The sequence below is a fragment of the Bufo bufo genome, chromosome 10, assembly GCF_905171765.1.
Source record: "Bufo bufo chromosome 10, aBufBuf1.1, whole genome shotgun sequence".
In the NCBI taxonomy this organism is placed as follows: Eukaryota; Metazoa; Chordata; class Amphibia; order Anura; family Bufonidae; genus Bufo; species Bufo bufo.
Window position 1 is genome coordinate 95,955,089 of NC_053398.1, and position 72,089 is coordinate 96,027,177.

Genomic DNA, 72,089 nt, shown 5'->3' on the forward strand with positions numbered 1-72,089 from the left:
GAAGGCTATTCCATGCATCCACTACTCTCTCAGTAAAGTAATACTTCCTTATATTACTTTTAAACCTTTGCCCCTCTAATTTAAAACTATGGGAACGCCTCTGTGTTAGAATATACTGTCGGATCTGAGTTTTCACGATGTCAAATCTCAGATCTGAAAAAGCTTTTATGCAGACGGATCTGCGGATCCGTCTGTGCGAAAGTAGCTTACGGACACGGATGCGAATGACAATCTTGTGTGCCTCCGTGTTTTTTCACTGACCCATTGACTTAAATGGGTCCGCGAACCGTTGTCCGTCAGAAAAATAGGACAGGTCATATTTTTTTGACGGACAGCAAACACGGATGCGGATGATAAACGGTGCATTTTCCGAGTTTTCAACGGACCCATTGAGAGTCAATGGGTCTGCAGAAAATCACGGAAAACGGAACAACAGACACGGATGCACACAACGGTCGTGTGCATGAGGCCTTAATCTGAAGTTTTGAACGATGCGACTTTGGATGTAACATCGGAAGCTCACTTCACTTATCTCTAACAGCCACTATTAAATGTATGGTACTGTGCTTGGTAAGCTGCAAGGAGGCAGAGGTGCACAAACAGCTGATCGATGGGGGTTCTGATCTCATATTGATGACCTATCCTGAGAACCCCTTTAACACTGTTTCACACCAAGAAAGCCAGAAAACAAACAATATTGATGAAATTAATACACATTTGCTTTAAAGTAAAATAGATTTTTATTAAAAATTCATTGCAAAATGGAAACATAAAAATGAAACCGTATAACACAAGAATTTTAATGAAAAAAAACAAAAACAAAGCAAAAATCATGTCTAACAGATTAAAGAAATCACTGCAAAACATACTCATCAGTGTAGGAGGCAATGGGACACTAAGTTGGCGGTACAAGCAGGCAGTGTTTCTTTGCAGGCACCCTAAGTAGTGTTGAGCGAACAGGTTTTTTAAGTTCGGGTCCAAAGTTCAGGTTATTGAAGAATCCCGTTATGGATTCCGCTACAACAGACTGTAACGGAAATTGGAATCCATAACCGGATTCTTCAAAAACCCGAACTTTGGATGCCGAACTTGTGTTTTAAGTTCGGCATCCAAAGTTCGGGTTTTTCAAAGAATCCGGTTATGGATTCCTATTTCCGTTACAGTCTATTGTAGCGGAATCCATAAGGGGATTCTTTGATAACCTGAAATTTGGACGCCGAACTTAAAACACAAGTTCGCTCAATCCTAAGCATATGTCAACCCGTGACTGAAATGCTAGATATTCTGCAGCAGAAAATCTGTGACATTTCTGCTTGAAATCTACGCACCAAATGGTGGTTTGTGTTCCAGATTCTGTTGCAAAAACGCTGCCGATTTAACGCAGATTTCATTCTTTGCACTGCAAAGGATAAAATCCACAAATTTAAAATATGTCTCCCATTTTTTTCAGCAGCGTGGGGACAAAAATCGCTAAAAACTCACTTTGCTGGTACTGTACGACATTGCAGATTTGCTGCACAAGAATTCACAACCGGAAATCGGCAGCATTTCAGTCACGTATTGACGCCCCCTAAGATTTCTTTGTAAAATAGTGTCCAGGTGTCGCTCTACAGTAGAGCCGGCGTCATCTGGCTCTATGCGACTAAAAATGAAGACTGGTTAAAATGGAGGTAATGGTCCACATTTTTACAGCAGTTTTATTGAGTTTATTTTGCAGCAATTCTTTTGCAAGTCATATATTAGGAGAAGACAACCGGGTATTGGTGGCATGCAAACACAGGATTTTGGGGATTTTTTTTTTAAATCACGTTATATAAATATATTGCTAAAAAGTTACTCTCCCCAGAACTATGCACAGTTGGCCAATATGAATCACTAAGTAACGGAAAATGTTATTTTTTATGTAAATGCTTAATAAATCAAGAGAACACGCCATTAGACTATCCCATAATAACACTGGGTTAAGATGATAAAGCAGTATCTGAGGGGGCGGTATACAATTCAGGGCTCATGCACAGGAACACATTTTTTTCCCCCTGTGTCCATTCCGTGTTTTTTTCGTGGCCTGTATGCAGAACCATTCACTTTAATAAGGCCGCAAAAAAAGGAAATGAATCCGCGTGCATTGCATGTGAATCTGACCGCATGGCCATTCTGCAAAAAAACATAGAGCATGTTCTATTATTGTCCGCATTACAGACAAGGATAGGACTGTTCTATTAGGGGCCAGCAAAATACGGAATGCCCACGGACGTCATCCTGATTTTTTGCAAACGGTTGTGTGCATGAGCCCTCAGAGATGGAGATCACGCATCAACCCCCCAGACTCTGCACAGGAGGTAACATGGCTGCCACATTACATCTTTTTAATGACCTTTTTTGGCCTGTAGATAAACTTACACAATTTTGTTTTTTTACAAAACATTTTTGGGGTTGCATTATTTAGTCATCCAACTTTTTTTTTTCTGTACTATTTTTTCTTTTAGAGAAGTTATAAAAAAAATAAAAAAAATGCCAAATCCAGAGCAGAAAAAGGTCTTAAAATAGTACTACAACAATAAAAAAAAAAAAAAAAAAAGACACAAACGCTACCAGTTTGTGTTTTTAATTAGGTTACATTGTGCTTGTCTGTAACTGTGACTTGCATAACAATCAGACCACATTTAATTACTAATCAGTGCAAAAATCCAGGCAATTCCAAAGGGTTCACTTATTTTCTCTTGCAAATACAGAGATTTGTACAATTTCTATACAATTTTTACAGTTCCGAGATGAGATATGCTCCACTCACATTGTGTATTTTGTATCAATCTTTGTTAGATAAAGTCAAGAGCGGAACATAAGGCTGCTTTCACGTCACCGCTACCATTTCCGTTCTCCTGCTCCGTCCTGCAGGACTTTTCTCTCTGCTATTTTTGGTGAACTCTGTGATGGAAGCCCCGAACAAAGCCTCCGAAGCAGATGTGAATGTAGCCTAAATGGTATAATGGATAGGTTTGTATTCTTGTTTTGGACCCACTCCTTGCTTTGGCTTGCATACACTGAAGCTGTGGAGCATTTTATAATTGTCTATTGGCCAGCCGGAGACATATCTGGCTAATGTATTCACCCTAAGGCCACTTTAAGAGGAGCGAGTTGTACACTCCAGACTAGGAGCGCGAGTATAAGACGGGTCCCGTCCTGAACTTCCAGCACTGCCGGGGTCGCATAGCATTATATTGATTTATTTATGTAACAAAATACAGCATTATGTCAGTGTTATCCAATACATTCCAGACCTTTAAGGGTTACATAGCATCATAAATCAATATAATGCTATGCGACCCCAGCAGTGCTGGGAGTTCAGAACGGGAGCTCCGTGTCCGGAGTGTACAACTCACTCGCCTGAAAGCGGCCTAAGGCTGGGTTCACACGGGCGTTGCGGGAAAATGTGCGGGTGCGTTACGGGAACACCCGCGATTTTTCTGCGCTTGGGATTGGTGTTCTGTAGATTGTATTATTTTCCCTTATAACATGGTTATAAGGGAAAATAATAGAATTCTGAATACAGAATGCATAGTAAAATAGCGCTGGAGGGGTTAAAAAAAAAAACTTAACTCACCTTAGTCCACTTGACCGCAGAGCCGGCATCTCCTTCTGTCTCCTTTCTTCAGGACCTGGGTAAAGGACCTGTGGTGACGTCACTCCGGTCATCACATGATCCATCACCATGGTAAAAGATCATGTGATGGATCATGTGATGACCGGAGTGACGTCACCACAGGTCCTTTACCCAGGTCCTAAAGAAAGGAGACAGAAGGAGAAGCCGGGCTCTGCGGTCAAGTGGATTAAGGCGAGTTAAATATTTTTTTTTTAACCCCTCCAGCGCTATTTTACTATGCATTCTGTATTCAGAATGCTATTATTTTCACTTATAACAATGTTATAAGGGGAAATAATAATGATCGGGTCTCCATCCCGATGGTCTCCTAGCAACCGTGCGTGAAAATCGCACCGCATCCGCACTTGCTTGCGGATGCTTGCGATTTTCACACAACCCCATTCATTCACTTCTATGGGGCCTGCGTTGCATGAAAAACGCAGAATATAGAGCATGCTACGATTTTCACGCAACGCACAAGTGATGCGTGAAAATCACCGCTCATGTGAACAGCCCCATAGAAATGAATGGGTCGGTATTCAGTGCGGGTGCAATGCGTTCACCTCACGCATCGCATCTGCACGGAATACTCGCCCGTGTGAAAGGGGCTAAGAGTTTTTCCTGGAGTGTTTAATACCTGCAAGCATAAAACTGGAATCCCGTATGAAGCTTGTGTGGCATTTGTTCATCCAACCACAGGGGAGGACACAGCAGAGAGAAGTATCGCTCTTACTTTTATACCTTTCCTTATTTTTTATTATTCACTGCTGGCTTTGGCAAAAAAAAGGCATCAAAAACTGCATGTGTGAAGCCATAAAAGGAAGCAATTAACCAAAGGGGTTAACAGTGCATCCAGACATCGCAGCTGTGCTGCATTTTGGTGAAAAAAAAAGAAAAGAAAAAAAAAAACACACACACAAAAAGAAACCAAAAACAAACAAACTTGTTTTTTTGAAGCAATCAATATACCTGCATGGTGCAAACACACAGGAAAACAAGAGTTACATTTAAATTTGCAGTGTGTTTTCCCTTTGCTGAAAATGCATCATAACTGCAGGTATGTGGTTGTAAAAACCGCGCTTTTCTACCACACCAAAAAAGCAGCAAAGCTGCGATAATTGGCACGACCCCTAGAGATGATTAACCATGTTTTTTAATGGCCGCTGTTCCTACAAACAGACCACATGCAGTTTTATTATGCGTTTCTTAGCTGGCTCTTGGCCATCCTAAGGCTCTATTCACACGTCCGCAATTTCGTTCCGCATTTTGCGGAACGGAATTGCGGACCCATTCATTTCTATGGGGCAGCACGGAATTGCGGACCCGCACCTCCTTTTCCGCAAAAAAATAGAACATGTCCTATTCTTGTCGTTGCGGACGTGTGAATGGAGCCTAACTGTGTGCCGATTTCTCAATCAGTTGCTCAACGTAGGACTGCACACAGTACAGTGCTTGAAGATGGGGCTCGCCGAGGCAAAAGCCATGAGGCGTGACGGCTGGAATACTGAAATACAATTATGTCTATTAAAAACAAGGGGTTTTCTGGGACTCCTACACGGATGGCCTATCATCAGTATAGGGCAGTGATGGCAAACCTTTTACGGATTGAGTGCCCAAACTACAACCCAAAACCAAAACCCACTTATTTATCGCAAAGTGCCAACACGGCAATTTAACCTGAATACCAATATAGTATATCTTCCATGTACTTTATCATTTAGCTATAATACCCTGCCTGCATGCAATGCGCTGCCTGTGCTATAGATAGTGCACCCTACGCAGATGAATGGCAGGAAAAGTCTACAGCATATTGGTACACCATAGACTTTTTCCTGGGTGCGGGTGCCCACAGAGATGGCTCTAAGTGCCGCCTCTGGCACCGTGCCATAGGTTGGCCACCACTGGTATAGGGCACGGATATCTGACTGGTGAGGGTCTGACACCCAGGACCCCTGCTGATCAGCTGTTTGAAGAGGTGGGGTGCTCTGGTGAGCGCTGTGGCTTCCTCAGCGCATCCAAGTACAGCACCGTACGTTGTATAGCAGTTGTGCTTGGTATTGCGGCTCAGGCCATTCGCTTGAATGGGACTGAACTACAACTAGAGGGACTGGAGAGCAAGACATCACTGGCCTAGGGAGTGGCTGCAATGCTCAGCTGATCAGTGGGGGTGCCAGGAGTCCGACTCCTGCCCATCTCACATTAATAACCTATCCTGAGGACAGGCCATCAAAATAGGAATTCTAGAAAACCTCTTTAAAAGTGAAATAGAAACCATCTTAACAAGGGGTTATCCTATAAGTTGCAACTCTGTGCATTATCACATAGCCACCGCCCCTGAGCATTTTGGATGTTTCCCATGTTCTTCTGACCCCCTATCCCCTTTCGTCCCCCCACAGTGAAATATGGTTCCTGATATTTTGGGCATGCTATATACAAATACACAGTGATGGGGATGGCAACCACTGCTTCTGTGACGAGGGGACATCGTCGGCGTCTGGAGGAAAGAAGGTTTGTACACAATCATAGAAGAGGATTCTTTACGGTAAGAGCAGTGAGACTATGGAACTCTCTGCCTGAGGAGGTGGTGATGGTGAGTACAATAAAGGAATTCAAGAGGGGCCTGGATGTATTTCTGGAGTGTAATAATATTACAGGCTATAGCTACTAGAGAGGGGTCGTTGATCCAGGGAGATATTCTGATTGCCTGATTGGAGTCGGGAAGGAATTTTTTATTCCCCTAAAGTGAGGAAAATTGGCTTCTACCTCACAGGGTTTTTTTTGCCTTCCTCTGGAGCAACTTGCAGGATGACAGGCCGAACTGGACGGACAGATGGACATTTTTTCAGATGTAAGGCTGAATTCTATTACTAGTCACGATGCTGTCAAATTATGGCTGGACAGCTTCAGAGCACTCTGCACAGTGTGATCCTGTGAGACCAGCGGTGTACACAGGACATTTGTACATTCTGCCCCAGTCTCCACTGGCTTGTCTTCTTATTTTCCCGTCCAGCCAATGCCTCCTCTGTTCTGTCAGTGCTGGCCGCAATGCACTGTACACACAGCGCTAATCCTACAAAGCAAATATCACAAGATGCCGCTGCGCAAAGTCCTGTGATGCTGTCCAGCCATGATTGGACAGCACGGGGGTTAGGAACAGTGTTCCCTCTAAGCCTTCGCAGCTGCTGAGCGGGGTCGGCTCAGAGCTGGGCACAGCGCCATCAAAGGTGGGCGATAGGAAAACCTAAGATAATTGTCACTTCAAAGAGCATACAAACCTCTGCGCCATCCCATACAATACAGTATAACCCCTGCACCATCCCGTACAATATACAGTATAGTCCTCTCTGTTATCACTGGACATTGCTCTCCATATATAAACCATACACGGAAAAAAAAATCTTTGATCCAGAGAACTTACATAGAAAAACTAATAACCAAGAGGCTAAACAAAACCCAGTTTCTGACCCTTATGTTAAAACATAACTTTCATTTGATTGCTTTAATACCTAAAGGAAAAAAATAATTTAAAAAAGCTGCTGTTTCTCTAGATGACCTTATGTTGATAGTAGTGGTAATAGAGTCTCAAGGGTCTATAAAAGCAGCTACACTATTTTTACAAACCATTGAAACTATTAACACTACTATCAACATAAGGTCATCTAGAGAAACCGTAGGTTTTTATTTATTTTTTTCTCTCTTTAGCTGTTAAAACATAACTTTCATTAGATTGCTCTAACACCTAAATGGGAAAAATAAGAATTTTAAAAACCTGCTTTTTCTCTAGATGACCTTATGTTAATAGTTATATTACTGAGGGGTATCAGGGTACATTATACAGGGGGTAATATAACTAAGGGGTATCTATCAGGGTACATTATACAGGGGTAATATAAGTGAGGAGGGCTATCAGGGACATAATACAGGGGTGAGGGGTAAGATAAGTTATATTACCCCTGTATAATGTCTGATAGTAGCCTAGCCCTCCTCAGTTATATTACCCCTCATGTACCCTGATACCCCTAGTTATATTACCCCCTGTATAATTTACCCTGATACCCCTTAGATATATTATATAACTGAGGGGTATCAGGGTAATACAGGGGACAACAGAGGATTCGTAGCACTGTGGGACAGGGGGGGGTACATACTTCTTTTTTTATATGCCCTCACCTTAGTCACCAGCTAGCAGGCGGCCAGGCGCGCAGGGTACTCAGATGCAGCGTGACGTGACGTCAACTCAGCCTGCGCCGCACGCACTCCCTCTCTGCCTCCACCGGGTCCGGGACTCCGCCCCCTATTTGAATACTAGCCACCGCCCACCGGCAGCCCACAGCCAGGTATTGTAAATGAACTGACTGTGCAGCGGGCGGCGTCAGCCAGCAAAACAGACAGGGGAATCAGCTGGGGGCAGTGCGCACGGAGGTGATAAACCTATTAGGGTGTGCCCAGGCACACCCGGCACAGCTGAGTGAGCGGGCATTATAAAATTGTGAGCGGGGCCACAATAATTGCTGCGCGGCCGCCCACCCGCGCAGCTTAGAGGGAACACTGGTTAGGAATAGAACTCTACTCCTAAAGAGAAGCAGTGGTTAATGTCACAGTCATAGCAAGATACCGTGAATCTGAATATTGCTTAAACAAAATATCAGGGGCCATATTTCAGCAATGGAAGGCGGATGAACATGGGACAGATACCAAAATGCTCTGGGGGGCCGCGGCTATGTGATAATGTAATAGATTTTTATGGTCTCTTGACAGGTCCTCTTTAAAACTAAATTTACCCATACAAATTAGTCTAAAGTTGATCAGAACAGATGATTTCAACCAGTGTTCATTGGGTGAAATCTAAAAGGGTTGTCCCACCAAAAATATTCTATATTTTTCAAAAAGGCACCTGGATCTGAATATTTTTGTAATTTAAAGAGGACCTTTCATGGGTCCAGACATTATAAACTAAGTATCAGGATACGTAGGGCATAGTGCAGGGATATACTGTAACTGCACTTACTATTTTCCTGGGCGCCGCTCCGTTCGCCCGCTGTGGCCCCCGTTGTATTCTCCCGCCTGGTATGCTAAAAGCATCGGAGCAATGAGGAGGAGACGGAGTCTTTCTCTGTGGGCGTCTTCTTCTCCCTGGCTGTAGCGTTATCCAATCACAGCAGATAGCATCACAGCCAGGGGGAAAAAAAAAACTCACCTTCTCCCTGGCTCTGACGCTCTCCGCTGTGATTGGACAGCACTACAGCCGGGGAGAAGGAGACGCCCACGGAGAAACAGGACAGTCTCCTCCTCCCTGTACCGATGCTATTCATTAGCATATCAGGCGGGCAAAGTGAACGGCGGGGGAACGGAGCGGCGCCCAGACAAACATACATATCCTGATACTTCGTTTATAATGTTTGGACCCATGAAAGGTCCTCTTTAATGTATTATATATGTATAACATATTATAGCTACCGAGTTATTCAGTGAAATCAATATGTATACCACCACCTGCTGTTTGGCCTTTTTGTAATTTCTCTGTCCACTTTAGTTAGGTGGACGCACATGATCAGTTCTATCCTTCAAGTGCAACCAGCTGCAGGACACATCTCCTGAGAAAGGATACACTCACTGAGCTGCCAGCTTGAAATAAATCTAGGAGAGCAACTGGAGCAATGAAGGCAAAGATCTCTGGAGCCATGTGAGGTACAGCGCTGGTTCTAGCTTTGTTACAAAGGGATTGTCATGTTATTATGTCTTATTTTCATTTTTTAGATTCATGATGGGATAACTCCTTTAACAACAAATGCTTGTATTAGCCAATTGATGACAGACCATCATCATCTGAAACGAAGTCGGATGAGGCCTTTTGTCCTCATGCACACGACAGTTGTTGTGTTCCGTTCCGCAAAATGGGGTTCCGTTGTTCCGTGATCCGTTTCCATGTGTCTTCCTTTATTTTTGGAGGACCACCAGACATAAAGGAAAGTTAAAAAAAGTCTAAGTCAAGTTTGCGATGCAAAGGATAGGAAAAAAAAACAGACACGGACGACAATCTTGTGTGCCTCCGTGTTTTTTCACGTTCCCATTGACTTGAATGGGTCCGCGAAAAAAAATAGGACAGGTTATATTTTTTTGACGGACTGGAACCACGGATCACGGACGCGGATGACCAACGGTGCATTAGCCGAGTTTTCAACGGACCCATTGAAAGTCAATGGGTCCGCATAAAATCACGGAATAAAACAACGGTTGTGTGCATGAGGCCTAACGGTGTGGACTTCATCTCCAAATTCCTCAAAACTCAGTTTTATGAAGAATCTATGGGATAAGCTGAAAACAAGTCTGATCTGCGACAGCTCCACCTAGTAACTTAACACCACTGAGGCCAGTTAGTGGCTGCACTGGTAAAGGGGGATGTCGCCACTGCAGCGGCCCGGAGAAAGGGGATGGGTGGCAGAGGAGGCTAGGAGCAGTACACCCATTAAATAAAAAAAATACAGTTTTGAAGAGACTGCGCTAATATATAACACCTTAGTACCAGATAATACAGGCACATTCAAAGGTCTTGTGAAGTCCATGCCTCGATGGTTCAGAGCTGTTTTGGCGTCAGGAGAACATGAATAATATTAGGTTTTAATGTTATGGTTGACAGCTGTATATTTTCATGTAAGGCTACTTTCACACTGGCGTTTGGGTTTCCGTTTGCGAGATCTGTTTCAGGGCTCTCACGGATCCGTTTTGCCCTAATGCATCAGTTTGCCTCCGTTCCGCCTCCATTCCGCTCTGGAGGAGGACACCAAAATGCTGCTTGCAGTGTTTTGGTGTCCGCCTGACTGCAGAGGCAAACGGATCCGTGCTGATACGCAATGTAAGTCAATGGGGACGGATCCGTTTTCACTGACACAATATGGCACAATAGAAAACGGATCCGTCCCCCATTGACTTTTAATAGTGTTCAAGACGGATCCGTTTTGGCTATGTTACAGATAATACAAACGGATCCGCTCTGAACGGATGCATGCGTTTGTATTATCTGAAAGGAAGCATTTGTGCAGATCCATGACGGATCCGCACCAGACGCGAGTGTGAAAGTAGCCTAAGCTGTGACATATAATCTGTTTGAAAAGATGATCCCTGAAATAATGCACAGCGAAAATATACGGTTATCTAGCCACCTGGGCAGCGACTAGATTTCCAGAGGAAAAAGGATTAAAGCCGACTATGACTGATACGTATCTAAAGTTCCACTATTGCTTTTCTACACGTTACACCAGCGCTGATGACACATATACCTTATACATTTCTCCCTTATTTACAAGTGTGTAGATAGAAAGGCATTGCGGCAACCACAAGTACGTATCTGAAGTGGACTTATTCTAGTCTAAGTATATTCCAAGTCACCCGTCCGCTACATTCAGGCGTTGTACCTAAAAGAGATTAAAACACATAGGTTTGTAACACAATCTCTTCTGCACCTCCGATGTTATTCACCTGGACACGATAGCCATCCGACATCATCATATAATAGTTCTGCGGGACCATATTAGGGACGAGTATATAGCAGGAGTACAGTATGTTGGCACTAGATTTTCTTCTATATGCGGTGCTACTAAGGAGAATTCTACTGTAATACAGTAGGAAATAGAACATGGCACTTGGGCCAGAAATACTACCATAGCAGCCATTACAGGGCCCGCAGAGGCAGGGGAGCCCAGGCTACAGTGATGTCTGTCATCCATTATGGCCCGGGCCTCATTCTGCAGCCTGTTCTCTACCCAGCAAGCACCATGCAGTGACATCATCGTGCCTCTCGTACCTGCTGGGAGTAGATCCTCAGTCCGTGCGCTTTTCTACTCTAGACAGAAGAATGAATGGGCCAAGGATCACTCTTTGGTCTGTCCGCTGTCTCAAACCATCACACGCAATGATGTCACCACATCGAACCTACTGGGAAGAGCAGGATGTGCTCCGATCATCGGGGGAACGGGACTAGGTGAGTATTGTAAGGGGAGCATTACTGTATTAGGCCAATAACTGGGTATTATACTGTGTAGAGGCCCAACTGCTGTGTGGGGACACCAAAGGGGCATAACTACTTTGTGGAGTAAGTAAGAAAGCATCACTGCTGAGAGAGTGGGGGTTATATAGTGAGCACGGGTGGTCTTTACTAGCCGGGGTTCAAAATTTGCTATGGGTCCTCTGTGTGCAGAGTGCCTCTGTACAAAACTAAAGGTGTTCAGCGGTACATTATGGCACTGTATAATGGATTTTTACTAGCTGGATTCAGAAAATGGTCCATGTGCATTAGGCCTTACACACACTACTACTGATTTAAGCAGAGACAGAAGGCTAAATACAGGAGGAGGTGAAGATATCAGCAGAATGGCAGAAAGTTTATACTGGCCACCTGACAACATGTATGGATGAGTTCACATCAGTTTTCTGCAGATATCCATGTATGAATGTACTTATTTTAATGTGAGGTTTACTGAGGAATTTAAAGAAGGGATAAAGTTAACAAGTTAAATGGTTTTCTATTAACTATACTACATACGTGGTTGTTGCAAAAATTAATTGATTAAATTAATCTCTGGAGAAACTGAAGATTTTATGAGCACAGCTAAGGGTACTTTCACACTAGCGTTGCCGAAACTGCCTGTTGGATCCGGCAAACAGTATGCAAACTGATATCCTTTTTTTCCGGATCCGGTGAAATACCGGATCCGTCTCATTAGGAATTTAGGATCCGGTATTTACATTTTTTCAAAGATCAAAAGCGAAACCAACTCCTCCTATATCCCGGCGCATGTGCAGACCGGAAAACCGGATTCGGGGACGCGGCAATTTCCGGAACACTTGGTACCGGATCTGGCATTAATACATCTCTATGGAAATTAATGATGGATCCAGCAAGTGCGGTATTGTTCTGGGATTTTGTCCGGAAAAAATACTGCAGCAAGTTGCGGTATTTCCTCTGGTCAAATACCGTAAAAGGGACGGAACGGAAGACATCCTGATGCATGCTGAACGGATTGCTTTCCATTCTGAGTGCATTAGGACAAAACTGATATGTTTTATCCGGTATTGAGACCATTTACCGGATTTCAATACCGGAAAAGAATAACTCTAGTGCGAAAGTACCCTAAGGCCTAGTTCACATATTAGTGATTTCGATCAGTGATTGTGGAGCCTATGTAGAGATAAGGTATAAGGGAAAGATTTGCACCTGTTTTTGACCCGCATTGGTTTTGGCTCACAATCACTGACGTGTGAGTGAAGCCTAATTCATCATTGGTTCTCTTTACATTACGTCTTACTGATGCATAAATGCGTGAAATTAGAGCTGCAATATTAGGGTTACTGTAACTTGGGCAGTGAAAATGTTATATGGAAGTGCTAGGTGGGGAGGAAAAACAGTACTTACGTGACAAAGTAGATAAGTGAGAGCTTTGGTGCACGTCCGGCTGGCTACTGAGTCACATTTTTGGATGATAGAGCTGAAGAGAGATCTCTAGGCTCAAAGTTAACTCCATCTCCAGTCAATCTCGATTGAATCCATGGAGACAGCCACACAAGGTACCACCTTTCTCCAAGAAAATTCTTGGCATTTTTCTTCCATCCATGGTCATAATCTCTTTCATGGCCGCCAAACCACTCTCTGGTAGTTGAGCCACGGTAAAGAATTAAACAGTGCAGGATGAAGAAAGCCAGGCAAAATAGAAAACCCACGACACAGGTATCAGCGACAAAGGCGACAACGAAAGCCGAGCCCGAGACCTGACCTAGAGAAGAGAGAAGGCTACAGCTTAGAAAACATTTCTTACATGCTCTATAGAACCCCGAAGCCCGCTCTTTACGGAAATTGGTGTCAGCTAGGTTTAGCCTATAGAGCTGAGGACATACGCTGCTAGATCGCCCCTAGCACAATATACATTTCCCATAGCTCTGAGTGCTTTTATTCAGTCAAATAAAAGATTTTATATATTGTAAGGGATCGCTCTCTCTCAGGGGGTCGCAATCACGGATGTCTCCTCTGACAACGGGGTTCAAGTCCAAAAGGTGCTTTATTTTGGCACTTCAGCACCATCACACACACATAAACACAAAAATAAACACCTGCCCGTCTGGGCTCTACCTAATACGTGTGATGTATCTATCTCACCTATAGAGTCCTCAGCCTTGTGGCCCCTCAGCCCTCCTGGCTGAGACCACACAGAGCCTCGGCAGGCTTCATTTTCCAAGTCTCTCCTGAACTGAGGGCTGGTTTCTCCCCCCAGTGATTATAGCCAGCTGGCCTCACCTGTGGTGGAATAGGGGTGTGGACTAAAATATCCACCCCTTCTACACCTCTATCTCGTATGAGGCCTGACACTGCCTCACAATATATATATATGCAAATGAGGCTAGTAAGGAGCCCAAGGGGCTCTTACCAACGTTTCAGGAGCCGAGCCACGCCCCCTGTGAAGGAGCCAGCACCGCCTGCATCCTCCGAATCTCCTCCTTGCTCCCCCGACGTCACACAGTTAGAGAGCCGTAATCTCGCGCATGCCAGCTAGCACATGCGCAGTTCGTTACCCGAGGCTGCAGCCAGCACATGGAAGGAACACTATGTCAGCACTGACATGCTGTGTACTCGCACATGCGCGAGATTCCGGCTCTCTAACTGTGTGAAGTAGGGGGAGCAAGGAGCAGCGGTGCTGGCTCCTTCACAGTGGGCGTGGCTCAGCTCCTGAAACATTGGTAACAGCCATTACTAGCCTCATTTGTGTTATATATAAAAATTATAATAAAAAAAAAAAAACAACACTCAGCTATGGGAAATGTATATTGTGCTAGTGGCGATCTAGCAGCGTATGTCCTCAGCTCTATAGGCTAAACCTAGCTGACAGAATCCCTTTAAGGCTCTCAAATGCACAAACCCTAGCTAGGATATTTCAAATTCACACTTTGTAATGTATACAATGGCTTCAGGATACAATATTTTCAACATACAATGGTCTCAGACTAGTGGTAAACCACCCTGAACCAGCTGCCAGTCTTTGAGATCAGCACAGGAACTAAACTACACTTTAGTTCCTGTAGAATTTGATCACAATCACGAGTAGAATTTTTTAAACCAGTTTTGATTAGAGTCTGCGTTGCTTCACTTTGCACCAAATTTAATAATAAGGGGCAAGTGGTTTAAATAATTTAGCACATGTTTAGACGTAAGAAATATGTCTAGAGTTACTCTGGTTTTTGCTTCTGTGTGTCCCTGTGCTGTGGGCCGCAAACAGTGGGCCCCCAATACACAGGCACTGGCCGTGTGCACTCTGTGCTGCAGATGTGGACCCATTGATACGGCAAGAGAAAGGACATGTTTTATCTTTTGCGGAGCAGAAGCATGGATCAGAAACACTTCTGTGCCTTCACACCACAAAAGATAAGACATGTCCTATCTTTTGCCGCATTTTGCAGATCGCGGACACATTCAAGTCAATGGGTCCGCATCCACACCAGGAGTGCACACGGCCAGCGCCCATGCATTGTAGACCGCTATTTGTGGTCTGCAGCACAGGCACGGAGCCCTTGCGTTCCTGTACATGAGCCATTAGACTGACATTTTTTGTGGTTCATAAATCTGGTGTGCAGACTCACTCGGATGGTGTGCATAGCTATTGACACACACTTTTCAAAGATGCCACGAGTGGTGTAAAACATTGGCGTGTGCAAAAATGTGCGACTTTTTCCTGCCAGAATTCTGACGTGAAGGAAATGACAGATACCCCCAATAACATCTGAAAAACATTTCAGCATGCCGTAGGTAGGAAAGCTGGGACGTGTGCAGCAGACGACCGCACAATGCTTATATCTAAAAATGCTTCTTTACATATTTATACTCTACTCCATATTATATGAAGAATGATACAGAACTCCATAAGAATTACGGCCATTTAATGTCCAGTCGCCCTCTGGAACCAAGCTAAAGCCCAAACACATTTAAAGCTCTACTAAACAAATGGCACAGCTAAAAATATATGAAATGACTGGTACAGGGTTAGAAAATATGGCTGTTTTCTGAAAACAGTGCCACCCCTTACCACAGGTTGTATGTGGTATTGCAGATTACCCCAATTCACTTCAGTGGAGCAAACATCTAATACCAGAAACAACCCATAGGCAGCTGTAACACTGTTTCTAGAGGAAAACGAAACAAAGAATTAACCCAAGGTGTCCCGAGGGAGGGGCGGGGGGATGATATCCACCCAATGTAAACCCCAGAAAGGGGACACGCAAAGATAAGACTCGGTAAAAAGCTCCCGAGTTAAATAGCAGAAACAAAGGAAAAGGAGCTCATGATACCAAAAAAAATATTATTTATTAAAGCATGATTAAAAAATGACATGAGTAGAGCCAATAAATAAATGGTGCCATAGACATGATGAAAAATAGGAGCGGAGGACAGAAAAAGAAACGCCACCCTGGGAGAAAAAGCACACGGATCAAAAGAGCATGGTACAATGTATAGAGAAGAAACATGGGAATCAATGTAGAGTCAATGCTCTAATCCATGTACTAAGTACTACTGAAATGAGGTACCAGGTGAGACACCTGTCAAACGCATAAACACCTCTGTATGTAATCATTGGCGTGCAGACAGACAGTGCACAATGGAATTATGCTGCAGACCAATGGGATGTAAAAAAAAGGTACAAAGGTACGCCGAAACGCGCGTTGGGGTAGCGCCACCCTGGTTGTTCTCGCACACGGTTCTTTGTTTGGCGAGTCCCTGTCTCCTGCTGTTCCCCTCTGGTTATCATCATCATTATTACCTTTTTTTACATCCCATTGGTCTGCAGCATAATTCCATTGTGCACTGTCTGTCTGCACGCCAATGATTACATACAGAGGTGTCCATGCGTTTGACAGGTGTCTCACCTGGTACCTCATTTCAGAAGTACTTAGTACATGGATTAGAGCATTGACTCTACATTGATTCCCATGTTTCTTCTCTATACATTGTACCATGCTCTTTTGATCCGTGTGCTTTTTCTCCCAGGGTGGCGTTTCTTTTTCTGTCCTCCGCTCCTATTTTTCATCATGTCTATGGCACCATTTATTTATTGCCTCTACTCATGTCATTTTTTAATCATGTTTCTAGAGGAAGCAGACATGTTTCTAAGGGTCCATTCACACATTCGTAGTGCATTGCGGATCTGCAATACACCTGGCCGGCACCCCTATAGAAATTGCGGACAAGAATAGGACAGGTTCTATTTTTTTCCGGAGCCGCGGACCGGAAGATCAGGGGCACGCTCCGGAAATGCGGACGCGGCGGGCACATAGTGTGCTCTCCGCATCCATTCCGTCCCCATAGAGAATGAATGGGTCCGCACCCGTTCCACAATTTGCGGACCGGAAGCAAACCCATTATTACGGAAGTGTGAATGGAGCCTAATCCTGTACAACCTGGTTACACTGTATAGCGGCTGTGATTGGTATTGCAGCTCAGCACCTTTCACTTTTATGGGGCTGAGCTGCACCTAGGCCACGTGACTGATGAACGAGTCGTCACTCGGCCTAGGAAAAGCTAGAGAAGGCTGCAGACATTTGATCAGTGGAAGTCCCAGAGGTTAGGTCATCAGTATTAGGCCGAATGCACACGGCCGTGTTCCACTGCCAAGAGCAGTCCGTGGTGTGCCGGGCTGGATTCCTGTTCAGAGCAGGAGCGCACAACGTCATTGGTTGCTATGATGCAGCCGCTGCTGTACAGTAATACACTCGTATAGTGTATTACTGTACAGCAGCGGCGGCATAATGCGCACGACATCATAGCAACCAATGACGCCGTGCGCTCCTGCTCTGAACAGGAATCCAGCCCGACATACCACGGAACACGGCAGAGGGCATTCGGCCTTAAAGTGTGGAAAAACCCTTTGAACAGTTATAACCTGTTAGGTAACTGATTTTGTAAAAAGAATACCAACCTCACACATAAGTTTAAGGCTACTTTCACACCTGCGTTAGGTGCGGATCCGTCTGGTATCTACACAGATGGATCCGCACCTATAATGCAAACGCTTGTATCCGTTCAGAACGGATCGGTTTGCATTACCATGAACAAAAAAAATTATTTTATTTTTTATTTTTTTTATTGTTCATGATAATGCAAACTGATCCGTTTTGACTTACACTGAAAGTCAATGGAGGACGGATCCGTTTTCAATTGCACCATATTGTGTCAGTGAAAACAGATCCGTCCCCATTGACTTACATTGTAAGTCAGGATGGATCAGTTTGGCTCAGTTTCGTCAGACGGACATCAAAACGCTGCAGGCAGCTTTTTGGTGTCCGCCTCCAGAGCAGAATGGAGACTGAACGGAGGCAAACTGATGCATTCTGAATGGATCCTTATCCATTCAGAATGCATTGGGGCTGAACTGATCCGTTTTGGGGCCGCTTGTGAGAGCCCTGAAACGATACTCACAAGCGGACCCAGAAACGCCAGTGTGAAAGTAGCCCTAAAGGAGTCAGTATTTAGGACAGACCCCCTTAATGAAGAACTTCTACATTATTCTCTAAGAGAAACATGTAAGACAGAGAAACTATTTTACCTACTGATCATCATCTGGAACTTGTTCCCGAGTAAAACAAATGTGCAGATCACAACTCCTTACTGCAAATGAGTCAAGGAAACATCCACATAGTCTTTTCCAGGGGTGTAGCCGTAGAAGGTGAAAAATGTAGCAGGCGCACCCTGGCCCTGGTGCCTGAGAGGGCTCAAAGGTGCCCCTGCCCGTATGATGATAGTTGGGGGGCCAGGAGCAAGTTATGCCTTGTCTAGTCTAAGGCTAGGTCTACACGACGACAATAAGTCGCGCGACAATTTTTTATAATGATAGTCTATGGTGTCGCAATGCGACATGCTGCAACGTGACAGTCACAGAAAAATCCATTTTGAATGGATTTTTTGCGACTGTCGCGATGCAGGATGTCGCAGTGTGACACCATAGACTATCATTATAAAAATTGTTGCGCGACATTGGTGCGACAAATGTCGTGGTGTAGACCTAGCCTTAGACTGAGAGGTCTGTTTTGCATAATATGAGAACCGATGTCTAAAAGGTTCCTGCTCCAAAACATGACATTGTATATGTGGCTGTCTGCCCTGTATGCAGTGATAGCAGTTATTGTTATAGGTACATTGTAATCGTAGAGACATTTTATATTCCGGTCTTAGTGTCCATTCACACGTCTGCAAATGGGTCCGCATCCGATCTTCTAGTCCGCGGCTCCGGAAAAAAATTGTGGACAAGAATAGGCAGTTCTATGGGGGTGCCGGGCGGGTGTATTGCGGATCCGCAATACACCATGGAGTGTGAATGGACCCTTAAAGGGTTTTTCCCAGAGTAAATTAACAAGGACCTATCCTCGGGATAGGTTATCAATTTCAGATGAGTGGGGGTCTAACACTCGACACCCCCACGATCAGCTGTTACCTACAGCTGTTGGTGCTGAACCTACCACTCAAAATGGAGCCAGAAGCACAGCTCCATTCATAGTGTTGTGGCCACACCAGGTTACTGCAGCTTCGCTCCCATTAAACCTCTTTAATCTGTGGTCCACTGATGTCACATGTGGCAACAGTATGAAGAGGTGCATGCCTTCTAATAATTGTGGCGCAGTATGGGCTGGGGTAGCGCCCCACGACATTTTCATCCGTGTACAGGGAGAAGCAGCAAGAGCGGTGTGGGTACTGGTACTACTACTACTACTACTACTTAAGCCGTTTCGGTCAGTGGCTGTCACCTTAATAAACCATTTTGCTGTGCTATATACGGTAACCTTTGTGTTCTGCCCATTTTGTGCATAATAAATGTATGTAATGTGCTGTAAAGATTATACTGAAATGTTACGTTTGACGTTGCTGCCATCTAGTGGTCAAAGTTAGTTTCTACTTTGCCAGAACTTTACAGGAAGTGTATTTTTATCAGAGTCAGTAACCTTTAACCTGGAACTGTATTTCCTCCATTTCATGACTGCTCCTGGATCTAGCAGGCTGCATGCAGAGGAGCTCTTGATCTATTCCTGGACTTATAATGGAATTGTCTGTGAGTACTCTCACTGATGGAGTGAGGCTGCTGTATTATGTGTAATGTACTGACACATATGTTTTGTTTATATTGTAGTTTTACAAAGTTATTCAGAAAAGAGAATACATACAGATCTGATGTCTCACGTTTCTTGACTTCTGAATTATTGTTAAGCTGTCTGACTAGTGTTATACAACAGTTCAATAACGCGAAGCAGAACAGTAAAAAAAGACAACCCACGTGGCGGTCTGGAATAAACTGAGACGCCATTACTGCAGCATGAGTCTAAGATCAGGAACAAAGTACCAGGCTGATGCCATGCTACCGCCAACACAGCAAGGCAGGGAGAACATTCCTAGTGCCCAGCAAGACGATGCAAAGTCGCATGTGTCCAGAACTTCACGGGCTAGCAAGATGTCCTCAGCAAGTTCCTCAGCAGTTAGAGCTCGTGCCAAGGCAGAAGCTGCCCGCGTCCAGCTACAGTACGCAGAAAAAGAAGCCATGATGATTCAGGAGTTAGCAGCAAAGAAAGCTGCCATAGCACAAGAAGAAGCGGTGTTAGAATCAAAATTGCTCATCCTGCAGCGACAGACTGCAGCTGCTGAAGCAGAGGCCGCTGCCTACATGGGAACAAGTCGGTCAGGAAGTGAAAAATCATATAAAGACTCAGAGTTTCCAGAAAAACCTCTATTCTCTGCAGATCGTACAAGTGAGTACATCCAGAACCTTACTGATGCGCATACAAAGGAACAGTCTCTTAAACCTGAAGCAAAGGAATTCAGGCCGAGATCAACATACCTCCTGAGCAGGCCCAATCAACCACATGAGGTCAGCGGCTGCCAGAAAACCAAGAATGAAGCACCAGAAACCCCTAAGAACAAAAAACAAGTGTTCCCATCACCTCAACCTATAGATTACAGGCGCGAACAACAATGTGCAGTGGATGTCACCAAATATCTCATCCGCAAAGAAATGGTTAGCTCAGGCTTTCTCCAATTTGATGACTGTCTTGAAAACTTTTGGGCATGGAAATCTTCCTTTCTGAATGCCACTGAAGGTCTGAACTTATCACCAGCAGAAATGCTTAATTTAATGATAAAATGGCTTGGTACTGAGTCAGCAGAGCATGCTAAGAGGATGAGAAGAGCAAACCTGTTCAACCCTGCAGCCGGACTCAACATGACCTGGAGAAGACTAGAAGAAACGTATGGATCCCCAGAGGTAATAGAAGGAGCACTGTTGAAAAAACTTGAAGTCTTTCCCAAGGTGGGCTACAGAGACAACGTGCGGCTATAAGAACTAAGTGATCTTCTACTAGAGATAGAATATGCCAAAGAGGATGGCTACTTGCAAGGACTTTTGTATCTAGATACAGCTAGAGGCACTAATCCCATAGTAGAGAAACTACCCTCAAATCTGCAAGACAAGTGGATGTCTGTGGGAGGTAAATTCTAAGAAGATTATGGATTCGCTTTTCCCCCCTTTCTCTGTGTTTCTAGGTTTGTCCGAAAGCAAGCGAAAATCCGAAGTGATCCCAGTTTCGCCTTCACCACCAGCGGCAATCAATCACACAGACCTGAGAGACCTCACAGACCTCACGGTAGGACCTATGTATCCACACACAAAACAGCTGTACCTTCAGAAGTCACAGACTGCCAAAGCATCCACAAGGTACACACCATAGAAAACCCTGATAGACATTGTCCAATACACAAAAAACCACATCCACTAAAGAAATGCAAAGGCTTTAGAAGCAAACCCATTGCAGAGCGGATGTTCTTCCTTAAACAAAACGGCATCTGTTTCAAGTGCTGCGGATCTACTTATCACATTGCCAAAGACTGAAAAATACCAGTAGACTGTACAGAATGTGGCAGTGAGAGACATATTGCAGCTTTGCACCCTGGCCCTGCTCCTGCCCCACTAGAGACTGTAGAACCCAGGAAAGATCAGGGCAGGGAGCAACAAGAGACCCCACTCTCCTCTGTAATGTCTAATTGCACTGAAGTATGTGGACGAGGCAAGAGTGCACGATCATGCTCTAAAATCTATCTAGTGACTGTGTATCCCACTGGCAAGAGAGAAAGGGCAGTGAAAATGTATGCAGTGCTAGATGAACAGAGCAACAGATCCCTTGCAAAGTCAGATTTCTTTGATATCTTTAACCTTAAGGCAAGTACAGTTCCATACGCTCTAAGGACATGTGCAGGGACAATTGAAACCACAGGGAGAAGAGCTACTGACTTTACTATTGAATCCTTCAATAAGAAAGTGCAGTTCCCACTTCCTACCCTAATAGAGTGTGGCATGATACCTGACGACAAAACTGAGATTCCCTCTCCAGAAGTAGCTCATCACCACCCTCACCTCCGCTCAATTGCTCACCTTATCCCAGCTGTTGAGCCAGATGTTTCTATCCTTCTACTTCTTGGAAGAGATATCCTTCAGGTACACAAGGTGCGCCAGCAAATCAATGGACCTTATAATGCCCCCTATGCACAGAGACTGGACCTGGGGTGGGTCATTGTAGGAGAAGTTTGCCTGGGGACAGTGCACCAGCCTGACAACATTAGCACTTTGAAGACATCTGTGTTAACAAATGGACGCACATCCCTTCTCAGTCCCTGTCACAACAACTTCATTGTCAAGGAAAGCTTTGGCAGGTCAACACAACACTGACTCATCTACACTATATGGTAAAGAAGAAGTCAATTACAACATTGAGACAGACAATCTAGGGATAACAGTATTTCAGAAAACTAAAGATGATGATAAACAGGCCCTCTCTATAGAGGATCAGATCTTCTTGCAGATTATGGATAAAGAGGCTTACCAAGATGACAATCACAGTTGGGTGGCCCCTCTCCCCTTTCGCACACCCAGACGTGTTCTGCCTAGTAACAGGGAGCAAGCCATGAAGCGTTTGCATTCACTCAGCAAAACACTGCAGAGAAAGCCAGAAGTGAAGGGGATGCTAGACAATGATCACGCTGAAGTTGCAGGACCACTTGAGACAGACAGGGAACACTGGTATCTACCAATGTTTGGTGTGTACCATCCGCACAAACCCAACCAAATCAGAATAGTTTTTGATTCCAGCGCAGAGTATAAAGGAGTGTCTTTAAATGACGTACTGTTGAGTGGCCCTGACCTAAACAATACTTTGCTAGGTGTCCTCATGCGCTTCAGAAAAGAGCCCGTTGCTTTCACAGCAGATGTGCAACAAATGTTTTATTGCTTCCTTGTCAGAGAAGACCACAGAGACTTTCTACGTTTTCTCTGGTACAAAGACAATGACATAGACAAAGAAGTTGTCGAGTACAGAATGAAAGTGCACGTATTTGGCAATAGCCCCTCTCCTGCCGTCGCTATATACTGCATGCAAAAGGCTGACCAGAAAAATGCAGAGTGCTATGGACAAGAAGCCAAACACTTTGTATTGAGACATTTCTATGTAGATGATGGACTTGCTTCTGCTAGCACACCTGAAGATGATATACCCTTCCTTAGTAAAGCAAAGCAAATGCTGGCAGAATCCAATCTGCGTCTTCATAAAATCGCTTCCAACAGCCAAAAAGTAATGGAAGCCTTCCCTGTAGCAGACAGAGCTAAGGACCTTAAAGATCTTTGCCTAGGTACAGACACCCTTCCCTTGCAGAAAAGCCTAGGCCTAAGTTGGGATCTAGAAAATGATAGTCTTGCTTTCAGAGTTTCCTCAGAGGAAAAGCCTTTTACACGTAGAGGTATTCTATCCACCGTAAATAGCCTCTATGATCCCCTAGGGTTTGTATCACCTGTGACTATAAGAGGTAAGGCCTTAGTTCGTGAACGGTCATCTGGGAAAAGTGAATAGGATGCATTGCTTCCACAGGAGAGACTAAGTGAGTGGGTTCAATGGACAGAATCCTTGCAAGCGTTAGAGCACCTAAAGATAGACAGATGCTATGTGCCCGTATCTCTGTCATCAGCTTGCAGGAAAGAACTGTGCATCTTCTCAGACGCATCCACCACAGCTATAGGTGCAGTAGATTACTTCAAAGTAATTGATGCAGAAAATGTGTGTCATGTTGGATTTGTCATTGGAAAGTCCAAATTAAGCCCTAAACCAGCCCACACTATTCCTCGTTTAGGGTTGTGTGCTGCTGTACTTGCAGTCGAAATGTCTGAGCTAATCACAGATCAACTAGACACTGACTTTGATGCTGTGAAATTCTTCACTGATAGCAAGACTGTCCTAGGGTACATTTGCAACACCACTAGGAGGTTCTATCTGTATGTCTCCAACAGAGTGAATAGAATCAGGCAGTCTACACACCCAGATCAGTGGTTCTATGTATCTACAGAGCAAAACCCTGCAGATTATGCCACTAGGCCTACTCAAGCAGCATGCCTTCAGAACTCTATATGGTTCTCAGGCCCATCCTTTCTGTACCAACCACACTGAGCAGATAGACACTGCTAATGTTTATCCACTCAGAGCTTGAAGCTGACCCAGATACACCTATGGTCCTTACCCCAGCAATGTTGTTGACTCAAAGGTGAACTCTTTGTCTGCTCCATCCGGAACCATAAGTACAACACCAGTTCATGCTAAACAATGGAAGCAAGTACAATGCTTGGCAGACACCTTTTGGAAAAGATGGAAGAGGGAGTATCTGTCAAATCTGCAACGCCGTAGGAAATGGACTGAGGATCGCCCAAATGTAAAAGTGGGTGATGTTGTTCTGTTGAAGGACAGCCAAGAGGGCAGGAACGAGTGGCCCGTAGGACTTATTGTCAATGCTCTACCAAGCAGGGATGGCAATGTTAGGAAGGTGGAGGTCAAGATTGCAAAGAATGGGACTTCCAAAATGTATCTTAGACCTATAACTGACATTATAGATTTAGTTTCAGATTAGCTAGGATTCCATTTCCTGTTTATATGTTTTTCTGCATAGCAGTAGTTATTTAGGTAGTGACATAATAAATTATGCCAGACAGGGAGTGTTCGGCCCATTTTGTGCATAATAAATGTATGTAATGTGCTGTAAAGATTATACTGAAATGTTATGTTTGACGTTGCTGCCATCTAGTGGTCAAAGTTAGTTTCTACTTTGCCAGAACTTTACAGGAAGTGTATTGTTCTCTGAGTCAGAGGCAGTAACCTTTAACCTGGAACTGTATTTCCTCCATTTCATGACTGCTCCTGGATCTAGCAGGCTGCATGCAGAGGAGCTCTTGATCTATTCCTGGACTTATGATGGAATTGTCTGTGAGTACTCTCACTGATGGTGTGAGGCTGCTGTATTATGTGTAATGTACTGACACATTTGTTTATGTTTATATTGTAGTTTTACAAAGTTATTCAGAAAAGAGAATACATACAGATCTGATGTCTCACGTTTCTTGACTTCTGAATTATTGTTAAGCTGTCTGACTAGTGTTATACAACAGTTCAATAACGCGAAGCAGAACACTTTGTATGTGATGTACATGGAGTTGAACAAACACCTTTACCTGTAAGGAACATCATCCACGGCATGATCAGCAGGAAGAGGCTGTGGAGACTGAAGCCCTCGTGAAGCAAATCCATGAAAATTTCAGCATTCAGAATGGTTGCAAGAAGCAGCGCCACCAACCCACTGATTAACGCACAAAAGAAGTAGCGATAGTTTGAGTAGCCGACACACTTTCCGAGCAGGGTGCAATGGTGGTCACGGCGAAGTACACACACGTTACAGTTAAAACAGTGGTGGCATCTCGGGGGAATGCGGGTCTGGCAGCTGTAACAATACCTAAAAAAAATACAGTCACAAGAGTACCTCAAATGGAACACAATGAAACACTCAAGAACATAAAAAAGTAAATGCATGATTTCTATAAAAATATAATCAGACTTCTCAATCGCTCCTTATCAGCGTGACAGGACCCTATTATTACTCATTATACCTTGTTTTACAAGTGCAATCTAAACTGGTGACAGAAAACACAATTGAAAAACAGGACCCCATTATTATTTTTTTGCCACAGACCATCATCTACAGGAGGTTGGGGGAACGCACGGCAGATGAATACATGGTATCCAGCACTTTGGTCTGCTGGAGTTGATCAACAGGGAGAAAAAAAAACGACCAGAAAATAAGCAGAAAATGGGACCAGAAACGGAAGGCTCCATCCATTGTGGGGTCGTCGTCAGCACAGCTCCCATTTACCTGACTGCATTACATTCACATGCATATACACATTATTATGGTCACCAGCTAATATCCAGAGAATTCACTGCCTGCTTCATGGCACTCCTTATAAACCAACCGAGGGATATATGTGCAGACAGCCTATCACACTCCTAATATACCCACCGAGGGATATGTGTACAGACAGCCTGTCACACACCTTATATACCCACTGAGGGATACGTGTGCAGACAGCCTATCACACACCTTATATACCCTCCGAGGGATACGTGCGCAGACAGCCTATCACACACCTTATATACCCTCCGAGGGATATGTGTGCAGACAGCCTATCACACACCTTATATACAGGGCTGTGGAGTCGGTAGATAAATGTTCCGACTCCGACTCCTCAGTTTTATGTACCTCCGACTCAGACTCCGACTCCCCGACTCCTCTGTATTAATATGCGAATGTATTTTATACATTCCTTGAGGGAAAGAAACGCAACCTACCACAGGACTACTGGCTGGGAAGCCAACAGTCTACTGTATTGCACAGTTTAAGCAAAAGACAAACACAATGAAAGCAAAGGAGGATCCAGGAAGGGGCATTTATTCTAAAACATGATTTTCCTAGGAGAATCCCATAGTCATGTTTAAAGTTTAAGCTAACAATCTGAGTTTACAAGTTTTTATAGCCTTAGGCCTCTTTCACACTTGCGTTGTTGGGATCCGGCATGCACTTCCGTTGCCGGAGGTGCCCGCCGGATCCGGAAAACGCAAGTGTACTGAAAGCATTTGAAGACGGAACCGTCTTCCAAATGCTTTCAGTGTTACTATGGCACCCAGGACGCTATTAAAGTCCTGGTTGCCATAGTAGGAGCGGGGAGCAGGGGAGCGGTATACTTACAGTCCGTGCGGCTCCCGGGGCGCTCCAGAATGACGTCAGAGCGCCCCATGCGCCTGGATGACGTGATCCATGCGACACGTCATCCATGCGCGTGGGGCGCCCTGACGTCACTCTGGAGCGCCCGGGGAGCCGCACGGACGGTAAGTATGCTGCTCCCCCGCTCCCCGCTACACTTTACCATGGCTGTCAGGACTTTAGCGTCCCGGCAGCCATGGTAACCACTCTGAAAAAGCTAAATGTCGGCTCCGGCAATGCGCCGAAATGACGTTTAGCTTAAGGCCGGATCAAGATCAATGCCTTCCAATGGGCATTAATTCCGGATCCGGCCTTGCGGCAAGTGTTCCGGATTTTTGGCCGGAGCAAAAAGCGCAGCATGCTGCGGTATTTTCTCCGGCCAACAAACGTTCCGTTCCGGAACTGAAGACATCCTGATGCATCCTGAACGGATTTCTCTCCATTCAGAATGCATTAGGATAATCCTGATCAGGATTCTTCCGGCATAGAGCCCTGACGACGGAACTCTATGCCGGAAGAAAAGAACGCAAGTGTGAAAGAGCCCTTAGCTGAATGACAGCAGTTTTTCCAATCGTTTACAGCTTCAGTCTTGAACTATTGGCCCTCCATTCCCTTCACTTATACAAGTGTCTCACTCTCTAGTCCTGCAAAAAACATATTTATTTAATCCCTTATCAGTGAAAGGCTAGGTTACACATGGACGCTGCGTTCCCTGTAAAAGCAGAACACAACACTATGGAAAGTATAAGTATTGCAGCTCCTAATTGTGCGTTGCGTGCCATATAGTGAAGCACATGAAAAGCTGGCTTCTTCATGGTCACTTAACGTGTTCTTTTTGCGGTTACGTGAGGCACTGCATGCATTGGTCTTTATTCTTACAGTAGAGAAGTCATTAATTATAACTTTTTGTGAATTGGGACATTTAAACTTGCTTTTTTTTTTTTTGTAGGAGTCGGAGTCGGTGCATTGTTTGCCGACTCCGGGTACCCAAAATTTCCCCCGACTCCGACTCCTCGACTCCGACTCCACAGCCCTGCTTATATACCCACTGAGGGATACGTGTGCAGACAGCCTATCACACACCTTATATACCCACTGAGGGATACGTGTGCAGACAGCCTATCACACACCTTATATACCCACTGAGGGATACGTGTGCAGACAGCCTATCACACACCTTATATACCCACTGAGGGATACATGTGCAGACAGCCTATCACACACACCTTATATACCCACTGAGGGATACGTGTGCAGACAGCCTATCACACACCTTATATACCCACTGAGGGATACGTGTGCAGACAGCCTATCACACACCTTATATACCCACTGAGGGATACGTGTGCAGACAGCCTATCACACACCATATATACCCACTGAGGGATACGTGTGCAGACAGCCTATCACACACCATATATACCCACCGAGGGATATGTGTGCAGAGAGCTTGTCACACATCTTATATACCCACTGAGGGATATGTGTGCATAAGTAGGAAGCGGTCATAATAATGGGACTCGACCGTGTATTTCAGCTCACTGGAAACAAGAGTTACATATGATCAAAATAACCATCTACTATAGAAGAGACATTATATACTCACTCCCAACCTTGACCGAGGCTCCCATGCTCCAGGAAGACACCTTTAATTGTGGAATTACTCAGGACAAATTTCACCATATTCCCCACCACATTAAATAAGAGGTACAATGCCAGCACCAGAAGAGGTAACTGTCCACTCCCTGTAGTGGTGAGGATTAGATAAAACACCTCCAAAGTCACGGAGGAGACAAGAACGGCCATGATGATCAGAGGCAGCACCTGGGCGGGGTCCCAATGGCGGGTCTCCATGCCTAAATACCTGCCAAGCAGAAACAGTGGTCAGAATGCTAGAAACATATTTATGCATATCATCCATTCTTAAAGTGCAGCAAATAACTCTATTTTGGGCCATTCCTCTATTATTCCTGCTAAAAGTTTACAAATAAGGGTTCTGCTACACAGCAACATGAAAGTCACGTGACTTTTGATATAATGATTGTGAGTGGGGTCGCAATGAGGCACGCAACATTACGCAACTGAGATGTGACAGTCACAAAAATCCAGACATGATGGATTCGGTGTCGTAGGTCGCACAAGACTGGGCTGTGTAATAATCACGCACCGGCAAGGTGCAGACAAGTCACACATATTGTTGTGTTATGCAACTTTTCTGCGACACATGTCGCGATGTAGCCGAACCCTAAAGGTACAACTAGTTGGCGGTGTGTCCTTGTGAGGTCTGTTGCACACACTGTTCAGTCGGTGCTACCATTGGCAGATTGTGCAGGGACACACTGTCCACTGGCAGGACTCAATTGTACTTTTATTCTTAAAGGGAAACACCCTGGTTTTGCAATTGTCAGCATGAAATGACAGGAAACAAGAGCTCATGCACGCAAATGTATTTTTTGTCCACAGGTCGGATGTGGGCCCATTCTCTTCAGTGGGGCCGCAAAAGATGTGGACAGCACACCCCTGAGCGCCCGCTTCCGTATGTCTGTTCCATGGCCCTGCAAAAAAAAAATTTAGCACGTCCTATTCTTGTCCGTTTTACAAAAGATAGGACAGTTCTATAGAGAGCAGGACACGGCCGGATCAGTGTTTTGCCCGAATAGTGGTTGTTTATCAGTAAAGCCCGGTTTTCCTGCATGAAACTGCAGTCATGTGACATTTTCCATTGTGTTGGCTGCTTGCCCGATGACATCACGTCTAAGGATCGACAGATTATTGGAGTTACTGATATTATTGGCCGATATTCATGATTTAAAAAAAAGTTATCGGCATCTAACCTTGCCGATAATGCATCCAGCGCGCTGTCACGGAGAAGGAGTCACTCTCTCCCTCCCCCCGGTGCCACGCTGCCAATGAGGAGAGACGGGAGGAGGAGGCTGCGGCGCTACTGCCAGCACCAGTGCTTCTCAAACAGCTGATCGGTGGGGGTCCCGGGTGTCGGACCCCCATGATAAATTACTCATGACCTATCCTGAAGATAGGTCTGCAGTAAAAAAAACATTTGGAGAACTCCTTTAATTAACTGGGGAGGTCTGCAGGCCAGAACTGGAAACCTATGCCAGCTAGGAGCTGCGGAAGACTTCTGGTGCAATTCACCACAGATTTTTGGCACAACTACAGACACTACTGTGGAGCAGGAGACAGAACGCTGATCATGTCAGGGGGGCTGAACGATCTCAGGGACATACATGGCCCCTTGGGAATGTGAGTGTAGGCAGAGAGGTACCTGAGGGCAGAACCACAGCAAAATCTCACCAAAAAGCTATGAAACTAGAGCAAGGCACAAGTGCAGCAGTTACCCATAGTAATCAATCAGACTCCAGCTTTCATTTGTCAGAGAACCTTTTCAGAATGAAAGCATTAACCTGATTGGCTGCCATGGGGAATCATCTATGAAGCTGCTGGGTACAGACACCATCAGTAAGTCATGTAGAGAGGGCTGACATGAGCGCAGTGTCACCATGGCAACCCAACACACAACCAGATTGTTTCACCCCAGTACAACCACTGAAAATCCCTTCACTACAATACAGGAACTGTTATCACCATAGACATGGCGAGAAGACAGAAGAGTCCGGTTACCTCTAGATACAGCTCACAGAAGCCCTGCAGGAGTCCGCCTTATCCTTACACTCCGTGTCAGTGGCCTTCACTCATGGATGACAGGGCTGAGCACTACCTTTCCCCCCACAACCTGTCTGTCTCCACGTCACGTGACCTAAACCTTCAGCGAGCCCATACACTGAGCTTACTCAGCGGCAAAGTGTGACTGAAGGACCTTTCATGACATCATCACCACGTGATCAGTCACATCCGGGGGAGCCAGCCAGTAGAAGCTAGAATGGAGTGGGTGTCGTGAAAGGAGGTGTGACGTCAGACGTTACGTGGTGCTGATGGTCACGTGGTTGCAGGTATACTAGATGCAGTGGGGATAGTATATACAGCAGTGAGCTGTTATGTGAGGTAGGAGGTATAGATGACACCTCATACTGCTGTATAATATATATCTCTATCTATACACACTAGTGTAAAGGAAAACTGACTTAGTTGCCCATAGCAACTAATTAGATTCCAACTTTCATTTTCCAAAGGAGCTGTGAATAATAAAGGTGGAATCTGATTGGTTGCTATGGGCAACTAAGCCAGTTCTACTTTACACTAGTTTAGATCAATCTCAGTGTGCACAGATGTATAGTATTAGGGATAGTGGGGTTAACTGGTAATTTATATTGATGACCCAAAACCCAGGACTTGTGCCGATCACCTGTGTGGGTGCTGCAGCCTCTTCCTAGGCCATGTGACATCACCCTACATGGGTCACATGACCTAGGTGCAGCTCAGCCCCACTGAAGTGAACGGGACTGAGCTGCAATACCAACCACAGCTGCTATACTATATGTGGTGCTGTGCTTGGTGAGCTGCCAGCTACACTCACCAGAGTGAGGGTGGGGGGGACTCGGACCCCCGCCAATGTTATAATTATGACCTATCCTGAGGATAGGTCATCATTATCCTTTCCTGGATAACCCCTTTAACTGGTCTGGCATACTGTTCTCAGCCTGCCAGATCACTTAAAGAGGACCTTTCATGGGTCCAGACATTATAAACTAAGTATCAGGATACGTAGGGCATAGTGCAGGGATATAACTGCACTTACAATTTTTTCTGGGGGCCGCTCTGTTCGCCCGCTGTGGCCCCCCTTGTATTCTCCCGCCTGGTATGCTAATTAATAGCATCGAAGCAATGAGGAGGAGACGGAGTCTTTCTCTGTGGGCGTCTTCTTCTCCCTGGCTGTAGCGCCGTCCAATCAGACACAGCCAGGGAGAAAAACACCTCACCTTCTCCCTGGCTGTGATGCTCTCCTCTGTGATTGGACAGCGCTACAGCCAGGGAGAAGGAGACGCCCACGGAGAAAGACTCTGTCTCCTCCTCATTGCTCCGATGCTATTAGCATACCAGGCGGGAGAATACAGCGGGGGGCCACAGCGGGTGAACGGAGCGGCGCCCAGGAAAATAGTAAGTGCAGTTATATCCCTGCACTATGCCCTACGTATCCTGTTAGTTTATAATGTCTGGACCCATGAAAGGTCCTCTTTAAACTGAGTTATAAACCTGCCCTCAAACTAACCTCTTTCCATAATACTATGTACTAAAACTAAAATACTCTATACTGAAACTCACCGTAACGGTCCATTCACACATCCGTGTGTGTTTTGCGGATCTGCAAAACACGGACACCAGCAATGTGCGTTCCGCATTTTGGGGACCGCACATCGCCGGCACTAATAGAATATGCCTATTCTAATAGGACATGTTCTATTTTTTTCGGGATCGGAAATGCAGACCCGGAAGTGCGGATCGTGCGGCCCCATAGAAATGAATGGGTCCGCAATTCCGTTCTGCAAAATGCGGAACGAAATTGCGGATGTGTGAATGGAGCCTAAAATACTATGTTGTCAGAATGCCTATTTTGTCTGCAAACGGTCAAGAGTGAGACATTTTCTATAATTTTTGGCGCAGATTCAAACAGCCCATGTGTGCTGCCCGCATCCATAAGTCTGTTCCACACCCCTTCAAAAAAACAGAACATGTCTTATCCTAAGGATAGGACATTTCTGAAGGAGGCAAAAAATGGTGGCAGGCTCTTGTGTTTTGCAGATGCACAATTTGCGGATCGCAAAAACAGATACGGTGATGTGCTTGAGCCCTAAACCTGCATGCAAAACCATCAGTTTTTCCCTGAACAGATCCTGACACAATCTGCATTGCTCGTGTGAAATTAGGGTTAGTATTAGGGCTGGTATTAGGCCTCATTCACATGACTGTATTTTTGGTCAGTGTCCTATCCGCATTTTTGCAGATCGCACATGGACCCATCAATTTCTATGGTGCTGCAAAAAATGCAGGCAGCGCACGTGTGCTGTCCTCATCCGTGCTGCAAGTTAAAGAATATGTCTTATTCTTGTCTGATTTGCAGTTTGGCGATGGGGTCTGCGAAAAGTGCAGGATGCACATGGCAGCTATCTGTAAATGTGGCCTTAGTACTAGGGTTAGGCCTCATGCACATGGCCGTGGCTGTACTGCCAGCCGCAAAACAGGGATCTGTAAAATACGGACACTTTCCTTGTGCAATCCGCATTCTTCTCACTCCCGCAATATGGACAAGAATAGGACATGTTCTATAATTTGCAGAACGGACACACGGATGCGGGCAGTACATAGATTTTTTTTTTGTGGACCCATAGAACTGAATGGGTTCATTTGCAATCTGCTAAAAATGCAGATCAGACACAGATACAAAATACAGTCGTGGCCATGAGGCCTTAGGCTCCTTGCAGAGAAGCGCGAGCGAATTAGGTCCGGATGCGTTCAGTGAAAAATGCACGATTTCGCAAGTAAGTTCATTCAGTTTTGCCTACGATTGTGTTCAGTTTTTATCGCGCGGGTAAAATGCGCATTGATGCGTTTTTCAAGCGCGTGATAGAAAACGGAATGTTTACAAACAACATCTCCTTAGCAACCATTAGTGAAAAACGCATCGCACCCGCACTTGCTTGATTTTCACCCTGCCCCATTCACTTCCATGGGGCCTGCGTTGCGTGAAAAACGCAGAATATAGAACATGCTGCGATTTTCACACAACGCACAAGTGATGAGTGAAAAACAACGCTCACGTACACAGACACATTAAAATGAATGGGTCCGGATTCCGTGCGGGCGCAATGCGTTCGCATCACGCATTGCACCCGCGCGGAAGACTCGCTCGTGTGAAAGGGGCCTTAGGGGTTAGGATTAGGGTGCAGATTTATGTGCAGAAAATCCGCACCAAAAGCCCACAAAAATGCACATAAATCCGCACTATTTATCGCATTTTAGGTGTGTTTCTTAGGCCTCATGCACGCGGCTGTTGTTTGGCCGTTTCGTGCATTGGGGACCTTAATTTGCGGTCCCCAATGCACAGGCAACATCTGTGCGGCTGGCGCAACGGATCCAGACCCATTCAACTTGAATAGGTCCGTGATCCGTCCGCACCGCAAAAAAATCGAACATGTCAAGTGAATGGGTCCGCATTCGTGATTTGGTGTGCACACGGCCGCACATAATCTGCATCATGCACAGTCTATGGATCATGCACATAATCTGCATCATGCACAGTCTATGGATCATGCACATAATCTGCATCATGCACAGTCTATGGATGAGCGAACTTCTGTTTTCAAGTTCGGCGTACAATGTTCGGGTTATCTAAGAATTCTGTTATCGGTGTTGATCGCGGCATCTGAGGGGTTAAATGAGCAATGCATAATCTGATGGATAAATGAATCCAGGCAGCAAAGGAGACAACATGGACAATGCATAGCGCCCGCACTGAATCTGGACCCATTCATTTCTATGGGACTGTGTACATGAGCGTTGTTTTTTTACGCGTCATCTGCGTTACGTCAAAATTGCAGCATATTCTATGTTCTGTGTTTTTCACGCAGCTCTTGCTCCATAGCAGTGAAAGGGGCTTCCGTGAAAAACGCATTGTATCTGGATGCAGTCCGGATGCAAAGCATTTTTCACTGATGGTTGCTAGGAGATGTTTTTAATTCTTCAGGGTTTTTTTTTCACTTGCGTTAAAAAGGCATCAAAACTGATTGCTTCCGCGTGAAAAAAACAGAACCACTGAACGCAATCGCAGACAAAACTGAAATAATTTGGTCCCAAAATCATGCGAATTTCATAGAACCATCCTGAGTAGTGTTGAGCGAACTTATGTTTTAAGTTTGGCGTCTAAAGTTCGGGTTATCGAAGAATCGCGTTATGGATTCCGCTGCCAATGACCATAACGGAATTTAGAATCCATAATGCGATTCTTCGATAACCCGAACCCGAACTTTAGACGCCGAACTTAAAACACAAGTTCGCTCAACACTAATCCTGAGCAATCCTAACGCTCGTGTGAAGGAGGCCTGAGGCTGGTTTCACGCAAGCGAATTAAACGCATTGAACTCACAGCATATGTCTGCGGAAGCTCCCGTCCTGAACCTATGTACGTAGCACTGATAAGATCACATAGGATTATACTGATTTATGATGCTATGTAACCCTTAGGCTGGGTTCACACGGGCGTTGCGGGAAAATGTGCGGGTGCGTTACGGGAACACCCGCGATTTTTCAGCGCGAGTGCAAAACATTGTAATGCATTTTGCACTCGCGTGAGAAAAATCGCGCATGTTTGGTACCCAAACCCGAACACCGTCGGTGTTCTGTAGATTGTATTATTTCCCCTTATAACATGGTTATAAGGGAAAATAATAGCATTCTGAATACAGAATGCATAGTAAAATAGCGCTGGAGGGGTTAAAAAAATAAAAATAAAAATTTAACTCACCTTAGTCCACTTGATCGCGTAGCCCGGCATCTCCTTCTGTCTCCTTTGCTGAACAGGACCTGTGGTGAGCATTAATTACAGGTAAAGGACCTTTGGTGACGTCACTCCGGTCATCACATGATCCATCACATGATCTTTTACCATGGTGTTGGATCATGTGATGACCGGAGTGACGTCACCAAAGGTCCTTTACCTGTAATTAATGCTCACCACAGGTCCTGTTCAGCAAAGGAGACAGAAGGAGATGCCGGGCTACGCGATCAAGTGGACTAAGGTGAGTTTAAAAAAAATTTAACCCCTCCAGCGCTAGTTTACTATGCATTCTGTATTCAGAATGCTATTATTTTCCCTTATAACATAGTTATTCTAAATAACATAGCATTCTAAATTAATACAATCTACAGAACAGCGATCCCAAGCCCGAACTTCTGTGAAGAAGTTCGGGTTTGGGTACCAAACATGCGCGATTTTTCTCACGCGAGTGCAAAACGCATTACAATGTTTTGCACTCGCGCGGAAAAATCGTGGGTGTTCCCGCAACGCACCCGCACATTTTCCCGCAACGCCCGTGTGAACCCAGCCTTAGGCCCCTTTCACAAGAGCGTGATGGATTGGCTCTGGATGCGTTCAGGGTGCGTTCAGTGAAAATCGCACCATTTTGCAAGCAAGTTCAGTCAGTTTTGTCTGCGATTGCGTTGAGTTGTTCAGTTTTTTCCGCGCGGGTGCAATGCGTTTTTCACGCGCATGATAAAAAACTGAAGGTTTACACCTAACCCAAGCCCGAACTTCTGTGAAGAAGTTCGGGTACCAAACATGCACGATTTTTCTCACGCGAGTGCAAAACGCATTACAACGTAACGCACCCGCACATTTTCCCACAACGCCCGTGTGAAAAAGGCCTATGGGGCCAGGGCTGCGTGAAAACGCAGAATATAGAACATGCTGCGATTTTCACGCAACGCAGAACTGATGCGTGAAAAACAATGCTCATGTACACAGACCCATTGAAATGAATAGGTCAGGATTCCGTGCGGGTGCTATGCATTCATGTCATGCATTGCACCCGCGCTGAAAACTCGCTCATGTGAAAGGGGCCTTACAGTTCTGGAATGTATTGGATTACACTGGCATAATGCTGTCACTGTTATCCAATACATTCCAGAACTGTTAGGCTGCGTTCACACGGGCGAGATTTCCGCGCGGGTGCAATGCGGTAGGTGAACGCATTGCACCCGCACTGAATCTGGACCCATTCATTTCAATGGGGCTGTTCAGATGAGCGATGATTTTCACGCATCACTTATGCGTTGCGTGAAAATCGCAGCATGCTCTATATTCTGCGTTTTTCACGCAACGCAGGCCCCATAGAAGTGAATGGGGTTGCGTGAAAATCGCATGCATCCGCAAGCAAGTGCGGATGCGGTGCGATTTTCACGCACGGTTGCTAGGTGACTGTCTATACACTGTATTATTTTCCCTTATAACATGGTTATAAGGGAAAATAATAGCATTCTGATGACAGAATGCATAGTAGGTGATCAGTTGAGGGTTAAAAAAAATAAAAAAATTAACTCACCTTCTCCGTTTGTTCGCGTAGTTCTCCCGGTCTTCAGTTCTTTAAAAAGATGAACTATGGGCTAAAGGACCTTTGATGACGTCAGATCACATGCTCCAATCACATGGTCCATCACCGTGGTGATGGACCCTGTGATTGGAGCATGTGATCTGACGTCACCAAAGGTCCTTTAGCCCATAGTTCATCTTTTTAAAGAACTGAAGACCGGGAGAACTACGCGAACAAACGGAGAAGGTGAGTTAATTTTTTTATTTTTTTTAACCCTCAACTGATCACCTACTATGCATTCTGTCATCAGAATGCTATTATTTTCCCTTATAACCATGTTATAAGGGAAAATAATTACATCTACACAACACCGAACCCAAACCTGAACTTCTGTGAAGAAGTTCGGGTCTGGGTACCACAGTCTGTTTTTTATCACGCGCGTGCAAAACACATTGCACCCGCGCGATAAAAACTGAACATCGGAACGCAATCGCAGTCAAAACTGACTGCAATTGCATTCCTACTCGCGCGGGTTTGCCGCAACACACCGGGACGCATCCGGAACTAATCCGGACACGCTCGTGTGAACCCAGCCTTAGGGTTATATAGCATCATAAATCAGTATAATGCTATGTGACTCCCGTCAGTGCTGGGAGGTCAGGCCGGATGCTGCGATGTGGACTCGCTGCGGGAAGAACACTTGTCTGCAAGGGGCCTAAGGCCCCTTTCACACGGGCGAGTTTTCCGCGCGGGTGCAATGCGTGAGTTAAACGCATTGCACCCGCACTGAATCCGGACCCATTCATTTCTATGGGGCTGTGCACACGAGCGGTGATTTTCACACATCACTTGTGCGTTGCATGAAAATCGCAGCAAGCTCTATTTTGTTTGTTTTTCACGCAACGCAGGCCCCATAGAAGTGAATGGAGCTGCTTGAAAATCGCAAGCATCCGCAAGCAAGTGCGGATGCGGTGCGATTTTCACGCACGGTTGCTAGGAGACGATCGGGATGGAGACCCGATTATTATTATTTTCCCTTATAACATGGTTATAAGGGAAAATAATAGCATTCTGTATTCAGAATGCAAAGTAAAATAGGGCTGGAGGGGTTAAAAATAAAATAAAAATTATTTAACTCGCCTTAATCCACTTGTTCGCGCAGCCGTCATCTCTTCTGTCTTCATCTGTGAGGAAAAGGACCTTTGATGACGTCACTACGCTCATCACATGGTCCATCACATGATCCATTACCATGAGCGTAGTGACATCATCAAAGGTCCTTTTCCTCACAGATGAAGACAGAAGAGATGCCGGCTGCGCGAACAAGTGGATTAAGGCGAGTTAAATTATTATTTTTTATTTTTTTTAACCCCTCCAGCCCTATTTTACTTTACATTCTGCATTCAGAATGCTATAATTTTCCCTTATAACCATGTTATAAGGGAAAATAATACAATCTACACAACCTTGAACCCAAACCTGAACTTCTGTGAAGAAGTTCGGGTCTGGGTACCACATTGCACCTGGGTAACACATTGCACCCGTGCGATAAAAACTGAACAACAAAACGCAATCGCAGTCAAAACTGACTGCAATCGCGTACCTGCTCGCGCGGGTTTGCCGCAACGCATCCAGAGTCCAGACCTTATCCGGACACGCTCATGTGAAAGAGGCCTAAGGGTTACATAGCATCATAATTCCCTGTAAGTGCTAGGGAGGTCAAGACGATTGCTTCCGCAGACACACACTCCGAGTTCCATGCATTGAACTCGCTCGTGTGAAACCAGCCTAAGGGCTCACGCACACGAACATATGTATTTTGCGGTTCGCAAAAAAAGGATCCGTATTGCATCAGTCTTTTCTTTTCTTGCGGACAAGAATAGGACATGTTCTATCTTTTTTGAGGAACGGACATATGGAAACGGAATGCACACAGAGTCATTTAAATTTAAATTTTTTTGCGGACCCACTGAAGTGAATGGTTCGGCATACAGATCGCAAAAAAAAAACGGAATGGGCACAGGAAAAAAAAATAAGTTTGTGTGCATGAGCCCTAAGGCAGGCATCTAATATGTGAACTGCCTGTTTGCAGTGCGGGATGTGTCTGATGACCATTGTGCGTGCGTGTGGTGCGTCTACGGGTATGTTCACATGGTTTAAATCCATGTCAATGAGAAACTGTTGAATCTTGAATGGAATATAGTCTTGAACACCCGCTGAATCAGTGACATATTATATGTATAAACCTGCCCTAAGGGCTTGTGCACACAGCCTCAAGTGTTTTGCAATCTTCAAATTGCGGATCCGCAAAACACATCCCTGTCGAGTGCATGACACCATTTATTTTTTTTAACTTCTCTATAAATGTCCTATATTTTTCCACAAAACAGACAAGAATAGGACATGTTTTTTTTTTTGGCGGGGCTGCAGAACAAACATACGGATGCGGACCGCACACGGTGAGCTGTCCACATCTTTTGCGCCCCCATTGAAATGAATGGGTCCACATCCAGTCTGCAAAATGGCGGATCGGATGTGGACAGAGTGTGTGAGCAGAGTTTGTGAATAAGGTGAATAATGTGAGTGTGCCTATGTGTGCCAACCAGCACTGTACTGGCACCAATGGGCAGAAGACACAGGCTCAGAGCAATGAGACGATTGTACAATTATTTCCATCTCCTGATCACTTTATGGTGGAAATTTTTCAGATCCATGAAAACATGTGGAAAGGTGTTCAGAAGATAAAAATGTCCACTTGCATATGCTGCAGTTAGGAAAAATGATCACTAGATGGGGCCCTTCTATAAAAAGAATTAGAATTATTGGGCATGATGCATGCAGGAACTACGCATAAGTAATCTGTCATATATTGTATGTTCGGAAAAAAACGTTGCAGTCAGATATCAACATGTTGTAAAGAAAATGGTGGAAATTAGAGATGAGCGAACTTCTGTTTTAAGTTCGGCGTCTAAAGTTCGGCTTCCGGTTAGCGGAGGATCCCGATATGGATTCCGAATTCCGTTGTGGTCCGTGGTAGCGGAATCAATAATGGTCATTATTGATTCCGCTACCACGGACCACAACGGAATTCGGAATCCATATCGGGATCCTCCGCTAACCGGAAGCCGAACTTTAGACGCCGAACTTAAAACAGAAGTTCGCTCATCTCTAGTGGAAATGAGTTTTTTTTTACATTTTTCAAAGCACAGTTGTAGCGTCATGGGGCGGTGGGGGTGAACCATACGGCCTCGTGAAGGTTATGGTCCAGTGGTGAAAGGTGTCGTCTTATTGAAAATAAAGATGATTTTTACACCACATATACTTGTGGTTTTTGATCTAGCAAATTAGGGTGTTGGATTCTCAGTGGTCCTGCACCTTTAGCTTGTGAATTCCTTAATAGACTCCCTCTTCAGTGTCAGGTATCAATGCCATCCACAGGGGCAACGGGAGAAAACCTAAAAGATGCAGCAGCGGCCACCACACATCTTCACTAAGGCTTGTAGCGTTGTACCTAGTCATTAGCACAACTGCTTTAGGCTAGTGTACATGTCAGTTTCATTTCAGAGGTAATCGGGGTGGACTGGCCATAGACCCTACAGAGAAATTTCCCGGTGGGCCGATGCCCAGGGAGCCGCCCAAGCCCTTCTCATGGCCACCAGCTGGGTATATAACAATCTGATGCTATTATCATTAATTCATGCTAGGGGCATCAGGTACTTATGCATCTGGCCAGTGGCTGCAGCTGCATCCTCAGTATGGTGATACAGTCTAATACTGCAGTGCGGGTGGCAGTATTATGTTCTGCACTGTGATGTTTGATTCTGCAGGGGCGGTATCTTGGGCAGCACTATGTATTGCTGACCCGTCTACTTGTGTTGGCCTGCCTTCAGTCAATTTGACCCTGCCTACAACATGGGGTCACTTTTAGTTCCCAGTCCGCCATTGGATGTAATTCAGATGTGAGTAGCATCCTCCGATCTCTTTATTTATTCACCCCCCGCCCTGTGTTATCGGCAAGAGTTCTAAAAGGTTTGTAAGGAGGTCATTTTTTTGTCACACAGATGGAACGTACAACAAGAATATTTACTGATCTCAAATGGGACATCAAGCTTGACGGTTACAATAGTCTCACAGGAGGCAACAGGCTTAGTGGTTACAGTCTCAAGTGGGGCAATGAGTAGCTGGTTACAGAGTCTCTCAATGTAGGTCAGAGACATCAGTTGTAACACTATAACTGTCTCTTTAAGAGGCACCTGTTTACTCTCTCCCTCATCTTGTGGCGCACCCAAGTTCCCTGGGCGTCACCTTTCTAGATTCAGTCTCTTTAAGGTGGTAGTGGTGAAGATAGCTAAGCTGCAGTTGATGCCATGATATCTCCTCTATTTGACATGGTCCCACACAATATGAACAGTCTCCAGCCAACACGCCAAGATTGCAGGATCTTTCTCCTTGCAACCATCGTGCACACTGCCCTGTCCCACCACGGTGGCAGTATCCCTCCTCACGGCAGTATTGCTCACAGTTGACTCTGTATGCCATCATTTGCAGCAGGTCGCCGGTCTTGATCACAGACCTGTCTTCTCTACAGGCCTAGGATGCGTGGACTAAGCAGCTCCATTCTACCCCTACGTTCAGCCTTCTACTCCTCTGCAGTGGTCACCTGCCTGCTTGCCCCATCTAAGCCTTGAAGTGATGCACCTTTATGGCGTGTGCCACTCACTTATGTTTTTAGCTAGCTACATGCCGTGTCTCCTAGCTCACTCTAGTGCTGTCTTTCTTTCATAGTGGCTTTCTTGCTTCTGACCACTAGGCTGTGCCTGCACATTTGTTTATCCCCTCCGGGAAGCATTGTAGCTTGCATGGGGATGCTGGCATCTTGACTCCCAGATTGACCTCTGATTCAGCCAGGCCTTTGTCACTTTACCAGGCAGTTAACCAGTCACTGCCACCAATGGTTCACATAGTGCAATATACAGTGTACCCCGTGTCTAGTTGATTATGCACGGCACCGTTCATCAGTAATCAGTGTGGATTATCTGTAATGCCCCTCGTCACCCTGCCCAAGGTATATGACTCCACTGGTGTAGACCTGCTGTCATAGGCTGCCTTTGATGTTGTAAAGTCACATCCCAGCATGGCCTCAATACATGCAGGGCATTTTACCCACATTGACGCACATTATGTCTAGATACCTTGCTGGTATCTCTTGGCAGTCAATGCACAAAACATGGCATATCACATAGCATCACAACATGGTATAACAAATATGAGTGCACGTTACATGGCACACTTAAAGAGGACCTTTCATCAGAATCAAGTATGTAAACTGAATATACATACATGGAGAGCAGCGCCCAGGGATCCCCCTGCACTTACTATTATCCCCGGGCGCCGCTCCGTTCTCCGGTTATAGGCTCCGGTAAAGTCATAGTTAGGCTCCACCCATTTGAGCCTGCCGACGTCTCTTTCTCCTATGTTGTAGCGCTGGCCAATCGCAGCGCTCAGCTCATAGCATGGCTAAGAGCTGAGCGCTGCGATTGGCCAGCGCTACAGCATAGGAGAAGGAGACCGCGGCAGGCTCTAATGGGTGAAGCCTAACTATGACTTTACCGGAGCCTATGAACGGAGCGGCGCCCGGGGATAATAGTAAGTGCAGGGGGATCCCTGGGCGCCGCTCTCCATGTATGTATATTCAGTTTACATACTTGATTCTGATGAAAGGTCCTCTTTAAAGGGAACCTGTCATCAACTGTATGCTGACCTCACTGAGGGCAGCACAATATAGTGACAGAAATGCTGATGTCAGCGGTGTGTCACTCATGAGCTAAAAGTAAGTGGTTGTCAAGGCCAGCATCATAATCATTGCAGGCCAGATTTGAAAAGAGTCAAATCTACCTGAGAAGAGTCCTGGTTATTCATAATCTCCTGCTCTCCTCGCCCATCTGCTGATGATTGGCAGTTCTCTCCTAGAGAGAAAGAGAGAACACTAGGTAGAAGACTGTCAGTCATCAGCAGGTGGGCGGGAGAGCAGGAATTCATGAATAACCAGGACTCTTCTCAGGTGTCCGTGACTCTTCTCCAGGCCCAGTCTGCAATGATTGTGATGTTGGTTCTCGGCAACCACTTACTGTTAACTTATAAATGAAATCCTCTCACCTGTCTCTACTTTAGTCTGCCCTTAGTATGGGCAGCAGAAAGTTGACAGGTCCCCTTTAAGAACGGGGAGATATAATAGCATGCATAAACATAACATTGCTGGCATGTTAATGTATTGTTGACATGGCCTCAGCAACAGTCACTTAACAGTCCAGCTTAAAACCAGTAGGAGCAGCACTCCAATAAACAGGCCCGACTGGTTTCAGTGCCACAGCTGGTGAAAGCAGCTGATTGGCAGGTGTACCAAGAGTTCAAATTCCCACCAATCTGATACTGATGGCCCCTATTGTCATAAGGATAGGTCATCAATTGGTAATGTTTTACCATAAAGCAGCCTGCTGGAGAAGTCTGCATTCGGCATTGCCGGGCGCCACCTGATGCCCGATGGCCCCATTAACTATAATGGGGAGTGGCGGAGATCCAGCCGCAACTTGGCAAACATGCCAGCAATTGGCTGGATGTAAACCACTGCGCACAGCAGTTTTCGTCCGCCCTATACTTGGCATATTTTTCACGTTGCGGCAAGATCTCCCCTGGTCCCCATTATAGTCATCTGCAGCATTTACACTAGAATCCTTAGTGATGGCTAACCTCCAGCACTCCAACTGTGGTGAAACTACAACTCCCAGCATGCTCCATTCATTTCTATAGAGTTCTAAGAACAGCCAAGCAAGTGTGCATCTTGGGAGTTGTAGTTTTACCACAGCTGGAGTGCCGGAGGTTAGCCATCACGGCTCTAGACTGTGTAAGGATCGGTGGCAGCGTATATACTAGACTGTGGACCAATCAGTGGCAGCGTATACACTAGACTGTGGACTGATCGGTGGCAGCGTATACACTAGACTGTGGACTGATCGGTGGCAGTGTATACACTAGACTGTGGACTGATCGGTGGCAGCGTATACACTAGACTGTGGACTGATCGGTGGCAGCGTATACACTACTGTGGACTGATCGGTGGCAACGTATACATTAGACTGCGGACTGATCGGTGGCATTGTAGTCCATCAGTCCATAGTCTAGTGACTAGACTATGGACTGATGGACTACAATGTGACTGTAAGAGGCAGGTGTGGGATGGTGCTGAATAATGGCAGGTAGAAGTAGAAGTACATCATTTTTCCTGCAGCATGCAATTCTTTTACTCTACAAGTCTTTACATTTCACTCTGTAGAGGGCGCTACACTTAGAAACATTGCATCAAAACATTTCTAATCTCTCATTGAGGGCACATATACAAAGCTGTTATGTCTCTTAGGCTAGTCTCACACAGGAATAGCCTGCCAGATCGCTGTGCATTCTGGCAAATTTGCCATTATGGTTAATGGGGCCGGACAGAGCCTTACAAACCTCCGGCAATGCTGGAATGCACAGAGATCCGCAGGCTATTCCCTGCCGGAACAATCTGCCGGGTCTCCACTGCTAGTGTGAGACTGGCCTCAAAAGGGCTCATCACTCTTGGGGTTTACAAGTCTTTATTCCAGAGGTAATATTTGCTCTCACTCAGATGCACAGTCCTTAAAGGGAACCTTTCGTGATTTTAACCAACTATCCTATGACCTCTGCTTGATAATAAATATGTCATGTTTTTCACAGTGCTTATTCTATTGGCCATTTATTGTACCTTTGGAACCTTTCTTCTCATTTCCACCAAATATGTAAATAAACTTTTGACATCACAAGCGCCGTTTTTTTTGCGCATTGTCGCCCATCCTCACTCCTCAAGATTGACACCTCCTGATCCGCTTTTCAAAATGAAAGCCTCGTTTATAATCCTGTGCATGCGCGCTTTCCTCCCAGGGCACTCTAATCCTTTCCAGCACCATTGTAGTACACATACACTGGCTCCTATAATAGTCAAAGTTTCTAGGCGCCATTTCCTCACTTCCGTCATTAGCATTGATAGCGCCGGCGCGGCAGTCCTGCCAGCTCTTCCTTTCTGACTGGATTGAATCCAACTTTTTTCCCCCAGCTTAAACTTAGGTACAGTTGCTTACCAAATCATAATAATAATGATGTACTTTATTGTAGCATTCATTATTTGTTACACAATCTTCTTATTAGTGTGTCTGTAATGGATGCAGAATTATGAGCAAATTGGTTGTGCTTTATATGCTGTGCCTGTATAGATGTAATTGAAAATTTCAAAACGCCAACCTAATTTTAAAAAACCCACCACAGGCACACCTTGACCACATGGTGGATCAAATCTGACCACGGGCAACATCTGCCTGGAGTTTGTATGTTCACCCCCTGTCTATGTGGGTTTCCTCTGGCTTCATCCCACACTCCAAAGACATACTGATAGGGAACGTAGATTGTGAGCCCCATTGGGTACAGTGTGATGCTAATGTCTGTAAAGCGCTGCAGCATATGTCAGCGCTATATAAGTGCATAACGTTTAATTTAGCTATTGTGACTAGTATGACAAGTGCCCCCTGTTTATTTAGGTAGGATATGCCTTTACAGATGCCAGTTGCACAGGCTCCATAATACAATAGTGTACAATAAGGGGTTAATTTACTTTAGGATCCAAAGTGGGTTCACTTACTTTAGATTGCAGTAGGGGGTTCACATGCTTTAGGGTGCAATAAGGGGTTCACTTACTTAAAGTGGTTGTCCAGGATTAGAATAACATGGCTGCTTTCTACCAAAAACCGCACCACACCTGTCCACAGGTTGTGTGCCTTATTGCAGCTTTGCCCTATTGACCAGGGCTGTGGAGTCGGTAGATAAATGTTCCGACTCCGACTCCTCAGTTTTATGTACTTCCGACTCCTCTGTATTATGTACTTCCGACTCCCCGACTCCGACTCCTCTGTATTAATATGCGAATGTATTTTATACATTCCTTGAGGGAAAGAAACGCAACCTACCACAGGACTACTGGCTGGGAAGCCAACAAGTTTTTATAGCCTTAGCTAAATGACAGCAGTTTTTCCAATGGTTTACAGCTTCAGTCTTGAACTATTGGCCCTCCATTCCCTTCACTTATACAAGTGTCTCACTCTCTAGTTCTGCAAAAAACATATTTATTTAATCCCTTATCAGTGAGAGGCTAGGTTACACATGGACGCTGCGTTCCCTGTAAAAGCAGAACACAACACTATGGAAAGTATAAGTATTGCAGCTCCTAATTGTGCGTTGCGTGCCATATAGTGAAGCACATGAAAGCATGCTTCTTCACGGTCACTTAACGTGTTCGTTTTGCGGTTACGTGAGGCACTGCATGCATTGGTCTTTATTCTTACAGTAGAGAAGTCATTAATTATAACTTTTTGTGAATTGGGACATTTAAACTTGCTTTTTTTTTTTTATTCCAATATAAATTTAGTAGGAGTCGGAGTCGGTGCATTGTTTGCCGACTCCGACTCCAGGTACCCAAAATTTCCCCCGACTCCGACTCCACAGCCCTGCTATTGACCCCAATGGAGCCAAGCTGCAGTACCAGACACAACCAGTGTAAAGAGGTGGTGCTGTTTTTGGAAGAAAGCCTTTAAGGGTGCAAATTTGGTTCACTTACTTTAGGGGTTTTCTTTGGCTGTGATGTAGCTAGCAAATACACAGTGTATCTGAAACTCATTCTGACTCTGACCCTGATCTGTGAGAAAAGTCAGACATCAGAGTCAAACATCATTTGAAATTGTCATCTAGCTAGTGTTTTGTCTGCTGCTGGGTCTTAAACCCAAAACTTGCTATCTGTGAGACAGAAGCCTTACCAGTAAGCCTGAGGCTTACGGGATATTTGATTAGATACTCAGGCAGTACTATATAATAAGCAAACAAGACACATTCACATGCTTGGGTATTGAGTAGTCACATATCAGAGTCATTATCAGGGAGAGTATTTTGCCTCAAACTCACTTCTGATATTTGACTATGAGATCTGATCATGTCCTAAAATGAACACAGTACTCCTGTAGCGAGTGCAGGGGGTGGTCACTTTCTAAGGCTTCTTTCACACTAGTGTTAGGCTTGTCCAGCAGGGGAACAGCCTGCCGGATCCATACTAACGCATGCACACGTGTTCTGCCGGAAGTCCTGCCCGGCCCCATCCACGCTGCGCTTTTTGTCTGGCCATCTCTCGGCAAGTTTGCCGTGCTGCGGCCGCATCTCCAGCCTGTCCCCGTTATATTGAATTGAGCCAGGCTGGACTTCCAGCCGGAACATGTGTGCAAGGGTTAGTACGGACCCGGCAGGCTGTTCCCCTGCTGGAACAGCCTGCCGGACAAGTCTAACGTTAGTGTGAAAGAAGCCTTCGCTGATTTTAAGCTGGGGCTGAGCCAGAGCGCTCTGACGACGTCTTTCCTGTTAGTTCATTACTGCGGTGGATAGTTTCTGCAAAGCAGCATCTTTTTTATATACACTCACCTAAAGAATTATTAGGAACACCATACTAATACGGTGTTGGACCCCCTTTTGCCTTCAGAACTGCCTTAATTCTACGTGGCATTGATTCAACAAGGTGCTGATAGCATTCTTTAGAAATGTTGGCCCATATTGATAGGATAGCATCTTGCAGTTGATGGAGATTTGAGGGATGCACATCCAGGTCACGAAGCTCCCGTTCCACCACATCCCAAACATGCTTTATTGGGTTGAGATCTGGTGACTGTGGGGGCCATTTTAGTACAGTGAACTCATTGTCATGTTCAAGAAACCAATTTGAAATGATTCGAGCTTTGTGACATGGTGCATTATCCTGCTGGAAGTAGCCATCAGAGGATGGATACATGTTCTCATTCTGTTTACGCCAAATTCGGACTATACCATTTGAATGTCTCAACAGAAATCGAGACTCATCAGACCAGGCAACATTTTTCCAGTCTTCAGCAGTCCAATTTTGGTGAGCTCGTGCAAATTGTAGCCTCTTTTTCCTATTTGTAGTAGAGATAAGTGGTACCCGGTGGGGTCTTCTGCTGTTGTAGCCCATCCTCCTCAAGGTTGTGCGTGTTGTGGCTTCACAAATGCTTTGCTGCATACCTCGGTTGTAACGAGTGGTTATTTCAGTCAACGTTGCTCTTCTATCAGCTTGAATCAGTCGGCCCATTCTCCTCTGACCTCTAGCATCCACAAGGCATTTTTGCCCACAGGACTGCTGCATACTGGATGTTTTTCCCTTTTCACACCATTCTTTGTAAACCCTATAAATGGTTGTGCGTGAAAATCCCAGTAACTGAGCAGATTGTGAAATACTCAGACCGGCCCGTCTGGCACCAACAACCATGCCACGCTCAAAATTGCTTAAATCACCTTTCTTTCCCATTCTGTCATTCAGTTTGGAGTTCAGGAGATTGTCTTGACCAGGACCACCCCCTAAATGCATTGAAGCAGCTGCCATGTGATTGGTTGACTAGATAATTGCATTAATGAGAAATAGAACAGGTGTTCCTAATAATTCTTTAGGTGAGTGTAAGTGGCCCTGTAGGACTAGGGAATTGATCGCCCTTAGGTTTCTCTATACAGAAATCTACACACATGCAGATGTTTGCATACAGGCACACACAAATATTCTTTACAAGGTACGTACATACATAGGAACACTTACACCTCTATTTAGATTGTGATCGTCCTTTGGGCAGAGGCCGCCTTTCTTTTGTCTCATTGTTTGTTCATGACTTAGGATTTTACTTGTCACTTCCTGAATGGTAAATGGCTCTGTAATATAATGGCACTACATAAATAAGGATTATTATGGCGCTATATAAATAAGGATTATTACTGTTATGTATGCACTCGAAGTGAAAGCTCTTACTTTTTATTCCATGAAACCACAAATTTATCTGTATTGGAATCACATTAGGTAAAAGGGTTTACAGAGTTGGGCATAAAATTGCGCAAAGAGGGGAAATGTGATAAACTAATAAAAGAAACATTACTTAAAGGGAGTCTGTCACCTAATCTGAGCCATTCAGATCGCTCAGATCAGGTTATAGACTCCTTTGCCCACATTACAATGGTACCTTTATTCGCCGAGATCTTGAAAAATAGACTTTTTAAACTTATGCTAATGAAGTTCGGCAAGTGCCCAGTGGCGGTGATACTGCAGCAAGTGCCCAGGCCCCTCGGCGATGTGCCCAGAAAAACACACCTCTTTCACCCCTCTGGCCCGTCCCTATTTCCTATTATGACCTCTGCCTCTCAGATCTCGTGCCTGCGCCGCTCCACACTTGTTCCGCACCGGAGCACTGCTGTGCCCATTATGGGCAGAGGAACAGGTAGTTAGACTGGTCTTTAGTGCAAAATCCAGTGGGCGGAAGTCACCAGCGGCACCAGAGAACTGCAGTGAAGCGAGAGAAGTGTGGAGCGGCGCAGACGCGAGATCTGGGAGGCAGAGGAGGAGGTAATAATAGGAAATAGGGGTGGGCCAGAGGGGTGAAAGAGGTGTGTTTTTTCTGGGCACGTCGCAGAGGGCCTGGGCACTTGCTGCAGTAACGCCGCCCCTGGGCAATTGCCGAACCTCATTAGCGTAAGTTTAAAAAGCTTATTTTTCAAGATCTCGGCAAGGGACAGAACAAATAAAGATATCATTGTACTGTGGGCATAGGAGTCTACAACCTGATCTGATCGGTCTAAAAGGCTCAGATTAGGTGACAGACTCCCTTTATCCGCCTATTCCCCCACCATTCCAATGCCACCACTCTGGCCCTCCCAGATATGTCCATATAACCTAACTACTGCAGCCAATCACTAGCTTGAGCAGTAGATGAGACGAGACTGAGAGGCCAGTGATTGACTACAAAGGTTGTGTGGTTATACAGCCATGTCATTTATGCAGACAAGTTAACAGCGGAGAAAACAAGCGATGGAGCAGCGTGGGATAGTCAGGTCATTTTTTTTTTATTTATAATTATTATTTTAGCACATTTCCCCCTACTTGGACAATTATGTAGCCAAATAAGATAACCCCTTCTAAATAGAAAGATATAAAAGACTCACACTGAAAAGGTGAATTACTGTTTATTATTTAATAATGATAATTAAAGGGGTTGTCTGGTTTCAGGAGGGAACCAGACAACCTTGGGATCTGCTTGAAATAAAGGGCAGGTAAGTACCTACCTGACAGACCCTTTGCCAGGCTCCTTTTGCTTGGCTGCAGTGGTGACGTCACATTGACAACCTTTGTCTTCTGCAGCCAATCACTGGCCTTGTCACGTGCACCACTAAGGCCAGTGATTGGCTGCTGTGGTCACCTGCTATTATGAAGTGATTGGCTGGCGAAGATGTGAATGATCACGCGAACTTATGTTCGCGCGTTCACACACATATTCGCGCCCTTTCCGTTGCCGCGCTTATCCTCGTGGATGAAGAAACCCCTGTTCGACGGTCCCCATTCCTCCCTCCTCAGCCGGTGCCATGACACTGGTATCCTGCAGTAATACCAGGCTGGGCACAAATCAGCTACAGGTCGGGACGACCAGACCATCGTGCGAAAGTCTCTGCGCAGATGCGAACGCGAACGAATCTGCGCATCTCCATAGGATAGATGGAGACCATACGGCGAACAATAATTTTTCCACAATACTGTCTACCAATTCTGCTTCTTGCTGCCTGCTCCGACCATGTATTTGCCATTTGGAAAACGCCCTGACCTTGCACTGTTTTCAAACTACACCTTGCTTGATCCCTTACTGCGTCATCTCTTTGCATTTTGCCTGCATTATCTCTGCTTTATCCCCCACCTGTGTTCTTGTGTGTACTCCAGTGTATACCTGCTCCACCCATGTGTTCCAGTACCTCTAGTCTTTAGTATCAAGTTCCATTTACCTAGTTCATCTGTATTGTCCATGCTGCTGCCCAGTATCCAGCCTGTTTGCCTTGCTTGAGTCTGCTCACCACCCTGCCTGCAATCTTCTACCTGTGTTTATGTTTCTTTACAGCCAGGACTCCAAGTTACCAAACACCTGTCTAAGTATCCGTTCACACTTACCTGTGTTTTTGGTGCGTTGTCTGCATCCTGAGCTCCAGGTGTTTGCACTGGAGTCTCTGACCCCAGTGGGTCAGCTGACAACCACACCCAAGAGGTAGCAAACTGGTTACTTCCCGGCAGCAAAGTCCAGATCCCTGTACAGGGGTTAAAGGATGAATACCAGGAAAGCTCCAGGATAATGCCCTTAAGTTTAGCCTTAAGTCAAATTGGTTCGTTGGTACAGTTGTTCCACACTCACTGATGACAGCAGCAGTGATTAGCAAAAATTGGACACAGTCAAATTTGTTACTAAAATGCATTCTCCAACACTGTTGTTATGCAAAGAAAATATGTAAAAACTGTAAGATGTGAGTTTTTTTGTAATATACTTTATCAAAAATACAGTTTTCCTGCTCAAATAGGCACCCAAAGTCCTGGGTGCTGTCACATCTTAAAATCATTTTTCTTCATATTGGTGTACGGCTTTCACAGTGGGCTGCACTGAATGATGCACAGGCCGGAGCACAGATCGCTTGCTCCTGTCTGTGCTCCCCTCAAGAATAGCTAAAATCTGGTACCCTGTAGAGATGTGCTATGCTAAAATTTAGCTGATCCCCCTCATCTCAAAGCTCTCTATAACACATTGCTATTCCTGTACCGTTGTGCTATAGAGGGCTTTGAGCTGAGCGGAATGGATTACTGCAACCAACATCTGCATCAAAGTTCTGCGCTGATAAAAGCCGGGATCACATCTCTAAACGAGGTAAAAGAAACCCCAGCGCCCTCCGAGAGAAGTAAAAAAATGATAGCGACATTGACACTAAAGAACTACTAAATATGTTCTTCCAATTAGACTTTGTTAAAAGAAGAAATAGAGCACCATTAAGACTGGTTACTCTTAGATAACTACCTCAAACAACAATTAATCTCTAGAGGGCTAAGACTCAGGTTTGAAAGTGCTTTCAGAAACAGCTTTTGTTGAAGTATGGGATGACTACATGTCTGTGCCAGGGGTATGTTAGAGAGGCTATGTAAAAAGCGTAAAGCTTTATGTAATACTTTCACAAATAATGTTGATAGACATGTTTTTCCTTTAATGCAGATTTCATTAAGTATAACCGTAAGATAAAAGGGAGAATATGCCAGTATGAGCAAGAAATTATTAAGAAGACAACAAAACTCTGTAGAGACAGAATTGATTTTTGCCCAGGCAATGTAAAATTCTGGCTGACCAAACAGACTAAAACTGTCAACTCTTAGCAACAACTCGTGAGACAAGCAACATTTCTACAATTTGTCCCAACCTGACTGCCCCATCCGGTTTCAACCCCCCATTCAGGAACATCTGTCAAGCACACAGGACCAGCTTTCCTTCCAAGGACAAGCTCTAACAATCATGTCAAATACCACAACACCAATCAGAAAAAGGCAAGACAAAGTCAACTCAACGCAGCCCCTTTCCACAAGACCACGTATGTCAATAGCAACAGATTTCAGCCTCTCAAGAATAGATCTAACCACCTTAGAGCCCATATAGACCCACTAGTTCAACACATTGAGTCCAACGGAGGATCACATCATATCAATATTTCCAAATGAATAGAAGATGCCAAGATGCCATATCTCACTTCTACCACATACCAGTATCCGGAAGACCCAGATTAATCTCTACCCAATCACATCTCACTGCCTTCCAGGAAGATCCACCATCGGCATTTCTGTTCACTCCACCCATCCAATTATCCACCCGGATCTTGGGCAGCACCTTTCCTATCGACATCCAGCTAGAAGTCCCTTCAGGATTCCCCCTCAATCTGCCTCCCACGTCTTTTACCTCAGTACTACTTAATTCCAAGACTCCCACATGCACCAAGAGAAGAGAACTGACACACCTAGAAGACTCTTCACTCACTATTCAGAACAACAGCATCAGCAATCATCCAGTGGATCAACCCAACAAATCTGTAGGACCTTTTATTACCCCTTCCCAGGGCACTGACCCTGGAAGCCACTTACACCCTCAGAAATCCATCAGGGACTATATTTGACCTATAAACTTGGAAAACCAGTAAGGAGTCAAAAGAAAAAGTGCGCAAGGGAAGAAAAGGCAGAACCTCAAGAATAGTCTATGAGAAGCTCACAAGAAACACAGTCCAAACACCAACACTTGAAGCGGTACAAGACAGTATCCTAGTTTAAATTTTTATTATCTCAAATCATGTCCTCACCTTCGCCGAAGAAAAAAACTTTGCTAAGAGTTTTATCCTTCTGTTTGGCAAATAAATTCAGTGAATTCAAACTATATTTAGATTTAAAAAACACTCTTTAAAGGCACTTCACCATCACCGCTACTTGAGGACCATCCAATACAAGAGATGTAGTAATCGAACACGACACCCATTTGTATACTTTGCTGTTGAATTCTGAACTTAAACCTAAGTCAACATTCAGCCCTGTGCATCACAGGGAAAATCATATTGAAACCTTCTTCTCTATGGTGGCAAAAGGCATCAGAAATATCAGTAGAGGTTAATTCTTCTCGGACAACCTCATGAAAGAAGATTGAAAGGCCACAGCCACAATGCCATAGTGATCCGTAATGCAGACAAAGGAGTAGGCATTGTTTTGGAAGACAGAGAAGACTATGTTTAAGAAGCAGAAAGAATACTAAGATATAGTGAATACTATGAAGTCCTCATGAGAAACCCATTATTAGAAGACACCAAATAACTGCTAGTTATAGTGGATAAAGCAGAAAAAATAAAGTACTCAAAGAAAGAAAAGGAGTACATTATCGTTGAGCACCCCGTGGTGGCTTTGTTTTACCATCTTCCAAAGATGCATAAAGACGTGAACAGTCCCCTGGGTAGACCCATAAGATTAGGCATATCATATATATATATATATATATAACTTGCAATCTTTCTCGCTATGTCAACATCTTTTTTGCAACAACATGTCACTGGCCTCCGTTCCGTCCTAAAGGACTCATCCAGTTTGATTACCAAGCTAGAAGAAATCAAGTGACAGATCTCCTATCTTTTGCTAACATTGGACGTAGCAGCCTTGTATTCCAACATACCACACAAAACTGGTATAGAAGCAGTTCATCACTTCCTAAAAAAGAACACTAGCATGCCTCCCAAACAGAGGACCTTCATCCTAGATGCCTTCTGGTTCATCCTAACCTATAATGTCTTCACTTTTGAGGGAAAACTATACAGACAAATCAAGGGGACCGTATTGGCGAAGCAATTTGCACCTAGCTTCACAAATTTATACATGGGCTTTTTTGAGGAATGCCAGATTTATGAATACCACCATTTGGCAGAAGAACATTGTGTTCTACAAACCACATATAGATGATCTGATTGTCATCTGGAATGGTAGCCCAGAAGCAGCACTACCCTTTGTTTTTCACCTCAACTATAGCAATAGAATATTTCGATTTAGTCCTATTCCATGAAAATGAAAATATCAAAAATAAAACATTCTTCAAAAGAGTAGATGGGAACAGTTACCTGGATTATGAAAGCTCACACTATAAAAAATATACCCTTCAAACAATTTAAGCACATTAAGAGAAACTACACAAACCCAGATGATTTCAGCACACAGAGCGATATACTCAAATTAAGATTTAAGAACAAAGGTTACCCAAGCAAGGTTGTAGAACAGCATTCCAGAAAGTGAAAGCATTAACCCAACAAGAATGCCTGATACCTAAAGAAACAAAAAATATAAATTCAGAAAGGTTCAAGTCCAACTTTATCACCACTTATAATGTTAATCATGGCGTCCTAAAGAACATTCTCACCAAACATTTTGTCTTTCTTACAAGGCGACCCTTTTCTAAAGGACCGCATTACACATAAACCTTAGATCACGTTTAGGCTACTTTCACACTTGCAGTAGCCTTTTTTCCGGCAGGCTGTTCCAGCGGGGGAACAGCCTGCCAGATCTGTGCTACCACAAGTCCACCGTGCCGCCGGAAGTTCGCTCCGGCTCCATTCACTATATTGGGAGTGGGCCAGAGGTCCGGCCGCAGCACGGCAAACTTACTGATAGGCGTTTGGACAAAAACCGCAGTGTGCTGTAGTTTTATTCTCTCTCGGCGTGTTTGCCGTGCTGCGGCCGTACCTCCGGCCCACCCCCATTATAGTGAATGGGGCCTGAGCGGACTTACGGCGGCATGGTGGACTTGCTGTAGCACGGATCCGGCTGGCTGTTCCCCCAACGTAACAGCCTGCCGGAAAAGGCTACCGCAAGTGTGAAAGTAGCCTTAGGAGACCGCAAACACTCAAGAATATTGTTGCCCCAAGCAAATTGCACCAAATTAGATCAAATAAGAAACACACCTTGACCATTTTACCAGATCTATGTGGTAGTTGCAAATGGGGGCAAAGCATATGCACCAGGACTCAAGAATTCAACAGCAACATCGAAGACGAGCGATTTCCAATAAAATCATACGTTATATATCTCCTGGAGCTCAACTGTGGCCTCCAGTATATTGGCCGCACCACCGTTAGGGTCCATTCACATGTCCACAAGTGTTTTGCGATCCGCAAAACACGGACACCGGCCATGTGCGTTCCGCATTTTGCGGACCGCACATGGCCGGCACTATAATAGAAATGCATTTTCTTGTCCGTGGCTGCGGACAAGAATAGGACATGTTCTATTTTTTTGTGGGGCCGCGGAACGGAAGTAAAAATGAATGGGTCCGCACCCATTCCGCAAAATTGCAGAACGGATGCAGACCCATTATACGGACATGTGAATGGACCCTTAGCCTTAGGGAACGTTGGAACATTACGCATGGGTATAACAACAAACATAATGTATCCAGACACTTTATGCAAAAACACCTTGTTCTGGTGGATTCCATGTACTAAAGGCCCTGTTACCCTGGCAGACCGAGCAGATAATTGTCAGGGGGGAAGCGTTCCATCCCATCAATTGCCTGCTCGCAGGAGGAGGAGACCGCTGCTATTACAAGCAGTGATTTCCTCCTCAGTGTAGGAATGAGTGATCGCTAATGCATCGCTTGTCGCTATACTTTATCATTGTTTGCCTTCCCCAGAGTACTTATTACATAGCGTGATCTGCCAGCAAACAATGAGGATTTTTTAACATGTGAAAATATCTTGATTACCTTGGCGAACTTTGGCAAAGCTGCCGAATTGAATTTTTCAAAACTTGTTACCTCTACATATTATTCCCTCTCCCTCAGGTCTTCCCTTGCAACAGCCATAGCAGTACTATGTTATCCTACTAAAGACCATGATCCTGTAACATCATCAGTTATCCCCCGACACATAATATCCCTTACTTTATCCAATCTCCACCTGCCTATGTCATTATCAGCATCCCTTGCAACTGTCACAGCAGCGCTACATCAGTCATCCACAGACCATCATTCTATAATATCATTTGTAAATCCATCCACATGCCGCTAATTTCTCCCTTCACTTCACACAGTCATGAACACTATCCTCTATTTCCCACTACCCATACCTGTTTTTCTATTTAGTCCTTCCAGCAGAGGTATTTCATTTATTCATATCTTCTTCACTTTTGTAATCACGTGTAACAATGCTCCCCCTACATGTTCTCCTCCCTAGGCACCGCCGTTTGTGGGTTCAAAAGTTGGCACGTGAACCGCAGTGCCCAGCTTCAGCCGCGAGCAGTCCCTTTAAACCGATCGCGGCTTGACGTGACTGTGCTTCCTTCATCATTAGGTAACTTGTACAATATCTCTCAATGTTCATTTCAATACGGTGGCATCTCCCCCTGGTTGAACAAACCTTCAACATGCATACTGTAATCATCCCATCCCTGTTAATATTTAACAGATAGAATTGACCATCTTCTGTTCCAACTATTATCATGTATCTAATTTTCATCATGCATCTAATAATTATTATTGTATCTAATTATTATTTATTATTATGTTTCTTTTATTATTGTTCTTCTGTTCCTACTGCCTCCTCCATTGCCTCAGGGTCCATCTTGCAAGCATATGTATATACTTTGTTTTCTATCTATCTATCTATCACCAGTCACACTGGTCTATATATTATCAGTTCTAACTATATATTTTTTTAATCATGTTGAGTTCTAACAGTGTTCAACCTGTTTATATCAAATTCACGGACATATACCATCCAATTTTATTATCCGATCTGGTTCTGGGTCAATGTCCTGTCCTATCTGGCATCAGATACAATGGGGGTCATTTACTATGACTTCCTACACCAGAAATTGTTGCTAAAAATGTACAAACCTATCCTCCGGATAGGTTATCAAAATATTATCAGTCGGGGTACAACACCTGGAACCCCAGCCGATCAGCTGTTTGAGAAGGCACCAAGCACAGTGCCATACACTGTGTAGCAGCTGTGCTTAGTATCACAGCTCAGCCCCATTCTCTTCACTAGGCCATGTGACCGATGAAGGTGACATCACTGGCCTAGGCAAAGCCGGAGCACTACTGTGAGTGCCGCTACTTCTCAAACAGCTGATAAGCTGGGGCCTTGGGTGTCAGACCCCTTCCAATCAGATACTGATGACCTATCCAGATTATAGATCATCAGGTAAAAAATCCTGGAATACCCACTTAACCTCAGATAACCTGAGTATTACAATCATTTCTAAAATATCAACCACAAGAAGAAGCCTTTAAGGACCTGCATATGTAGACTAAGTAAAACAAACATCCCTATCCACCCTGCCCTTGTTGACAAGTCTTAATATTTGCTTTTAGTAATATTACACCTGTGTTCGCCAAGGCGTGTACTTAGAGGGAGAGGCTGGATTCCAGTGGCCTATATATATATATGTATGAGGTGTCATCATCTTAGCTTTGCAGGAACACCCGTATTGCACGTTTTGTAGGTATCATACCATTTGTACGAAAGAAATATGAATCGTTTTATACTCCTCTTCTCTTTGGTCTCCTTTTCCTATTGTGCCCCTGTGGAGGAGATGATTAAAGCAGAGGTTGCTCCAGTTACTGGAGGATGGAACGCTTTGCCACTGAACTCCAGAAAAGTAATCGGCATAGTAAAGCTTCTTCAGAACTTATACAATAAGCAAAGTATGAGTTCGTACTGGATCAAGTTCTCTGAAGTGGAGGAGGCATCTGTGCAGGTAGACAAATTGTTTCTACCTTACTCTTTCTGTAAATTTTTTGCATACAAATGATTATTCAGAGACTTTTTATAGTTTTTATCTCACATTTTAACAATTACAACTGAGAAAAACGAAGGTTAAGTTCAGATCTGCTGCTGAAATCCCATATACTTTTATGGCATAGAAAGAAAACACTAGAATCACCAGTTGAAGACCGCTGGCACCCGATGAGTCCCATTCACTATAATGGGGTCCATCGGATTTCCTGATGGAATACCACCATGCTGCCGAGCAAAAAAATGCTGCATGTTTTTCTTTTTTTATCTAGAATCTATGATGGAGTCTCCTACTAGAACCTCAGCCACAGGGGTAAACATAGTGTTAACAAACACAATACTCAATAAAAATCACAATCTATCGAAAATGAATTGAGTTGTTCTATAATTACAGCTCAGGACACCAAGTGCTAATAATGAAAAACAACTTTCACTGTGAATAGGATGGTTCCATTGTTAGACTATAGGGGCAATCTACAGCATTCTTCCCACTGTCATAGGCAGAGTGGGAAGAGTAAGGCTTGTATTACACCAATAGATTATCTGACCAATTTCTGTGCGATCTGTGTGTGTAAATGGCCATCTGACCAATGATTGGTCAGATAATCTGTTGGTGTAGTACATGCCTAAGACTAGAGCACCTGCGCACACCTTGTTTAACAAGTAAATGGACATAAATGGTTACTTCTTTTATACCACAGCAGTCAGAATAGGCAGGACTCCAATCCCATGCCTGCATGTGCACTCCAAACATTTACACAGTTTTCATTTCTCATGCCTTGAACATCTTAGCTTGTTGGTTTACCCTCTTAATACCTTGGAAAACGCTCCCTTTTGCATTTTGTATCATTAGTAAACATGATAATTTACAAAGGACTAGTGTCACAAGGGTGTCAAGAACCACGCCTGACTCCGTTATACCCGGGGTCAGGAAGTCGCAGCGGTTGGCTGCGCGCTCTATGTAAGATAGGGCTGTTTCCTTATGGTAGCTTTCTGGGTTTGCTTTCCAACCCTTTTTGGCTCACTCAGGGATCCGTAGCTCCTTCTCCTCAGCTGTTCCTTGTCCAGCACTCCCAACCTCCTTATATTCCCCTCTCACACTTCTCTGGTTGCCAGATATAGAGCTTCCTGCCTGGACTTCTATACTGACCCTCTGGAGCTGTGTTGCTGCGTTCTCTGGTTGTTGGTCCAGAACGTTACCCTCCGGATCCCTGTTGGACCTTTGTGGTGTGCTGTGGTCGCCCACCTGGGTGTATGTGTTTGTATGTATTGTCTGTCCTCTCCCTGGTGTTTCCCTCTTAGTTCAGTGGTGCGGACTAGCGATCCCACCGGCCCGTTCACTATCTAGGGCTCATTTTAGGAAAAGCCAGGGTTTAGGCACGTGATCGCCGCACGGGTGAGGAACCCGTCTAGAGACGTCAGGGCAGTCAGGTGCCAGCTGCAAGGTGAGTCAGGGGTCACCACCTTTCCCTCTCCCTTGGGCAGGGCTTTCCCTTTTCCCTCCCTGTGCGTGACGCCGGTCATTACAACTAGACTGGAATAGATAAATGGTGTGGATTAAAGATTGTTTTCATGGAAAAATATTTAAATCTCCTACATTAATGAACTTACGTCCCTGTTTATTAAAACTTTTGGATGTCACAACGCACCTATTGGGTGTAAATAAAAGGAAATGGCCCAGTAGCATATTATCAAATGTGCAGTTTGGGCAGCCACTTTGTGCGAATGGCCTCTGGAGGGCCCATGGACAACCAAAATGCCCAATGTGATGTGATGCCGCCATTTCCAGGAGAGGGGAGGAGCCTGTGACATTTACTACAGATCCCTCCACTGATGGACAGAGCAAAGGAACAATGGAGTGAGATGTTGGTGGGAGGAGAGCATGGCTCATCAGGATTGAAAGGGGCAGATCATCTTCAGAGTGACAGTAGGAAGAATACATTTAAAACAATAAGAAGTCTCCAATACGTTGCCTGTTCGTTGTGCGCTGCAGGTCCAGGAGTGAAGTGGGTAAGTTCACACAACAAGTCTATATAGGTATCGGACCGCGCTGCTGGAGTATCGCCTGGAAAGGTTTCTTTCTAGTTCTGAGCCATACACAACTACTGATATAGGAACACGTCGATATCCTCACAAATTGCCCTTTAATCCTTGAGCTTCTCTGCAGATTAACAAAGGGGTAGCACAAATAGTGATGTACCGTCAGCCACAAATACATTTAAAAGGTTTGAAGTTTGGTATTTTTGTTCCTCCCTGTAGAAACGCTCTTTTGAATGATAATTGGAAGGTTATTACTTTATGGTCACTATTTCCCAGGTGTCCCCCAACCTGCACGTCTGTTGTTCTGTCAGGTCTATTGGTTAATACTAAGTCCAGTATGGCCGTCCCTCTAGTCTGGTCCTGAACCAGTTGGGAGAGGTAATTGTCTTTGGTTATTGCCAAGAACCTGTTTCCCTTATGAGATATAAAAGTTTCAGTTTCCCAGTCTATATATCTGTATATCATCCGGTTGTAGGATATATTGGTGGATTCTCATACTGATTAGTGTTGATATTTAATAAAAATCATATTTTTAATGGTAAAATGATTGCTACAATTTTCTTTGGTACAAACTGCAAAGAAAAAAAGGGGTTAGTCAGCACATCCCAATGCGCAGGTGCACGTTGCTGTGGCTGAAAACACAAAGAAAAAAATACAATGCAACAGCACTCTGCAAACCAAATAAAGTACAAAAAAAATATTCTAATGCTAATGCTAGGCTTACTAAGTAAATTTGAGATTCTTGGCAAATAAATTTTGTACAAAATTATTTGGGCCTGTCTGCCACACGTCAAGGTGATCTCTGTAAGACGGGAACCTAACACTAAATTCTACCTGTTATGTGCCATGACGGCTACCATACAATTCAGGGAGTGTAGGTTCCACATGCATGCTGGGCCCACCTTAATTTTTGGTGCCAAAATGGCCTCCATTAAATCCAGGGAATGCAGGTACCAACATGCATGCCGAGCCTTGACGTGTGGCAGACGGGAATAAAATTATTTTGTACAAAATGTATTTGCTAATAATCTCAAATTTACTTAATAAGCATAGCATTAGAATAGCATTATGTATTTGGGTAGCTGGTTCTTGGTTATGGCATAAATCATGATATATAGGAAGAATCGATTTAAGTATCCAATTAAACATACAGTACAGACCAAAAGTTTGGACACACCTTCTCATTCAAAGAGTTTTCTTTATTTTCATGACTATGAAGGTATCAAAACTATGAATTGACACTGCTTGATTACTGCTTTGCACACTCTTGGCATTCTCTTGATGAGCTTCAAGAGGTAGTCCCCTGAAATGGTCTTCCAACAGTCTTGAAGGAGTTCCCAGAGATGCTTAGCACTTGTTGGCCCTTTTGCCTTCACTCTGCGGTCCAGCTCACCCCAAACCATCTCGATTGGGTTCAGGTCCGGTGACTGTGGAGGCCAGGTCATCTGGCACAGCACCCCATCACTCTCCTTCATGGTCAAATAGCCCTTACTTTCAAAGTTTTCCCAATTTTTCGGCTGACTGACTGACCTTCAATACTTAAAGTAATGATGGCCACTCGTTTTTCTTTACTTAGCTGCTTTTTTCTTGCCATAATACAAATTCTAACAGTCTATTCAGTAGGACTATTAGCTGTGTATCCACCTGACTTCTCCTCAACGCAACTGATGGTCCCAACCCAATTTATAAGGCAAGAAATTCCACTTATTAAACCTGACAGGGCACACCTGTGAAGTGAAAACCATTTCAGGTGACTACCTCTTGAAGCTCATCAAGAGAATGCCAAGAGTGTGCAAAGCAGTAATCAAAGCAAAAGGTGGCTACTTTGAAGAACCTAGAATATGACATATTTTTAGTTGTTTCACACTTGTTTGTTATGTATATATTCCACATGTGTTAATTCATAGTTTTGATACCTTCAGTGTGAATCTACAATTTTCATAGTCATGAAAATAAAGAAAACTCTTTAAATGAGAAGGTGTGTCCAAACTTTTGGTCTGTACTGTATGTAAAACATTTCAAGCATATCCATATGAACATGGCAGAGGAAGTGGAACAGAATTGTGCATGCAGCCTCCAAACAAAGACGCAGAGGCCCAGTGATTTAAATGATGTGTTCGTCCTCCATTATTCTGGTGATTGGGGTGGTTGTTTGATACAATCCACTTTTGGCTGAGATGTAGCTAACAGTAACATCAATTGCAACATAGTAGCATGCATTGTGATGTATAGTGTAGGCTAGCCTGTGCTTTACAGGAAAATACCATGCTATGAAAGACAGAGGTCATTATTTATTGAGTGCTGCCTCACGGCCCTGCGCTGCCTCGCAGTACTTTGTATGTTTTGTATATAAATGCATTGTAATATGAATTGTAATAAATACATTTTCAATAAAAGAAAACTTGAGTTTTCGCCATCTAACATTTATCCTCATGTCTTCTTTATTTCAGGTCACTAACAAGATTAATTACAGATTTACAATTGTTACAGAGCCTACAGGGTGCCTCAAAGAAGAAGATTTAGAGACCTGCCAAACCCCCGGCTTTGAAGAAATTATGGTACTTCTTGTTATCATGTTTAGCTATGCCCAGTGGTACATGTGAAAACCAGGGGCGTAGCTAAAGGGGGTGCAGAGGCAGCAGTCGCTATCGGGCCTAGGAGCCTGAGGGGGCCCAAAACCTTTGTGCCGCATAAGAAGACACCAGTATTATAGAAAGTGCACACTGGGAGGGCTCTGTTATAGATTTTGCACTGTGGCCTAGAATCTTCAAGTTACACCTCTGGCTGGAAGGAAGGGCTTAGAACAAGAATTTGGCATTGGTGGTGGTGGGAAATGCCATTTCAATTTTTGCCTCAGGCAGCAGGAAGGCTATGTACTCCCCTGGCCACAAAGCACTGAGGGAAAGGGGATGGGGGCCCAAGCTGGACTCTTACACCAGGGCCCATGAGCCTTTAGCTACGCCCCTGGTGAAAACTGTTGTGTTATAGTACAAAGATGGATAGATATGAGATAGGCAGATAGATAGATTATAACTAATGAAAGGTATTTTGAATATATTTCTAATAAAGTATTTTAAGTAATATAATTTTATAAATTCCAAGAGAACCCCTTTAACCACCTCAGCCCCCAGTGCTTAAACACCCTGAAAGACCAGGCCACTTTTTACACTTCTGACCTACACTACTTTCACCGTTTATTGCTCGGTCATGCAACTTACCACCCAAATGAATTTTACCTCCTTTTCTTCTCACTAATAGAGCTTTCATTTGGTGGTATTTCATTGCTGCTGACATTTTTACTTTTTTTGTTATTAATCGAAATTTAACGATTTTTTTGCAAAAAAATGACATTTTTCACTTTCAGTTGTAAAATTTTGCAAAAAAAACGAGATCCATATATAAATTTTGCTCTAAATTTATTGTTCTACATGTCTTTGATAAAAAAAAATGTTTGGGTAAAAAAAAAATGGTTTGGGTAAAAGTTATAGCGTTTACAAACTATGGTACAAAAATGTGAATTTCCGCTTTTTGCAGCAGCTCTGACTTTCTGAGCACCTGTCATGTTTCCTGAGGTTCTACAATGCCCAGACAGTACAAACACCCCACAAATGACCCCATTTCGGAAAGTAGACACCCTAAGGTATTCGCTGATGGGCATAGTGAGTTCATAGAACTTTTTATTTTTTGTCACAAGTTAGCGGAAAATGATGATTTTTTTTTTTTTCTTACAAAGTCTCATATTCCACTAACTTGTGACAAAAAATAAAAAATTCTAGGAACTCGCCATGCCCCTCACGGAATACCTTGGGGTGTCTTCTTTCCAAAATGGGGTCACTTGTGGGGTAGTTATACTGCCCTGGCATTCTAGGGGCCCAAATGTGTGGTAAGGAGTTTGAAATCAAATTCTGTAAAAAATGGCCATTGAAATCCGAAAGGTGCTCTTTGGAATATGGGCCCCTTTGCCCACCTAGGCTGCAAAAAAGTGTCACACATCTGGTATCTCCGTATTCAGGAGAAGTTGGGGAATGTGTTTTGGGGTGTCATTTCACATATACCCATGCTGGGTGAGAGAAATATCTTGGCAAAAGACCACTTTTACCATTTTTTTATACAAAGTTGGCATTTGACCAAGATATTTATCTCACCCAGCATGGGTATATGTAAAATGACACCCCAAAACACATTCCCCAACTTCTCCTGAATACGGAGATACCAGATGTGTGACACTTTTTTGCAGCCTAGGTGGGCAAAGGGGCCCATATTCCAAAGAGCACCTTTCGGATTTCACTGGTCATTTTTTACAGAATTTGATTTCAAACTCCTTACCACACATTTGGGCCCCTAGAATGCCAGGGCAGTATAACTACCCCACAAGTGACCCCATTTTGGAAAGAAGACACCCCAAGGTATTCCGTGAGGGGCATGGCGAGTTCCTAGAATTTTTTATTTTTTGTCACAAGTTAGTGGAATATGAGACTTTGTAAGAAAAAAATAAATAAAAAAAAATCATCATTTTCCACTAACTTGTGACAAAAAATAAAAAATTCTAGGAACTCGCCATGCCCCTCACAGAATACCTTGGGGTGTCTTCTTTCCAAAATGGGGTCACTTGTGGGGTAGTTATACTGCCCTGGCATTTTCCAGGGGCCCTAATGTGTGGTAAGTAGGTAAATGACCTGTGAAATCCTAAAGGTGCTCTTTGGAATGTGGGCCCCTTTGCCCACCTAGGCTGCAAAAAAGTGTCACACATGTGGTATCGCCGTATTCAGGAGAAGTTGGGGAATGTGTTTTGGGGTGTCATTTTACCTATACCCATGCTGGGTGAGAGAAATATCTTGGCAAAAGACAACTTTTCCCATTTTTTTATACAAAGTTGGCATTTGGCAAGTTGGCATTTGACCAAGATATTTCTCTCACCCAGCATGGGTATATGTAAAATGACACCAGGCTCCATTCAGACGTCCGTATGCGTTTTGCGGATCCGATCCATCTATCAGTGGATCCGTAAAAATCATGCGGACATCTGAATGGAGCTTTACAGGGGGGTGATCAATGACAGGGGGGTGACCAGGGAGTCTATATGGGGTGATCACCACAGTCATTGATCACGCCCCTGTAAGGCTCCATTCAGACGTCCGTATGCGTTTTGCGGATCCGATCCATCTATCAGTGGATCCGTAAAATTCATACGGACCTCTGAATGGAGCCTTACAGGGGGTTATCAATGACAGGGGGGTGATCAGGGAGTCTATATGGGGTGATCACCTCCGTCATTGATCACTCCCCTATAAGGCTGCATTCAGACGTCCGTATGTGTTTTGCGGATCCGATCCATCTATCAGTGGATCCGTAAAATTCATACGGACCTCTGAATGCAGCCTTACAGGGGGTTATCAATGACAGGGGGGTGATCAATGACAGGGGGGTGATCAGGGAGTCTATATGGGGTGATCAGGGGTGATCAAGGGTGAATAAGGGGTTAATAAGTGACGGGGGGGGGGTGTAGTGTAGTGGTGCTTGGTGCAACATATTACTGAGCTACCTGTGTCCTCTGGTGGTCGATCCAAACAAAGGGGACCACCAGAGGACCAGGTAGCAGGTATATTAGACGCTGTTATCAAAACAGCGTCTAATATACTTGTTAGGGGTTAAAAAAAACACATCTCCAGCCTGCCAGCGAACGATCGCCGCTGGCAGGCTGGAGATCAACTCTCTTACCTTCCGTTCCTGTGAGCGCGCGGCGCCTGTGTGCGCGCGTTCACAGGAAATCTCGCGTCTCGCGAGATGACGCGTATATGCGTGATTGTGCGCAGCGCTGCCACCTCCGGAACGCGAATCTGCGTTAGGCGGTCCGGAGGTGGTTAAGGAATGGGGCACATGTCTGAAAATTCAGAGTGGTGCAATTTCTCCATTAAAGGTTATGGACATGTTTGAACACTGATATTTATTTGACTTACATTTGACTTGTTTTTAAAGGGGTTGTCCCAGTTCACTGTTTCCCACAGTTAAAGAAGCAGCATACCGTATATACTCGAGTATAAGACAAGTTTTTTGGCACATATTTTTGTGCTCAAAAAGCCCCCTCGTCTTATACTCGAGTCTAGGTCTGTATTATGGCAACTTACATTGCCATAATACAGACCAACAGTGGCGTAGCTATAGGGGTCGCAGCGGTCGCAATTGCGACCGGGCCCCTAAGTCAGGGGGGCCCACGGGGCCCCCCAGGAGATAATGAGTAAAGCCCTGGATTATTTATTTGGATCTCTTACTTTGTTTTAGCTCCGGTAATAGCAGGCAGTGCGGGGGGCGGCGCTCACTCACTGACGTCACGCGCCTGCGCCGCCTAGTGGGAGAAGCAGGCGCGTGACGTCAGTGAGTGAGCGCCGCCCGCCCGCACTGCCTGCTATTACCGGAGCTAAGACAAAGTAAGATATCCAAATAGTCAGAGTAAAGAGCTCAGCAATGAGCAATGATTAAAGTTAAAGTAGTTACTGATTAGTTTATAAATATACTGCTGTGAGCGTCGGGGAGGGGGATCTGTGGATGGCACTGTAGGGGGATCTGTGGATGGCAGTGCCATCCACAGATCTCCCCCCTAAACAGTGCCATCCACAGATCTCCCCTAAACAGTGCCATCCACAGATCCACCCTCCCCTAAACAGTGCCATCATGGCACTGTTTAGGGGAGGGGGGATCTGTGGATGGCACTGTTTAGGGGGGGATCTGTGGATGGCACTGTTTAGGGGGGAGATCTGTGGATGGCACTGTTTAGGGGGGAGATCTGTGGATGGCACTGTTTAGGGGGGAGATCTGTGGATGGCACTGTTTAGGGGGGAGATCTGTGGATGGCACTGTTTAGGGGAGGGGGGATCTGTGGATGGCACTGTTTAGGGGGGAGATCTGTGGATGGCACTGTTTAGGGGGGAGATCTGTGGATGGCTCCCTGTATTTAATGCAGAGTGTGTGTGTATATAATGCACACACTCTGCATTAAATACAGGGAGTCAGAGTCAGACTCCCATCAATCTGAGTCACCCTCTTGCAGATGTGTGTATATAATATAGAGTGTGTGCATTATATACACATACACTCTGCATTATAGCTGCATTTCCCACCCTAGTCTTATACTCGAGTCAATAATTTTTCCCATTTTTTGGGGGTAAAATTAGGGGCCTCGGCTTATATTCGGTCGGCTTATACTCGAGTATATACGGTACCTTGTTTTGCTATGCTGCTTACATATATCCCATTTATGAAAACTGTGGACTGCTGGCCCGCTTGGGTATTTTCATAATCCCGGCCACCTGGGGCCACCACTTAGTCCCATCTCAATGTGGAAACGGTGAACACCCCTTTAAACTTACCTTCAGTAGAGGTAAGAGAGGGGCTGCAGACAGAGCTATCAGACAGCATGTCTGACGGATTTAGCACGGAACAGTATCTAGCAGTCTGCATTGCACTGTATTACATGCAAGGTCTATAAGCCAAAGGATAAAACACTTTTAATAAAAATATTTTCAATTCCTATTTGTAAAAAGTATATACAATAAAAAAAAAGTGTTTTGGGGTGTCCATAGCCTTTATGAATATGAATTTGTATCAAATTTACTTGTAAGGGTATTCTGTCTATATGCTCTGCTTTTCATGTCTGTTTTTATGTCTTCTCCATAGGTGGAAAAATGTCACTACTTTCTAACTGAACAACCTCGAAAATTCATACTAACCGTTATCGCCAAGACGTGTGAAAATATGTGATCATCCATGAACTAACATTTAACTAATCTTACGTGTTTGTTCTCACTGTGTGTACACTTCAACAAGAAGAACCTGTTAGACAGCAAAATTCAGTTAAACACCCGGCAAAGTGGACTTGATGCATTAATCACAGAAACACATTAGATTATGTTGTAATTTTTGGTTAATTGAGTGGCCATGGAAAGTTAAAGAATTTATCATGGTAAATACCCATTCATAGATGTTTGCCGTTGAACTAACATAAAATGAAGTATTTCAAGGAAATGTGTCACTAAAAGTTGTATCTGCCAGTTAAAACCAGACAGCGACACATCTCCTTTTTTCTAATCTGTTTTTATTTTCTGAGTACAATTTTTTTTATTCTGTTTCCTGAACATGATTATGGGGGCGGCCATCTTGCCTGAGCTGTTCTTAACAGCATTTACAAAGCCATTAAAAAATTGCTTAATGGCAGCCCGATGGTCCATAGACACAATGAGCAGGAGGGGGGAGATCACTGACTTCTATGGGTGAGTTTTCTAGGCATGCTCTGTGACCTGTGCAGAGTTCATTGTACAAGGAAAGAAGAGATAAGATCGGACAATCACCTATTGTAAATGGAGTATCCTGTCTTACCTATACACAGAGGTGATATCATTACAGGCAGGATTAGAATGACAGATAAGCAGATATCTGCAGTAAAGTGATCTGCACAGGCGCCTATTATTAGACATAGTGGCCAGTGCAAAAACTGCAGGATTTTTTGTTTTAGTTTGACATGGAAAATTAAAAATAACATCATCAAAAAGTATTTAAAAAAAGGTAAACATAAAAAGTGACTTAAACAGAAGGCCATTTTCTCATGACACATTCCCTTTAAATAAATCATGGTGATACTTATCCACTACCTACCAGGAGGTACAGTACATTGTCACAGCTTGCATTGAATGGGTTGTTTGGTTTCATCAACATTATCCAATGCACTGTTATAACATTGTGCCCCTAGAGCCATTAGGCCCAATAAATGCACTCCAGTGTCTCGAATTTCCCTGCAGCAGCAAGCAGGAATTTTTATTAAGCTTGATTAATATTACTGTAAGGCAGCAGAACCCATAGCGATCAGCTTAATTATAAGGAATTCACAATTTGGATAACATTTTTAAAACTATTCCTCTTCTACACCTGGTCTTTTAAAACATGTTTCAATCCTCACAAATATTTGGCAAGCATCGTCCTTTTGGGAATAGAGAATCCTGACAATTGTTATAGTCTGTGCACACCACCGCTTCTCTCTTCTCTTAGTTGGGACGGCTGCTGAAATGCTCAACTTGTTGCTGAACTGCCGCCACCCTCCTGTTTCGGCCACTGGGGCTACACAGCTCTGTCCATTCCACAAGGTTGAGTCTTGCAGCTTGCTTGCTATGTCTCTCTCCACCCACGTGCACCTTCTTTGGCTCAAAGGGTCATTATCCATCAACCACAATCATCCCCAGCCAATGGCTGGCCAACTTGGGGTATTTAAAGGGGTTCTCTGGGAATTAAGAAAATACTTAAATATTACTTTATTATAAATATATTCCCAAATACCTTTCATTAGTTAGAATGGCTTGTTTTGTCTGGGGAGCAGCATCATTGTCACGGTTCGGTTCACTGTGACAGTTGTGGCTGTGTAGGCTGGCTGCATGCTCTCTCACGTACTGGCTGCAGGCCGACTCCTGTGTATGCAGGTTGCTTGGGGCTGCGTGCTGGCTGCGGTGTCTTGTGTGAACTATGTCTATGTATGTGTGTACTCCCCGTGTCGGCATCTCTGTGCAGTTCTTGTCACTGTTGCCGTGAAGGCTGGCTGCATGCTCTCTCGCATACTGGCTGCCAGCTGACTCCTGTGTATGCTGGTTGCTTGGGACTGTGTGCTGGCTGCGGTGTTGTGTGTGAACTGTGGCCGGTGTTGTGGCTTCCCGTGTCTGCATCTCTGTGGTTCCTGTCCCTGGTGCCGCGTAGGATGGCTGCATGCGCTTTGTGTACTGGCTGTGGGTGTTCCCATGCATGCTGGTTCTGTGATGCGTGCTATCTGCGGCTCTGTGTGTGAACATGGTCTGAGTATGGATGCATTTCTGTTTGTATCACTGTGCGGTTCTGTCACTCCTAGTTGTTGTGTAGGCTGGCTGCATGTAACCTCATACTGGCTACAGTTATCCTGTGTATGCTGGTTGTCGTTTGGGCGTGCTGGCTGCAGCATTCCGTGACTGGTGTGAACTGACACTTGTGATTGTGTGTTCTGTACTTCTGGTACTCCTGGTTCTGGTGGGGTGAACATTCCCTGTTCTGTTCCTGGGTGTGACTTATCAGGTGCCCTTGTTATGCAGCTGTATCTATCTGTCATCTGTGGAGCTTATGGTCAGTCTGTCTTCTGTCTTGCTGGGTGAAGCACCTTGCTGCTGACCCAGGAGGTTCTGTCTGTCTTGTACCTTGCTGGGTGTAGCCCCTTGCTGCTGACCCATTTTTTTTTTTTTTGCCATCTGCCCTTTTGTGTCGTGTCGCCTAGTAATGCATTTTTGTTGTTGCTTTGCCTGTTCTTCTGTACCTGTCCTGTGATGATGTTGTTATCCTTGTCCATGCCTTGCCTGTTCTTCTGTACCTGTTCTCTGTCTGGATCCACTCTGTTCCATGTCTAGCCTAGCAGTGCTCTAACTGCGTCTGATAGCCTGGCAGTGCCTACTGCTTCTGATCTAGTCCGTTCTTTGTCTGTCCTGCAGTGCCTTATTGCTTCTGTTCCTGTGTATGTCCTGCCTTCGTGAGAGGGTCCCTAGGTTCTCCAGAGGGAGGATCTCTAGTCTGTGTGCAGCTCTGCATGAGACCGCCATGCTTCCATTCCGCTTGGGGTCCAGGCACCTGCTTCTGTCCTGGTTCCTGTTTGTCTTTTCTGCTCCTGTGTTTGGATGGGTTCCAGTCCTGTTGTCTGTTTCTACTGGTGCTTGCACCAGCCTGGTTCTCTGCAGGTAGCGGCCAAGTGTACCAGGACCTTCCTGGAGGTGCGACCAGTGAGCTCTCTGCCCAGTTCATCCCCACCTCCAGGGGCTCTGTGAAGAACGGGGCTCACTGGCTCTCCGCCCTCTGGGTTTTGTCTCTGGTCTGCCGGTGCACTTGGTTCTGTGGTAGTGCTACCACTATTGCGTAACCTGCTGTACTGTCATGTTCTTTTATTACATGGGTAATAAAGTACTCTGTTGGTCCCTGGTCTGTTTCTGCCTGTGTCCTGTTTGGAAGATGTCCCAGAGGTCTGCCTTGGGCCCCCGGAATGTGACACTCATCTTCCTCTCTGCTCTGCTTGTTCGGGATTATGATCCTGTGTACAGATGATAAGATCTTCAGGCGAATCTCTGTGGGAATGGAGTTCATGAGGAGACATGAAGTACAGAGAGGACGGACAGGGCAAACTGTGGTAATGAAGACTGCATACAAATGCTGCTGCTCATTACTCACATCTTCGCCTCATCTCTGTACTTCATGTCTCCTCATGAACTCCATTCCTACAGAGATTCAGCTGAAGATCTTATCAGCTGTATTCAGGGTCATAATCCCTGACAAGCAGTGCAGAAAGGAGAGGAGGCAGCTCTTTAGCTCAGTGTCCTGAAGTAACTTGTCCTGCTGTGTGATTAGGGCAGGTTTTGTGTGTACTAATAGGACGATGGCCATTTTTTTCTCCTAATGATTTCTCCCTAGACAAAATGAGCCAATATAACTAATGAAAGGTATTTGTGAATGTATTTATAATAAAGTAATATTTAAGTATTTTCATCTTCTTAATTCCTGGAGAACACCTGGGCCAGTTTTGCAAATCTGACATGTGTATGTGGTAATGACTTTAAAACGCTTTTACTTATCCAGGCCATTCTGGGGATTGTTTTTTCGTCACATATTGTACTTGATGACAGTGGTAAAATTTAGTCTAAAAATTTCATTTTATTTATACCAAAAATTTGGAAAAATTAGCAAATTTGCAAATTTCTATTTCTCTACTTTTATAATAGATAGTAATAGCTCCAAAAATAGTTATTACTTTACATTCCCCATATGTCTACTTCATGTTTGGATCATTTTCTGAATGCCATCTTATTTTTTGGGGACGTTAGTAGGCTTAGAAGTTTAGAAGCAAATCTTTAAATTTTTCATAAAATTTCTAAGACCCACTTTTTAAGGACCAGTTCAGGTCTGAAGTCACTTTGTGAGGCTTACATAATAGAAACCACACAAAAAAAACATTTCAGAAACTACACCCCTCAAG

General features: G+C 44.6%; 1 protein-coding gene across 2 annotated transcripts; it reads right to left on the minus strand.

Annotated features, from left to right (window-relative positions):
* Nucleotides 1-10,617: 10,617 nt before the first annotated feature.
* ZDHHC24 (zinc finger DHHC-type containing 24) lies at nucleotides 10,618-30,615 on the minus strand. 2 transcript variants are annotated; one of them, XM_040410491.1, is made up of 5 exons: nucleotides 30,466-30,615; nucleotides 28,384-28,641; nucleotides 25,195-25,472; nucleotides 13,050-13,407; nucleotides 10,618-11,052 (listed from the first exon to the last, which is right to left on the minus strand). In XM_040410491.1, exons 2-4 carry the CDS (start codon nucleotides 28,629-28,631, stop codon nucleotides 13,094-13,096), a joined length of 840 nt encoding a protein of 279 aa, XP_040266425.1. In that variant the 5' UTR covers nucleotides 28,632-28,641; nucleotides 30,466-30,615; the 3' UTR covers nucleotides 10,618-11,052; nucleotides 13,050-13,093. The 2 variants fall into 2 exon arrangements, with proteins under 2 accessions (XP_040266425.1, XP_040266424.1); XM_040410490.1 differs by having other exon boundaries at nucleotides 30,417-30,615.
* Nucleotides 30,616-72,089: the final 41,474 nt, after the last annotated feature.

Bases quoted from the DNA above. Each gene is read 5' to 3' on its own strand.
- ZDHHC24 (XM_040410491.1), bottom strand. From the start codon at position 28,631: ATGGAGACCCGCCATTGGGACCCCGCCCAGGTGCTGCCTCTGATCATC. The intron at 25,473-28,383 runs GTGAGTATATAA...TATTTTTTTTAG, and splicing joins AGCCTCGGTCAAGGTTGGGA to GTATTGTTACAGCTGCCAGA. The intron at 13,408-25,194 runs GTAAAGGTGTTT...TCTCTTCTCTAG, and splicing joins GTGGATGATGTTCCTTACAG to GTCAGGTCTCGGGCTCGGCT.